The sequence below is a fragment of the Rutidosis leptorrhynchoides genome, chromosome 8 (assembly GCF_046630445.1).
Source record: "Rutidosis leptorrhynchoides isolate AG116_Rl617_1_P2 chromosome 8, CSIRO_AGI_Rlap_v1, whole genome shotgun sequence".
NCBI lineage: Eukaryota > Viridiplantae > Streptophyta > Magnoliopsida > Asterales > Asteraceae > Rutidosis > Rutidosis leptorrhynchoides.
The window spans coordinates 242,958,160-243,030,248 of record NC_092340.1 but is presented as its reverse complement, the minus strand read 5'-3'; the positions used below and the strand labels follow the sequence as shown (position 1 = coordinate 243,030,248).

At 31.8% G+C, this 72,089-nt stretch overlaps 2 protein-coding genes across 2 annotated transcripts; one reads left to right on the top strand and one right to left on the bottom strand.

Annotated features, from left to right (window-relative positions):
- Positions 1–15,701: 15,701 nt before the first annotated feature.
- Positions 15,702–18,150, top strand: LOC139861986 (ubiquitin-conjugating enzyme E2-23 kDa-like). The gene is made up of 6 exons (XM_071850523.1): positions 15,702–15,883; positions 16,034–16,113; positions 16,632–16,746; positions 16,874–16,926; positions 17,091–17,219; positions 17,826–18,150. The coding sequence occupies exons 1-6, from the start codon at positions 15,840–15,842 to the stop codon at positions 17,957–17,959; spliced, it is 555 nt and encodes a 184-aa protein (XP_071706624.1). The 5' UTR covers positions 15,702–15,839; the 3' UTR covers positions 17,960–18,150.
- Positions 18,151–19,686: 1,536 nt separating this feature from the next.
- Positions 19,687–38,401, bottom strand: LOC139864061 (uncharacterized). Its single transcript, XM_071852647.1, has 8 exons — positions 38,323–38,401; positions 37,589–38,213; positions 36,645–37,517; positions 36,040–36,253; positions 35,206–35,890; positions 20,421–20,666; positions 20,079–20,106; positions 19,687–19,999 (listed from the first exon to the last, which is right to left on the bottom strand). Exons 1-8 carry the CDS (start codon positions 38,399–38,401, stop codon positions 19,687–19,689), a joined length of 3,063 nt encoding a protein of 1,020 aa, XP_071708748.1.
- Between the last annotated feature and the right edge of the window lie 33,688 nt (positions 38,402–72,089).

The window sequence follows — 72,089 nt, the reverse complement described above, 5'->3', positions numbered from 1 at the left end:
AAGTCTTTCAAAAGTGTATGAATACATATTAAAACACTACATGTATATACATTTTAACTGAGTCGTTAAGTCATCGTTAGTCGTTACATGTAAATGTTGTTTTGAAACCTTTAGGTTAACGATCTTGTTAAATGTTGTTAACCCATTGTTTATTATATCTAAAGAGATGTTAAATTATTACATTATCTTGATATTATGATATATTAATATATCTTAGTGTGATATATATACAGTTAAATGTTGTTACAACGATAATCGTTACATATATGTCTCGTTTCGAAATCATTAAGTTAGTAGTCTTGTTTTTACATATGTAGTTCATTGTTAATACACTTAATGACATGTTTACTTATCATTTATCATAATTAAACATAGTGTATCAATATCTTAATATGATACATATGTATTTAGTAAGACGTTGTAATAACGATAATCGTTATATATATCGTTTCGAGTTTCTTAACTTAGTAGTCTCATTTTTATGTATATAACTCATTGTTAATATACTTATGGAGATACTTACTTATCATAATCTCATGTTAACTATATGTATATCCATATATATATCGTCATGTCATTTTTACAAGTTTTAACGTTCGTGAATCGCCGGTCAACTTGGGTGGTCAATTGTCTACATGAAACTCATTTCAAATAATCAAGTCTTAACAAGTTTGATTGCTTAACATGTTGGAAACATTTAATCATGCAAATATAGTTTTCAATTAATATATAATCATGGAAAAGTTCGGGTCACTACACCAGACATGTATACACTATTAATATATAAAAGATAAGATATAAATGCTCACGTATCAATATTGTGATTCAATATTGCAGGAAAGTACGCAAACACAACAGAGATGATAAACATTAGTTTGACTTACGAGCAATACTCCCGAATTATACCCATAACCTCCATAGCTATAACCCATAATTTCCTTAGCTCTATCCCGTTCGAAAAGCTTGTTTTGAAATAATTTGCTCATGACTCCGTCGTAGTATTTTATGTATAAATACGAATACTAATAATAATAATAATAATAATAATAATAATAATAATAATAATAATAATATATAGGGAGAGCAGATAGATAAAGAAGGATATATGTTTTTACTCGAACTGAAATCGAACGAATTTATAGCATCATTTCTGTCCCAGCACCTCATGCGATCGCATGAGGTTTGTATGGGATTCTCATGCGATCGGATGAGTCCCTCAGCCAGCTCACAATGATTTGTCTCATTGTTCGTCAACATATTATTTAATTATATATAATATATTTAATTTATATAATTAATTATATATTATATTATATTCACGTGCAAAGTTGACTTGTAATTCTTGGTCCGTTGACTCGTACATTGTCACTCGACTTATGTCCCAGTTCCGGTTTCTCGAATGCATTTTCGTATGCTTAGAAAACTAATACTTTTCGTTACACGACGTGTACCTTTATCAAAAATTAAACTTAATCATTGATAAACTATGTCACTCGATGTGTAGCTTTAATCAATTAAGTGTTTTGATTATTTGCTTCTATAAATCATCGTTTCGTAGTATGTATATATATATATATATATATATATATATACATTTTTATTTTAAAATAGTGTTTTACTGTAGCAAATAGTGATTTTTGAAAATACTATAGCTTTTCGGGTACTGTAGAAATTCAAAAATACTGTAGCAAATTAGTGTTTTACTGGTTCATCTTAAACGTTTTAGTTAACTTATATATATATATATATACATATATATATATGTATATATATATACATATATATATATATATATATGTATATATATATATATATGTATATATATATATATATATGTATATATATATATATATATATATATATATATATATATATATATATATATATATATATATATATATATATATATATGCACATTAAGTTATATATATTGTTCGTGAATCTTCGAGAATAGTCAAAGAATAATTGATTACATGAATATATTTTCAAAACTTTCGTGACTCAACATTACAGACTTTGCTTATCGTGTCGAAAACATTAAATCATTTAAAAATAAAGTTTAAATTTGGTCAAACATTTCCGGGTTGTCACAAGTTGTCACAACCTATATCATTTGTATATATATTAATACACATATTTGTAATCAAACAATTATATATATATATATATATATATATATATATATATATATATATATATATATGTGAATTTATTAGTTATATCATATTCATATTTGTAATATATATATGTTTCATATATTCATTTTGTATAAAAAAATATTAATTAATTTTTATGTTATATGTATTATATATATATATATATATATATATATATATATATATATATATATATATATATATATATATATATATATATATATATATATATATATATATATATCATTTGTTCGTTACTGAAGATAGTAATTATAATACTTAAATTTCGGAGAAAAGTAATAATGTTAATAATTCTATTAGTGATAATAATAATGATATTAATGATAATAATAATAATAATAATAATAATAATAATAATAATAATAATAATAATAATAATAATAATAATAATAATAATAATAATAATAATAATAATAATAATAATAATAATAATAATAATAATAATGATTATGATTATGAAACATATAATTATGATAATAATGGTAGTTTTTAATAAAATGAATAATTTAATAATAATGGTAATAATTTTGATAATATTACTTAATACTTAATAATGATAATAATTATAATAATCTTATTACTAATGATAACCTTAACACTAATACTTTTGTTATTAATAATAGTAAAGATTCTAAAATGACACTAATACTAATTTTAATGATAATAATAATGGTATGTATTATTTTCATTATAACAATAATAATAATAAGTTTAATCATAATAATATTTATTTTAATATTAATAATACTACTAATAATATTACTAATCAAAATAATGGTAACACCTATGATAATAATTATAACAAAGTAGTAATAACAATAATAATAATGATAAAGATTTTTGAAATTTAAAACTACCTCAAAAAGAGTTCCTAAAAAGAAAAGCCCCAAACCGGGCTCGAACCCGTGACCACTCGCTCACCCGTCATAACACCAAACCACTCCTCTATCGCCTGCTTTTCTGATTAATAACCATCCCGAATATTTATAACCCATTATTATTTTATGTTCTAATATCTTCTTCTTTATCCTACAAACTCAGGAACGAATCCAACAATGAATTTGTCACAAAACAAAATTTAGGTTCTCCTAACTAATTAAAAGTCATCCAAATTAATTGTTTGAAATGATAAAACGAAAAGGAAATAAATAGAAATAAAATAAAATAAAAAATAAAAGCTTGATGCTATCGCAGCTTCAAAAAAAAAAATTATGATTTCGTTTTTGAGGTTGTTTTGGACAAATCTTTCAACATGAACTATGTTCTAAATGGTTCGTAAAAACTTTCTGAATCACTAATTTCAACAAAAACCTCGAAACGATTACGAATTTGATGAAGAACAAATTGTTTGACTTTTTAAATTAAAACTTTGACATCGAAATTCTATTTCAATTTGAGGAGTTGGAATCTCAAATTTGGCAGATAGATTGAGTGAATGAATCCTAACAAAACTACATTTTTAGTTTTTGAAAAATTATACGAAATTTAGTAATTACTGAAATCTTCGTCGAGTAGATGAACGAGCTTCATTTTTTTTTCTGTTTTAAAAAATAATCAGATAGTAGCTACGGTTTTCATTGGATATTGATAGTGGAAATCGAATAGATGTTTTTAAATAATACACCATGATCGATTAATTTATTGGAGATATCAGGAGACCAACTATCATAATTCGAATAGCAGATAGGAGAGAAGCAACTAAAAAAATAAAAAATTAAATCTCATTATGATATCAGTAATAAGTTACGCATGATATACTGTCTTCATATATATATTATTTTAATTTTTAATAATTAATAAATATATTAATAATAATATTGATATTATTATTAATAATAATAAACATTCTAATATAATTATAATGATAATACTATTATCAAAATAAACTCAATAATAATAATAATAATAATAATAATAATAATAATAATAATAATAATAATAATAATAATAATAATAATAATAATAATAATGTTAATGATAATAAATAAAAATAATGATAATAATAATTTTTAAGAATGATAATTTTATTAATAGTTTATAACAATATCAAGGTAATAAAAGATAGAGATTTAACTTTTAAGTGCGTGTTTGTATTAAAGCAAGATACGTGGAAACCAAAACAAATCTCATTTTGTCTATTATGTAGTTTGTTAAGCCCGTGATTTAAATGTTGAGAGAGAGAGATAGATGGTGGGTGGAGTATGTGATCAATTATTCAAGTTTCTATATATCTATATATAATACCATATATATATTTATTAATACTATAATTAAAATAATAAATTACAATAATAATAATAATAATAATAATATATCCTAATTCATAGAATTAGACACATTCAGTTAGCCGTCCATTTAATTGGATTCTTCTACTCACACCATTTTACAAAGTATTATAACCTGGTCCGTTTAAAATTTTAATTCTATAATTTTAATCTTATTTCAAAATAATATAAATAAATAAATAATATATATATATATATATATATATATATATATATATATATATATATATATATATATATATATTCAGTATATTTTATCGATGTTTTTAAATACTAATTAATATATCTTATTTTATTTTACATAATTACTTCTATAAATTACATCATATACTATTTCAATTTATATTACAAATTATATATATATATATATACATACATACATACATATATACATATCTAATTACATTTAATTGTAATTATATATACATACATATCTAATTATATATATATATATATATATATATATATATATATATATATAATAATTAGATATGTATGTATATATAATTACAATTAAATGTAATTAGATATATATGTATATATATATATATATATATATACATATATATATATATATATATATATATATATATATATATATATATATATATATATATACATATCTAATTACATTTAATTGTTCGTGAATCGTCGGGAACACTCGAAGGGTAATTGAATACATGAATATAATTTCAAAGTTTTTGAAACTCAATATTACAGACTTTGCTTATCGTGTCCGAGACATATAAAGATTAAGTTTAAATTTGGTCGAAAATTTCCGGGTCGTCACAGGCGAGATGTCGGTAGTCGGAGAGAGGAGCAGCGGAGGGTATTAGTTCACAGTATTTGATCTATGAACACCAGAATCTCAATTAAATAATAAATATGAATTATAAGAACAATAATTGAGAGAACACGATATGAAGATATATGAAAGATAATATTAATCGTGTAAAAGATGCATCACAAGGCTAAACCGTATCCTCTATTTATACAGTTTTAACACCAAATCTGAAGATTTGGTTTCCTAAACAACTTCACTAATAATAAGGAAAAGATAAACTCTAAACTTAACAAATATTCAAATCTCTTCAAATGTTTATCTTCTGGAGATAAGACAGAATCAAAACGTATCTTCTAAATATTTAAACATATCTCCAAAATCCTCCTTATCTTAGCCACCAAGAAAACCAAAACGTTGACTACACCAAACATCAGAGTCTGCAACTTCAGACTCTACAACTTCAGACTCTAAAAACCTGCAAAATGTTTTTGACTCATCAGATTATTTTTCCAACAATCTCCCCCTATCTGATGATGTCAAAACCACCTGTTCATCTACTTGTTCAACTCTGCAAACTCTCTTTCAATCAACCTGCACTTGCTCTTCATATACTTAATTTTCTTCAACATGGGAAGTTTACTATACAAGTGATTCACCAATTTAACTCTGAAAGGATAAGTCTGCTCTGTCACACATCTAGTCAACAAACCAATCAACAACTCAATACTAGCTCCTTTAAACTGTTCAACTCTCATCATCATCCTTTGATTTTCATTTGTTTTGAACATTAAGGCATCTAAATACTCAATATACCTTTCATCAACAAATTCTAAATGCTCTGGAACAACATACCTTTCTACATGACCCTTAACTCTCCTCTCCTTCATCTCTTAATCAAACATCCCACAAAATATCTCATAATCCTTGAAACTTATAAACCCTTCTTCAAATACTAAGTGTACCAAACTAGATACCCTCTTCAACACTTCTTGCACTATAGCTTGATCATCTGCACACTCCTGAATGCACACAGCTAACCCTTTTCATTCACAGAACCCTAAACGAACAATTTAGTTCAACTTAACTCTTAACCTCCTATCAGATAAGTGTGTCATAGTTAACAACAAAGTTACACCTTCAAGCTCTGATTTATCAATTTCAACCTTGACCACATCACCTTCATACCTTCTGAATTTAAATCTTTTGTTCATCTGGGCCCTTAATTTATCTTGCATAGCAGCAACAACAATAGCATTCTCCTAATCATTACCAACACCACCTGTTTGAACACCACCTGTTTGAGTATGACTAGCAACCACCTGAGTATCAACCATTTGAGTATCATCACTAACAATCACTTGAGTTTCAACTCTATCAGCATCCTCCCCCTGAATCTGTTGCTCCCCCTCAACCTGAGCTCTTTTTGATGACTCCCCCTCAACGCCTTCACAATCTAATCGTTTCCTTTTCTCCCCCTTTTTGACATCATCCAAAGGAAGAGTAGACAAAAACTTCCAAATCTCAGCCTGTTGTTCTTGGAGTGACTTAACATCAGAAGCAAAACCTGTAAAACATTGACTGATTTCATCAACACCTTCCAACTTCTTTTCTAAAGCATTCAATCGATCACTAATATCTGTTACACCCACTGCATCACTAGAACCACCCAAACCCTGCATATCCCCTACCATCCTCCTGACCTCCATCAACTCATGTTTAGAAAAAAAATTATTATTCAAGTGGAGATTAATTTTATCAAATTGAGACTGCACACCCAAAAGTTTGTCATCAAACTTCTTAGTCAAAGTAGTCAAAGCCTGATTCATGCCAACCACATTGACTGGTGCCTCAGCCTGTGAAGTGAAACCAATGTTTAGGGGTAAAGTTTGCATGTCCTCACAACCTTCCTGGTGATAAGTAGGGCGATCCCTGGACATAGAAGGGTTTGAGACTTGTATTTCATCCTGTGACATGGATGAAACATTGGCATCCTGTGCAAGTAAGTGTAAGGATGGAATATCTGGAGGGAGAAGTGGCAAACTTGTGTCTGAGGTAATTGTAGGTTTGGCCATTGTAACTGGGTTTTGAATTTGGTTGCTTGAGTCCAGGATTGGGACTTCTGTAGTTAAGTTAACTGAGGGGGTTTTCTCAGCAACTGTAATATGGGAATCCAAGCTCACTAACCTAACAGGTTTAGGTTGGGTCAAAGTACTCCCCTCACCAACCTCTAGCAGAGGTGATGGAGTTGTACTAGTAGCACCTTGCCTAATGGATTGTTGATGTGAATCCATGAGTGCTGAATCAACTAGGTTTTCAAGTATGGAGACATTCTCAATATGAGCTGGTGAGCTCACAAGGTTGGTTGTTTGAAGATCTTGTTCATTAGCAGTGGGAGAAGGTGGGTTAGAAATAAGTTGGTGTTCCTCATTCATACCTTCAGCCTGCTCAAATTGTTGAACAACATGGGGTGGAGTGACTGGGGGGTAGAATCTGATTGCTCAGACTCTATGATTGGTTGATCATTGTTGTGATCTCCTACAGACCCTGATTGCTTAGACCCTGAAGGAGATGCCCCTGCAGATCCTGATTGCTCAGGAGCTATAGGTTGATCAGCTTGACCAATTGCATCATTGCTGGAGTGAGAGCAACTTCATTATCATTATTGATATGGCTATGAAACATTCTTGAACTGCATTCAGGAAAAGCTGTATACTCATACACTCTTAACACCTTTAGACCATCATACAAATCTGGATGCATAGGTTGTTCAATCATTAGACTCAAAAGCCTTATAAAAGGAACATTATGATCCCTAGGTGTTTTCTCAGTAAGAACCAACAACTCATTAAAATACAAGCGAGCAAAATCAATGTTTCTTCCTGTCACTATGGCATGAAACAAATAAGCTTCAAAATCATTGATCTCTGTCAAACTCCCACACTTAAAACTCAAGCTTCTAATAACATTTGATAACACAAACATCCACCTTGGTGTAAACATACTAGTCTTAACAGATGAGTCAGTCAAAGGTTGACCAACTAAATTAAAACACAACCTTGCAGCAGACTTGGAAACTGTTCTAACAAAATCATCACGCATAGGTAGATTCAAAGCTAATCGTAAATGATTCTCAGTAAGAACTAAAGTATTGTTACCATTGCGATATGTGCCAGTGATTGTTCGTGCCTCCCTGTTTCTAACACAAGTATATCAAAATTCTGCAAGCAACTCTGGAAACATAGTTGTCGTTTTAAAGAAAGCATCCTTTAGAGGATGATTGTGCATAAACTGAATCAACTCTTCATAGCCTTCATTAGCAAAATTCTCTGGAATCGAATCACATGCAACTCTGTTATTAGCTGAAACCATAACATCCTTGTTGCCTTTGATCTCTGTAGCACGAACCATGTTAGCAGTAGGAACTAGAACGAATGGAATGTACTTTGATCTTGCCAATTAGCTTCGTGAATAAGAAAACTCTGAAAAACTGAGAGAATTTTGAAGATGAAGATCAAAAGAGGGATTAGGGTTTGAATAAAAATCGATTTGAAGAGGAGGAGGGATATTTATATCCTGACAAATTTCAAAAAGTTACTTTTAACCCTCAAAAGAAATTACCGATTTCCCCCTTGTAAAATAACCCTTTTTACTAAAGAAAAGAAATATTTTAAGAATTAAATAAGGAAACAAATATACACCAAAAATAAAATCTTTCCAGACTCTGAATAATTTGATGTCACCCAGACTCTGAAAAGGACATATTCCAGACTCTATACACACATTTTTTTTTTTTTACAAAAACAATTTAGAGAGTATCTTCACTTGACAACATTTCAACAGATGGATTTAACATCTTAAGTTGTTCAAGAAGATAAAAATGCCTTTCTTCAGGAAGTGCTTTAGTAAAAATATCTGGTAGTTGATCTTTAGTACCAATATGCTTCAAGACCACTTTGCCCTTCTCAACACAATCTCTAATAAAATGATGTCTGATCTCTATATGCTTGGTTCTGGAGTGAAACACTGGATTCTCAGTAATAGCAATAGCACTCTCATTATCACACATTATTGAAGTTTTGGTCAATGTTAACCCAAAATCCAAAAGTTGATGTTGCATCCATAGTAATTGAGCACAACAACTTCCTGCAGCAACATATTCAGCTTCTGTTGTGGACGTGCCCACAGAATTCTGCTTTTTACTAGTCCAGCTGACCAATTTTCCACCTAGCAATTGACATCCACCAGAAGTGCTCTTTCTGTCTAATTTGCAACCTGCATAGTCTGCATCTGTGTAACCAATTAGATCAAACCCCGAGTCTTTGGAGTACCAAAGACCCATGTTAGGGGTACCTTTTAAGTACCTAAAAATTCTTTTCACAGCTTTATAATGAGACTCCCTAGGATCTGATTGGTAACGTGCACAAAGACATATAGCAAATATTATATCAGGTCTACTGGCAGTTAAGTATAGCAAAGATCCAATCATACCTCTATAGGTTGATTGACAAGTGAGTTTTCCAGATTCATCTTTATCAAGCTTTTCAGAAACACTCATTGGAGTTCTTAAAGTAGAACAATTTTTAAAACCAAATTTAGTTAACATGTCAGAAATGTAGTTACTTTAGTTAATAAAAATGCCTTCAGAACTCTGTTTAATTTGCAACCCAAGAAAATAGTTTAAAGTACATCAATTGCTCATTCTATACGCTTCAGACATAATGTCAGAAAACCATTTTCTTAAGTGTGAATTAGTAGACCCAAAAATAATGTCATCAACATAAATTTGAACAAGTAACACATCACCTTTGTCCTTTTTGATAAATAAAGTCTTGTCAATGGCTCCTCTGGAAAAATTCTTTTCTAGAAGAAATCTTGACAAGGTATCATACCAGGCTCTGGGAGCTTGCTTCAGACCATACAATGCTTTCTTCAATCTGTAAACATGCTTAGGAAATTTCTTACTTACAAAACCAGGAGGTTGTTTCACATAAACCTCTTCTTGAAATTTACCATTCAGGAAAGCACTCTTCACATCCATTTGAAACACCTTGAAATCTTTGTGGGCAGCATATGCCAGAAACAGTCTAATAGCTTTAATTCTAGCAACAGGAGCAAAAGTCTCATCATAATCTATTCCTTCTTCTTGTCTATACCCTTGAGCCACTAACCTTGCTTTATTTCTAATCACAATACCATCTTTATCAACCTTGTTTCTGTAAACCCATTTAGTGCCAATTGCAGTTTTATCATCAGGTTTTGGAACCAACTCCCATACATCATTCCTTTCAAATTCTGTCAACTCTTCAGTCATTGCCTCAACCCAATCATTATCAGCCCATGCTTCAAATACATCTTTAGGCTCAATCAGTGAAAGAAAACAAGAAAAGAAGCAATAGTTTGCAATAGCAAAGTCAGACACAGGTGTCTGAGAAGAAGAGCTAGGTTTAGGCAAACCAGTAGAATTCACAACATAATCCTCAAGATTCTTTGGAGGAACTATATTTCTAGATGATTTTCTAGTAGGAACAGCAGGATCCAAGGTGGTATTTGATGACTGATCACCTTCTTGAATAACAACAGACTCATCTTCTTGTGGAACTTCTTCTGTATGAGAATTATCTGCAGAATCATTTTTCAACCCAGACACATTATGTTCATCTGACTCAGACTCTGAATCCAGAGTCTGAACACTGTTTCCATAAATTAAATTTGATAATTCACCAAGTGCAGATTGCTCAGTGTTGGATGTCTTATCCATTTCTATAGAACTTTCATCAAAAGAAACATTAATGGACTCTTCTATCTTCATTCTCCTCTAATTATATACTCTATAAGCTTTAGATACAGAAGAATATCTCATGAACACACCTTCATCAGATTTTGGCCTCATCTTTTCAAGCTGATCTTTTTGATTTAAAATATAGCACTTACATCCAAATACATGGAAGTAATGAATAGTAGGCACATTTTTATGGTATAACTCATAGGGAGTTTTGCCATGTTTCTTCACAATCAAGGACCTATTTTGAGTATAACATGCTGTATTAACTGCCTCTGCCCAGAACCTGAGTGCAACATTTGATTGACATATCATAGTTCTGGCTGCTTCTATAAGTGTTCTATTTGTTCTTTCAGCAACTCCATTTTGTTGTGGAGTTCTAACAGCAGAGAAATTTTGACCAATTCCAGACTCTACACAAAAGTCAATTAGAGTAACATTTTTGAACTCAGTGCCATGATCACTTCTCAATTGTTTAACAAGAACACCTTTTTGAACCTGCTCTCTCTTGATTAAATTGATGATTTCTTCAGGAGCATCACTTTTTGCAGCTAAGAAAATAACCCAAGTAAACCTAGAATACTCATCAACAATTACCAGAGTATATCGTTTCCCACCCAGACTACTAGTGTTCATTGGACCAAACAGATCCATGTGTAGCATATGAAGTGGATCACTAATAGTAGCTAGGGTTTTTGAGAAAAATTTTGTCTTGGTTTGTTTACCCAAAATACAAGCAGAACAAGGTTTATCTTTCTTGAAAGGCTGTTGAGGCAGACCTCTTACAAGCTTCTTTTTAGAAAGCTCATTAATATTTATGAAATTGAGATGAGAAAGCCTTTTGTGCCAAAGCCAATTAAGTTCAGGAACAGTCTGAGAGTACAGACATGTTTCAATTTCAGCATCAACAGAATCTAGATCCAGCATATACGCATTTTGAAATCTCCAGGCTACAAGTGTTGGTCTTCCTTTAGAATCATAAATGATACCAGCTTTCTTTCTTAATCTGATCTCACAATCTTCATCAGCAATTTGACTCACACTTAGCAGATTATGCTTCAACCCTTCAACTAAAGCAACTTTCTTAAATGAAACACTTCCAGCTTTAACAGTACCATAACCAATAGTCTTTGCAACTGAAGTATCACCATATCTTACAGAAGGACCTTTTTCTTCAACAAACCCTACAAGATGCTCTTTGCATCCAGTCATGTGTCTTGAGCAACCACTATCCAAATACCACATGTTACCCTGTTACACAAGACACAAAACAAAAGAAAATGGTTAGTTTTTAAGGGGAACCCACTTTTCAATGGGTTTAGTTGGAGTGCTCTTCACTCTCCAAACAAAAGCTTTGTTCCCAATCCAAATCAACTTGTCCTTAACTGTTTTCAAAACATCTTCACAATCTTTAGGTTTCCATACCTTCTTAATTTTTTCAGAAAAACAAGATGTTCTTTTAACTGAAGGTTTTTTTGACTCTTGATTTTTTCATTGAGTTTTGAAATTTTACTTTTGAGTTTTTGAATAGTCTTAGCTTGCTTTGACCTTTTCTTAGTTGACCTTATTGGATCTGGACAAGTGTCACTATCAGAGGATGATTCAGAATCACTTTTGCTACTTGACTCTTGGGTGTCAGACTCTAGGTCAGAACATACATTTTCACTTTTAGAGACTAAACTGTTAGAGTCTGAAGATTTCAAGAGTTCAGACTCTAGTGGATTTCTGCATTCTAGTATTATAGTCTCTGAGGGTTCAACAGGATCTAATGATCTTACAAAAGCATTAGTTAAAATCTTTTTATCACCATCAAATTTTATAAAAGTGTCAGGTAAAATGTTAGGTTTGAATACACTAGAATCAACTTCCACATTATTATTTAATATGTAGTTTTCACCTAGTATAGCCTTGACATCATTTGGAATTTGTTTGGCAATAGCTTCAGAATTCTTTTTGGAAGATACACACCAAGATTTACAAATTGTTTCATAATATTTTGACCTTTTAATTGATCTTCCTAATTCAGTATTTAACCTTTTAGTTTCTTCTATGTATGTCATTTTATAGGTGTCAAGTTCTGCCTCACATTCTTTTAATTCTTTAATTTCAGCATCTTTGTTTTTGATGGTGTTTTTAAGATCAAAAATTTGTGTTCATAACCTATCAATATCTTCTAAGCACCACTTAAAGTCAAGTAACAAATACTGAAACATTCTCACTTTTTCATTATCAAGATAGTTTACAAAGTTTTGTACCTTATAAGCAGAAACTTTATTACAAGTAGAGTCTTTATCCATCTTTTTAATAGATTTCAAATCTTCCTCAAACTTGCTAGAACCACTATCCCTTTCAATTATAGCCATTAGACACTTATCCTCTTCCTCATCAGATGATGAATCTTCATCCTCCCATGCTTCTGTGTACAAAGCCTTCTCCTGATCTTTGTTCTTTGACTTTTCTGCTTCACTCTTCAACTTCATGTACTTGAGCTTATACTTTCTTGCCTTGTCAACAGACTTGTTGGTATTTGAACCTCCTTCACTCTTAGACCAGCAATCTGCAGCTATGTGACCTATCTTGCCACACTTATATATATATATATATATATATATATATATATATATATATATATATATATATATATATATATATATATATATATATATATATATATATATATATATATATATATATATATATATATATATATATATATCAAGCTTTCTTTGAATCAAAAGTACTCTTACCTTTACCCTTCTTATAACCAAACCTTTTCTGCTCAATCCTTTGAGTCAAAAGAGCCACCTGCCCTTCCAGATCTTGAATCTCCTCATCTTCATCAGACTCACTATCATCATCAGAAGTTTCATCACTTTCAGATTCAACCTTGCTAGAATAACTGGAGAATAATTGCTTATTCTTCTTTGTGGTAGCCACCAATGCAGCTTCTGGATCTTTAACAACCTTATTAGCATTAATCTTGTTCTTTAATTGTGTTTCTTCAAAATTTGATAGTATGCCAAATAGCTCACTTAATTCATAGTTGTATATCTTCTCACTGATTACCATGGATGTAATCACAGACTCAAAATTTGAAGGTAACAATTCAATGAACTTTTGACACAATACCTGTTGTGTTTTCTCTACGCCAACACTTCCAAGATCATTAATTAGAACCTGAAATCTTGAATGGAGATCACTCAAAGATTCTTTAGGCTGAGCAGCAAAGTTTTCATAACATCTTATCAGATTCTTCTTCTTCTGAGTCTTAACAACTGTGACTCCTTCATAGTCATTAAGCAAAAGATCCCACATAGCTTTAGCAGTCTTGGCATGACTGATCTTTCTTAGAATTGGAATAGTAACAGCGTTACCTATAATACTTCTTATCTTACTATCAAGCTTAAATTTAATGGCTTGTGCTTCTGTCCATCTATCTCTTGGAGTTTCACGAAAGTAAGCAGGTTGTGCAGCAACAGTATCTGTGGCAGGAACAGCATCAACCATTGCACCAGGAATAATAGGTCATGTTGTGATAACTTGCTCAGCATCTTCATGAATGGAACCCAAAAACCAAAGAACTTTCAGTTTCCATGTTGCAAAGTCCGTGCCATCGAATATTGACACGCCTTTTCCAGCCATAACTGGGGTTGGAATGGTACTGGTAGACATCTTGATCAATATATGGATCGTTTTAAAAGATTACCAAGTTGGATTTACACCTTTTCCGCTCTGATACCAGTTATTAGTTCACAGTATTTGATCTATGAACACCAGACTCTCAATTGAATAATAAATATGAATTATAAGAACAATAATTGAGAGAACACGATATGAAGATATATGAAAGATAATATTAATCGTGTAAAAGATGCATCACAAGGCTAAACCGTAGTCTCTATTTATACAGTTTTAACACCAAATCTGAAGATTTGGTTTCCTAAACAACTTCACTAATAATAAAGAAAAGATAAACTCTAAACTTAACAAATATTCAAATCTCTTCAAAAGTTTATCTTCTGAAGATAAGACAGAATCAAAACGTATCTTCTAAATATTTAAACATGTCTCCAAAATCCTCCTTATCTTAGCCACCAAGAAAACCAAAACGTTGACTACACCAAACATCAGAGTCTGCAACTTCAGACTCTACAACTTCAGACTCTAAAAACCTGCAAAATGTTTTTGACTCATCAGATTATTTTTCCAACAGAGGGGCTACAAACTGCCGTGACAATCGGAGAAGAGAAGAGGCGTGAAAGAACAAGCGGTGGACAAGATCCAAAGTAGATGTGGTAAAAGGAGGTTTATAAATGTAAAGTAAAAGGAGATACGTAGTACTTTTTGATGGTTGTCTCAAAATGGAGGGTGTTTGATGATCCCGGCTCAAAGCCTCATTTCAAAGAGTGGTCAATGGCCCATTGTTATTGTTTAGGTTGTATGTTGTAGTTTAGACTCTTGTAATGTATCAAAATGTCACATTTGTTAGTCTTGTTTGGTCAATTAAGGTTTTATGCCTTGGCAGCTCAAACAATTGTATTTTTGGGTTTTCATCTTTTGGATGAATTCTCCTTATATGATATATATTCTTTTCGCCGAAAAAAAAAAAGTAGTTTTTTTTAGAGCGGATGGAGTATTAGTTTATGGTTATGAGTAATTTATTGACATGAGTTGCACCCAGTTACAATAACTCTTGTGCTGTCCAAACTCCTTTTTCTTTCCATTTGTGACTTGTTTCTCTTTATTCTTATCTCTCTCACCGCATAACTCATACCAAATTTTACCCAAATCTTCTCAATACAAAAATATAAAAAATGTCTTCTCCAAGCAAACGCAGAGAAATGGACTTAATGAAGCTGTAAGTTCTTTAATTCCATGTATATTCAATTTAGATTCAAAGAAAATAAATCAGATATCATGAATAGCTATGTTATTAATGCTATCTCAATCTCAATTAGTTTACTTGTTACTTTTTTTTTTTTTTTTGAATAATTTTATGATGAACTAGGATGATGAGTGATTATAAAGTGGAGATGATTAATGATGGGATGCAAGAGTTTTATGTACATTTCCATGGACCTGCCGACAGTAAGTTTTTTTTTTTTTAATTTCATTGTGGTACTTATTTCAATTATTTTGTTTTTGTACTTTAACAAAAATATATATTTATATTCAACTGATATGATATGAACAGGGGTGTATGAGATTGTGTATTCTTAACAGAAATTTTTTATTTGATTGCTTGTTTGATTTTCATCTGTCATTTATTATTTATTTTATAGATTAATTGGCTATATCTGTGTATATCTGTGAACAGGGTTAGATTACAAATAGTTTGGGTCTGTTATATCAAAATTGGCTATATATTTGCCTTTTTATGAGGGTGAAAAAGGCTGTCCCTTTACTTGTATCCAGGAAATATTAATTCATCTTTGATCATTTATTTTGTAAATCAGAAGCTGATTTTGACCTTTTTTGGTCAAAAAAAACATGTTAAGTCTTTCTTCTCAGTGTCAGCTCATCATGCTTAAAGCAGCATGCTTTCAAATTATAATTATTTTCTGTAACTTTTAATCGATTTTGAATATTTGATCTTGAATTTGCAGGTCCATACCATGGAGGTGTATGGAAGCTACGAGTCGAGCTTCCAGATGCTTATCCTTATAAATCTCCATCCATCGGCTTCGTTAACAAAATCTATCATCCAAATGTCGATGAAATGTGAGTTTATAATAAATCTTGAACTCGTTTGGTTAAATAAGCAATGATCTTTTCTTGAAAGCAGCTCAATTGATTTTAGGTTTTTGCTAGTATATAATAATATTATAATATAATTTGCTTTTTTCAGGTCTGGATCGGTTTGCTTGGATGTGATAAATCAGACGTGGAGCCCCATGTTCGGTAACACACTTTCTTTCTAAAAAGTCTCATGAAATCTCAACTTGTGTATTTCAAAATGTTTTTATGTTAACAATAGTATATAATATATAAGTCATTATTATTATTGGATTATTTATATTTATATTTATAAATTTATAATATAATAGTGGTGTATCTATGTGTAGACTTGGTGAATGTATTTGAGGTGTTCCTTCCACAACTTTTGTTGTACCCGAATGCTTCAGATCCATTGAACGGAGAAGCTGCAGCTCTTCTAATGCGTGATAAAGCTACCTATGAACAACGTGTGAAAGGTATGCAATGCTCCATTAAACGTAATTATCATAAAGGGGTTGGGTCATTCATCATTGTACATGTACCACGACTTATCTTTAGAAATGTATTAGGACAATATAAACTGTACAATTCTTGAATTTTGTGTAAAATATCGAAGAGCCAATTAGTCCATGCCTTCTCACTTTGTAAATTTTGGATTCTTGATAATTGTGTAGCACGTAAATGGCTGAAAGTTAAAATGTAAAGGTAGAAACAAGAGGTGAAATTTTTAACTTTGCCACTGATGAATGGGTCGATTTGGGTTGTGTTTGACGGGTTGACCTGTTCCACCCCATTTAGTGGAATGGGTCATATGGGTAAGTTTAATCTCAGCTTTGTAATTTAGAAAATTTAGCTATAGAGGAAGCGAGTTGGACGAGTCAATCAGGTTGGATGTTGCCCAAAGTGGTTTAAAATACATCATCTTCAATGTCTTATTGATAAAAATTAAATTTTTAACAACTTAATTTAAGAATATAAATTTCTATTATATTAATTTACTTCTGAAATCATATTAATCCAACTTTAGACATTGAACTTTGGTAAACAAGCATCAAGTGTTGTACATATGGTTCATTTAACAGAGTATTGCCAAAAGTATGCTAAAGCAGAAGATGTGGGTGCTCTTCCTGAGGAGAAATCAAGTGATGAGGAGTTGAGTGAAGACGGATATGACTCAGGAGATGATGACTTGGCAGCGGGCCCAGTGGACCCGTAGTCCACTCCATTGGCTATCATAGTTCACAATATTTGTACATAATGTTTAGCTGTTGAAATCGTGTTGTTAACTTAATATTACTAAAAATGGTTATGGGAAGGGATGAAAAATGAAAATCCCATTCCTACTGTGAAGTTCATCTGATGTAAATAAATTTATTTGGTTTTCGTCATATATATATATATTGTTGGTTGTTTGATCCCCTATATATATAAACTATCAGGGTGCTAAAACAACTTTTACACTTGAGAGAAGCTGAAATCAACCTTGCAATTGTTGCAGACTCTACGCTCACCATATATTCATTTTTAACCCTCCGGGAGTTTGCTCCCGTTAGATTACGTGGTGGCACTGATGAAAAGTAACGGAATCAAGAAGGCGTTAGTTAGGCTGGACCTGCGACGTCAGGAAAGTGACGCATTTCTTTGTGTATGTGAGTTTCATATGCAACCAATCACATATTTTCAAGATTTAATAAATATACATTTATATAATTAATTTATTTTTTTCCACCCCATCTCCAATCAAATTTTATCATATCACCCTACCCAATATTTAACATAAAATATTACAACGGTTAAAAAAATGTCATTACCATATCACATGCAGTTTTTACTTTTTGGTCAAAAAGCGCCTATTTCCTGTGATATCACAAACACGGTTGGATATGGTCTTAGTTATGTTACGTAAAGATGTTCCCTGTTGGAATATTTGGCTTTTAAAACCTTTGCAGTTGTTGCTTTTAAAACCTTTGCAGTTGTTCTAGTTCCTTGCTAACGAGTCTCTTTTTATTTTATAATTTTGGCCGTGTAAAAAAAATGAGATACATAGATGTAGTGTTCATTACCATTGGCGATTACATGATTATAATTTATAAGTTAATGGGGTCCGGAAATTTTTAAGCATTAATTTTATTTTAATGCTATTTTAATGGTAGTTTACCTTCAAAAAGCTACAAATTCGAAAAATATGTGGTATGAGTAGTTAAATTTAGTGGTGTCCTGTATAATTTAAAAAAAAAATTATAAATTTGGAAAATATATATGGTCATACAGTTAAATTACTCAAAGTGTGTGACTTGGTACTTGCTAGCTAATGTCTATTGAATTGTTTTCTGTTTTCTATAAACTATTTTAGTACTACTTATTGTTGGTGAGTAAAAACAAAATCCGATGTAGGCATGTAGATCTTGGATGAACTTGTTTATTTGCTAAAATATGAACAATCGAAAGGTTGAACAGATCGAATCACACAAGAACAGAATATCCAAAAATACTTGCGAAAAAAAACCACAAACCCTAATTATAACCGGGCAAAGCCCAAAGTCTACACAAGAAAAATAGATCTTCTCCCTTACAAGAAAACACCACTTCAAATATGATCAATCACCAGCAAATGATTGATCACTCTTCAATCTACAAACCCTAATCTAGAGAGAGTAAAAAACGAATACAGAAGAATAATAAAACTGAATTAATAAAATAAAAAAGAAAAATAACTTAAATAATATTTCAACTTTTGCATTTGTCACTTCTAGTCCCTCTAAAATACACCGTCCTTTAAAGTGCACAAAATATTTCTGGAACTTTAAAATAGAACCTACAAGTTTGACAAACACAACAAAACACACAAAACAATATATTCCAAGTAAGATTGATTAGTACCTTATATCTTTTGAACATGCCCCCTCAATCTGATCTTGGAATAAGTCAATAAGTCCAAGTTTATCACAGAAATATTTGTGTCTTAGCATTCAAACCCTTAGTTAAAATATTTGCAAGCTGAACATTGGAGTCAATTTTCACAGTTTTAATCATACCTGAAGACACTTTTTTTCTTATAAAATGAACATCAACTTCCAAGTGTTTTGTTTTTTCATGAAATACAGGATTTGCTACAATCTGAATTGCAGACTTATTATCACAAAATAGTGCAACAGGTAAATTAGTTTTAATATGTAAGTCATCAAGTAACTTCAAAATCCACATAATTTCAGTAGCAGCATTACTCATGCATTTATACTCAGACTCTGCAGATGATCTAGAAATAACATTTTATTTTTTTACTTTTCCAGGAGATGAGTGTTTCTCCTAGAAAAATAAAATAACCATTAACAAACTTTCTTAAATGTATAGATTTAGCCCAATCTGCATCAACAAAAGCAGTTAACTAAAAAAAATAGACTTAGTCACACAAACACCTTTTCCAGGTGACAACTTGAGGTATCTCAAGACATGAAAAGCAAGATTCAAATGACTTTGTAATGGTGAATGCATGAATTGACTCAGACAGTAAACAACATATGCAATGTCTGGCCATGTCATTGTTAAATATATCAACTTGCCAACTAACTTTTGATAATAAGAAATGTTTTCAATTTTCTTATTTTTCTCAGAAACTTCATTATTGATATTAACATTTTGATCCATTGGAGTAGATAGTGGTTTACATCCTAACATACCAAAATCTTGAAGTAATTCAAGACAATATTTTCTTTGATTTAAGCAAACACCATCTTTATAATTAAGAACTTCAATTCCAAGAAAATATTTTAGCTTTCCCAAGTCTTTGATTTTAAATTTGGAACTAAGATAAGTTTTAAACTGTTTTATTTCAGATTCATTATTCCCTGTAATAATTATATCATCAACATAAACAAGAATTGCTAAAAACAAATCTTTTTCAAGCTTTATATACAAGGAATAGCCTTTAATACATTGTTTAAAACCATTAGCAATTAACACAGAAGTTAGTTTTTCATTCCATTTCCTGAGAGCTTGCTTTAAACCATAAAGAGATTTTATTAATTTGCATACTTTGTTACCATTTTCATTGAAATACCCTCCAGGAGGAGTCATATTGTAACGACCCGGCTTTTTCGACTTGCTTTTGTGCTTTGTGCTTTCGCGAAACTGCGTATATGTGCGTACTGAGCTAGTTTATGCTCCGGGATCTTATTTAATGATTAATTACTTTCATTAATATCTTACAACGTGCTATTAAGTGTGTAATCACTTAACTTGATCCTCGAATGCTTTTACGACCGTTGGTGTCACTTGGCGTTTTTAACGAACTGCGTACTGCGTACACGTTTAACTTTTGTCGTAACCGGAACATTACTACTACAAAATATTAATTGTTATTTTATAATAACAATTACTTGGGTTTTTGGATGCTTAATTACCCTTAGTAATTTACTAGAGCACACTAGTTAGTCTTGTTGGACTTTCTACCTTATTGGACCTTAGCCCACCCTACACTAGTTAGTCCGCTATTTAATTAGCCCAATTATAATTAACTAGTGACCCATTAATAAGTAAGACAAATGCCCATTTATTAGAGGGAACATACTAGCATTTTTGTCAAGTATTATCCTTAATGTTGCATGTGATCCTAACATAAGAACCAACTTTAGACAACCATTAACCAAAAAGTAAAAAGGTGTCCCTCCTTGTCCCCCCCATAACCCACTGCCATGTACCCCTCCCCACACCCTCACCACCTATAAATACAAGCCTTATTCCATCATTTTACACTTGCTCTCATTTGCATTTCACATATACTTACTCTCTAATTCTTTCTCTAGTCTTTTTCTCTCTAAAAAGTGTAAGTATTTGATTTTTCTTCTTCTTCTTCCCTTGCCTTTCACGAAATCATCATCATCATTTAAGGGTCTAGTTTTTTAGCTTTGATCTTGATTACATCTTGTAGATTCAAACATAGATTTGAATCATTCAAGAACATGAAAGATTCAAGCTTTCTAGCTTTGAATCTTTACCTACTTTGTAGATCTAAATCTTTTAACTTTGAATCTTATTGTGTTTGTAATCTTCATGTAACTTAAAGATCCAAGCTTTATGCTTCAAGATCTTCAAGAACAACCAAAATGCAAGCTTTCTAGCTTGAATCTTCATATCTTTTGTTGGATCTAAGTTTTCTAACTTATGATCTCATTATTTTGTTGTAAAGATCAAAACTTGTGTTTATGGTCTTCATGTAACTTAAAGATCTAAGCTTTATGCTTCAAGGTCTTCAAGAACACTAAAGGTTCAAGCTTTCTACCTTTGTGACCTTATAACTTGTGTGAAAAGGATCCAAGCTCTCTAGTTTAGGGTTCCATCACTTTATTTGACTTATATTATGTTCATACTTATTTGATTGAAGTAAATTTTGTAGCTTTAGTTGTAAATGTAACTTGTAATTGTGTTAAGACTAAGGATATGATGTAACCTTGGTTCATCATCCATCTAAGACTCTTAAATGAGTTGTATTCTTACTTGGTCTTAACATATTGTGTATTGATGGTAGAATCTTGGTCAAGGTGATGCTAACCCATCAACGAGTTGTACACTTGAAGCTACAAGCATCAAGGATGAGAACCGTGATGAGCATCAAGCACCAAGAACCCCACCGGAGCACTTGTTTAACTATTTTTTGGGATCTGATCAGATTTCTGGACTTCTGAAAATTGATTTTCAGTTAGTTCGTTTCGAGTAGATGACTTTTCGTTTAGGCCTCGACTTAATCTGATATACGGTTTAGGATTTATAGCCCTCCGAATGTCACTACGCCGTTGTAACGTTGTGCTGAAATTTCTAACCTACTCGCACTTAAACCATCGCCACGGTCAAATGAAGACGAGTTAGGTTCTAAAATTGGTCAGAGGTTAGAGGACTCATATACGGAGCCATAGCCACTGACTATGCGTCTTTTCGTTTTGTATAGAGGTCGTAGCAGCTGACCGAAGTCAGCCTATTGTTTCGATCTCTATTCTTGTCAAACTTACTTAGCTTTTATGATCTCTATTCTTGTCAAACTTACTTAGCTTTTATGATGATGAATGATGATGATGATGACACTTAAACTTAATTTATGCACTTTCAAACCTTTTTGGGACAACATACTGACTTAGTGACCTTTGACTTAGGTTGACGACCTTTCGGATGGACTTACTACTTGCATACTTTCATTATCGACTTTGCCGCTTTTATCACTGTGAGTTATAGCATCCCTTTTTACTTTAATTATTTTGGGATTGAGAATACATGCGTTTTTTACATTTTACATACTAGGTACGAGTACTTAAACTTTATATATGTGTGGGTTATACAACGACATAAACTTTCCCCTTAGCTCGGTAACATTTAGTCATTGGTTTTTGAACCGGTGAACGCGAATCTTAGATATGGATCCATAGGGTTTGACATCCCCACTCGGGCTAGTCGCCCTAGCATTTAACGGGTGTTTAATACTTCATAAACATACGCACTCGCCAAGTGTACTTTTAGGGGGTTATAAACATTAAGTTAGTTACCAAGTGCCCACGGATAAGCATATACTTTATCATACTCATTTGAATTATTGATTTAAACTGCTGGTTGAAGCATTGAAATCTCGTGGCCTATATTACATTACTGATTACAAACAAACTATAGCTCACCAACATTCGTGTTGACTTTTTAAGCGTGTATTTCTCAGGTGCTTAGACGATGTTGCTTCCGCTGTTAGACTTGCTGTCTTGGTGTTATAGACTTGCTGTTATGGACCTGCTGTGTTAGATTTTCGCGGCATTACTTAGAGATGTCTCAATCATGAAACTTTTATCTTGCATTCACAACTTATGTTATTTGAATAATGGCTTTGTAATGACCTCTGTGTCATGTTATATTTTGTAAACGCTATCTTTTTATGAATGCAAAACTGGTTTTCAAACAACATATAGTGTTTGACCGTGTAAAGATCCTGTTGTTGACGAATCGTACACGATGGTTTTGTACAGGGCGTCACATTTGGTATCAGAGCATTGGTTGTAGGGAATTAGGTTGCATTAGTGAGTCTTGACAGAGTCGAGTAGGATTCGCTAATAGGACTAATCTACAACTTGCTCGTTTACTTGTTTCTGCAGAACCTGCTGCATGCAACTGTGTTATATTACTGAATGATACTGCTTACTACTACTGCATGCCACTGCTTACTTCTACTGCTGCATGCTACCGTTTCCTTTTACTGCTATGTAAACTCGTTGTATGCTTTTGCTTATTCTTGGTACTGCATGCTACTATCTGCTTTTGCATGTTACTTCTGTTTAGAACTGTTATTATTACCATACTATGCACTGCTGTAGACGATCTAGGCTGCTGTATTTACTATGCCTGCTTACGTGCTTGCTACCCGTCTGCATTTCGCTGTACTGACTTGGAGAATTTACCCTTCCTAGTTCAGATGTTTTTCTGAACCCTCTTCCCACTCGTCTAACCCTAAGGACTAGTAATGTAATCCACCTATTACTACCATTCCACTGTTCCAGAGATCGAAACATTACTTCACGCAATCTAGGAGGAGTACCCCTCAGATTACACGCCCGCTAAGGTTGATCCTCGGAGGAGGAGATATGCGAGGACTTGCCGGAGTAACCGCACCCCGAGCTCACCCTAATTAGCCACGTACAACGTATGGACATTAGAATGATGCTCAGTTTCTGCAAGATGGCTCGTATCCCGTACACTTTCATGACCGTCACTTATCTCTTCCATTCTCCACCACTACTCGACGATCTAACGACACTTCTGGACTTAGGTCCCTAACACTCATAGGCATTGGAGAAGTCAGGAAGGCATCTCCTTTCACAAGGTCAGAGTGTCATCTACTGATGCCCAGCCATACCCGAAGACTTGGGAGTCGCCTCAAGACGTATCGTATTACTACTTGTTACACGTACAACTCGACACGAGACCCAGATTGAATTTCTAGAAAGGAACCTAACGACATTACCTGAACCCGAACATTTTGAAGAAATTTCGGGACAATTAAGCATTGATGCATGACCTACGGAATCTACGCACCTACACCGAGAAACCGTGAGATTAATTATGTAGATTTTGTTTTAGGATAGCATAAATAAAGCACCGTTAGATGAAATTGAGTATAACTTGAAGTGATCACGTTACATTGACCATATGGAGTGATATTGGAATGAACGTACGATTTAGTACAATATAATGACGCCAGGCCAGCGTGACTATATTGAAGTAAATCATCCAGAAGTCCCAATGTTACTAAATAAGGAATATGAAGTGATTCAAATGGAATTTTGGTAGGAACCACTTGAGTATACGCATTATGGTCTGTTAGAGGTAGGGAAAGAATAACCACTTAGCCCAGGTACTGTACAAGCAGGGCCTTGATTGCAGAATTTGTAACCCAAAAATTTGTTATAGATTTAGACACCCTGGATACTTAAGGAAAAAGTTCTGAGATAGGAAAAACCTTGGACTCACTTACGGTAGAGCAATCGTTATCTCAGCTATGGAGACTCGCATGAATCCTGATTTTAGTTAGGGTACGTTTCATCACAACGTTTTATTGTCTCAAAGTTGTCTAGTACTAGAGCGATAGAAACCTTATATCTAAGGACCTTAGTATTATGACTAATAAGCCATTAACAACCATGAGGGTTAAATATTCTATAGGACAAGCAAATGGTAAGCTGGCAGGGATAGAGGAATAATTTAAGGTGGTACCTTAAAATTAATAGGTGGGTCATTTGGAGATGACCTCATGTCAACAAAACTTGGAAGTTTTAAAGTAGTAGTTGAAAAGGATTAGTTACCTATGCACAAGCAGATGTTATTTGAGAAGATTGATAGAGTTTTTCACAGCAGTATAATAAGATTTGGTTGGAATGAACCTTAAGATTTACCTAACACCCATCAAGTTAGGAAGCTTGATGTAAAAGTTGGAATGGACTTTAGGATTAACTTAATACTCATCAAGCTAGAAAGCTTGAATGAAATAGTTGGAATGGACTGACTTTCAAGGATGAAAGCGAAAGCTATTTATAGATTATTCGTATACCTCGCGAGAATGGTGAGCCATTAATAGTTTACGAGAAGAGAAGTAGCCGAAGCTAAACCTTATTAGTTGCATGAAGGCACAAAAGGTCAAAGCCGAATACCAAAAGCCATCTGGGTTACTTCAACAACCTGAAATCCCACAATAGAAATGGGAATGAATAACAATGGATTTCATCACGAAGCTACCAAAAACGGTAGGCGGTTATGACACTATCTAGGTTACTGTTGACCATCTCACCAAACCTGCTCACTTTCTAGTCATGAAAGAAACCAATGCAATGGATAAACTTGTACAACAATACATAAAAGAAATTGTATCCCGTCACTTCAGTGATTCAAATTCTATCTTAAGGACTACCCAAGAATCTTATCTGATACTCATTCTTACGCGACTCTGGATCCTAACTTATTCCGAGAGATTTCTTATTCGATGATAATCACAACATCATCCTTCCTACTTCGATATTAGTCATACCAGTTCAAACTCTTCCAAAATCAATGAGTGGTAAATTCTCATCCTCATATTCTCCCATTCGTATCTCACGTATAAGCAACAACTTCACACTTAAGCATTTTTGGTCGAAGGACTTATGCCCTAATAATAGTCATCAACCACATTTAAACTCAACAGTGTTCATTACCACGTAACATTTTTGCTCAAATATCACCCGAAAATTTTCAAAAATCTTTTACTCATGAATCTTTTTCCAACTTATAACCTCCGAAATATGAAAATTTTGTTTGCCAAAATTTTACTCACACTATTTTACGGTACGATCCCCTAAAAGTTTTATAAAAGTAAATTTATTTTATTTACCATTCGTGCAAATTTTTGAAATCGTATATAAAATAAAGTAAATGATTTCTTATCTTTGACAAATACATATGAAATTTTACTTTCACTTTTACAAATCAAATCTTTTATTCAAAAGGTATCTTACACTGAATGGTACGTGTTGTACATAACCCAGTTTACTAAGAACTTCGTTTCTTTTCTTACGTTGTCACCTTAAACGATTTCTATAAAAATTTTGTTGCTTATTATACAAAATTCTTCATTGCTTATTCGTATCCAAGTCATCATGAAGACTTTACAACCGTCGAAGTTTCGTGTGTGTGTGTATGTATGTGATGAAGGCACTTACTACCACGTCATGCAGAGCCTTCGGGCATCCACTAACACTTAAACCATTCAAAATTTCTGCGTTACCTCAGGGATCTTATTTGTCACACCTGTCGGAGCGATGCTCTTTCTTATATAACTCTAAGTCCTGACTTATTCCAAAGGATTCTCATTTAGTGATATTAACATCATTAGTATTCCGACTTTAATATTAGCCATAACCTGTTTGGCATCTTGCAAAGTCAAGAAGCGATTAACTTCTCGTCCTCATGCTCTATCCTTCGTACCTCACCTTTTAGCAACGGCTTCACACGTGAATATTTTTTGGGCCAAAGACTTAAGTCCCTAATAATCATCAAAACTACATTTAATTCATTAGTTTTCATTACCTAGTAACATGTCAACCGATGATTCAAAGATTTTTCACTCGACCTTTTTTTTAACTCGTAACCTCTGAAATACAAAAAACTATGTTTATCAACATTTTTACACGTTGATTTTTACACGTTGTTACTTACGCGGTCCTCACGAGATTTATGGACAAATGAAAATAATAAAATTTTTCTGTCACTTATGCGATTTGTAAAATCATATATGTATGTATATAATTAAGTTAACAAGTTTACCTTTACTTATTTTGGGTTAATACATACTAAGTTATACCTTCAAATTATTTAAAAATCGCTCCTTTATTGAGTTGTTTAACTTAAGTCAAATAGTTTTGTGCAAAATGGTACACGTTGTTCATACTTCTAAATTTACTAGGAAATTCGTTCTTTTTATGTTGTCACATCAAACGTTTAAAAGTTTTTCAAAACTTCCTTGGTTGATTTTATTAAAGGTTTTCGTATTAAGTCTACACCATGTATGGATCACACTTTTTTTCTTGTCCTCCGTTTCGGGATGAAGCTTACGATTAAGATCTTTGTTAAAAACTCTTGAGCCACTTTGGATGGCAGTTTTATAAATTTTGTTAAGAAGTTAAATGTTCCCCTTAAGGTTAGATTTGGCAAAAACGCGGGCCGATAAATCAGTTTTCCGAGGTACACACAGTGGTCACCCTATCGTAAGAAAGGCATTAGGCGGGTTTCTACTCTCAATATTTCCTGGCTAATCGCAACACTCTCGTAAACATCATCTCTATGAATCAGTATGTTGAGGTACAAGAATCAATTTTGAAATTCTTTTCACTCGGAGAAAACCATTCTTTATGACCTAGGGTTCACATATATTCTCATCCGCGCATCCCCTTAAGTATAAGGAAAAATTCAGGACGAACCGCTCGGAGAGTTCACTCTCGTTCAAGGACCACACTTTTCGTGCGATTTTATTTTGGAATTGTAGTGTAAGATACTTTAGGAATCTATGAATCTTGTTATCCTCTTGGAGGGGACTGCTTAAAACATCTACAACACTGATGTGGTTACTCTACATATTTCTTCCTTCATTGGTCACAACTATATGTTGTTCTAGATTAATGTTAACCCTAACTTCAACATGTAACTGAAAGGATAAAGTTATATTATGGAACTTTGCTTTCATTCCAACTAAGGATAAGTTCACCTGCAGTATGGTAAACTGGGTAATATCATTCATTGTTCGTTCAGACCGTCCTGAAGACACTATAAATAATTATGGCTTGCATTTCATATAAGTCCAATTAGTCACTTTCAGCTAAAAATTTCAATTCATTTAGTCAAATTAAACGTTCTTAAATATCGGGTTCTTCATACCTATGGTCTCCTTCTGAAATTAAGGGATTAGTAAAAATCCGTGGCTAACACTATCCAGACATCAAATCGCATGGTTGTGATCACCATGTTTTCCATTCTACCCGTCAGCTTTGTATTGCGACATAAGTTATGACGCCCCGTACTAAATCAATGTGTACGGACCATCAACAATAGGATCATTACAAGGTCAAACACTATATGCTGTTTCAAAATAAGTTTGCATTCATGATAAAAGGTGACGTTTTAACCAACGCCAAATGTTTAACAACCAAAAGTATGCTTCTACGAATAGCAAGCAATAATAGTACGTGACCCGTAGGTCATTAAAAATCCATTGTTTCAAAAATAACATAGTTTGAATGCAAAGTAAATGTTTCATGCAGTGACATCTCTAATAAGCACAGCGGGTGTCTACAAAGAATGACTAGTACAGCGGAAGCAAGCAAACCTTAAGCACCTGAGAAAAACATGCTTAAAAATGTCAACACGAATGTTGGTGAGCTATAGTTTAAGTATAAAAGTAATGTAAGGTAGGCCACGAGATTTCGGTGCTTCAAACAGCGTTTCAAAATAGTAATCTAAATCAGTATGATAAAGTATATGTTCAACCATGGGCACCCAGTAACTAACTTAACGTAATAATACCCCCTAAAAGTGCACTTGGCGAGTGCGTATGTTCACGAAGTATTAAACACTCGTTAAATGCTAGCGCGACTAGCCCGAGTGGGGATGTCAAACCCTATGGATCCATATCTAAGATTCGCGTTCACCGGTTCAAAAACCAATGACTAAATGTTACCGTGCTAAGGGGAATGTTTATGCCATTGTATAACCCACACACATATAAAGTTTAAGTACTCGTGCCTAGTATGTAAAACGTAAAAGGCGCATGTATTCTCAGTCCTAAAATATAGTTAAAGTAAAAAGGGATGCAATAACTCACAGTGTAAAGTAGTTAAGTTGATTCGAGATAAGTTTGAAAGTAGTTGGTCCGAAAGGTCCTCAACCTAAGTCAAAAGTTACTAAGTCAGTAAATCGTCCCAAAGGTTTAAAAGTATGTAAATTAGGTCTTAAGTATCATCATCATTCATCATTTAACAAAAAGTGTAAAGTAAGTTTCAAGTAAAGACTAGGGTTTGAAACAAAGGCTGACTTCGTTCAGTCGCCACGACCTCTATACAAACTGAAATGAGGTGAGACCAGTCGCCATGGCTCCGTATATGAGTCCCCTAGGTACTGACCAATTTCCAGAACCAAACTCGTCTTCGTTTGACCGCGGTGGCGGTTTAAGTGCGAGTAGGTCAGAAATTTCAGCACAACGTTAATAGGGTGTAGTGACTTTCGGGAGGCCATAGCTCCTAAACCGTAACTCGGATTAAGACGAGGTATAAACGGAAAATCATCTACTCGAACCGAAATAACTGAAAATCAACTTTACAGTAGCCCAGGTAGTCTGATCAGTTCCAGAAACAGTAAGAAAAGTGTTCCGGTGGGTTCTTGGTGCTTGTTGCTCATCACGGTTCTCATCCTTGATGCGTATAGCTTCAAGTGTACAACTCGTTGATGTGTTTGCATCATTTAAACCAAGGTTTGACCATCATAACACTAGTGTAAGTCTAAGATATATAGCACAACTCACTTAAGAGTTGTATGTAGTTTGATGAACCAAAGTTACATCAAGATCTTAGATCCGACACGTACATGAGTTCTACTAGTAATATTAAGCTACAAACTTGAAAGTAAACTTAAATAAACAAGATCTTAAGTTGTAGAACATAGTTATTAGTTAGATCTTGAAGATCCTAGACCCAAAATTCTAGATCTAACATAAGTGTACAAAGTTATTATTAAAAAAATTTACTTACATGTTCTTGAACTTACAAAGTAGTTTCAAGAAATATGAGATCAAGATTAACTAGTAATACTTGACCAAATTAACAATATTATAACTTTAAATAAATGAAATGAAGAAATAAATTAAAGTTACAAGTATTATGTTCATGTTTGCTTCATACTTGAGAAGATTCAAATCAAAGTTTGAATCTTAAGAAAGTAAGCTTCAAGTCTACAAAACATGAACATAAAGAAGATCATCAAGTTTATGAACTTTAGATCTTGAAAACATCTTAATTGTAGAACCATAAACTAACAAGTTTAGGTTCTTGTTCTTGGTTCTTCTTCAAATAATGGATGGAAGAAAACAAGATTTATGAAGATACAAACTAACAAGTTTGATCTTTAATCAACAACAACAACAAGTAACTAGTAAATGATGATGATGGAACTTGAATTTCAAAGAAAGAAAAGAAATAAAATAAGTTTATTACTTACAAAGTTTTGAGAGAAAAGAGAGAAAAAGAGTAGTAAGTAAGTGTGTGTGTGTGAAATGAGGAAGTAATACTTGTAAATATGTAACAAAAATTGAAAATAAAAGAACTCCCTCCGCACCATGAAAGTGGATGGTTTTTACAACAAAAAGGGAAGGGTCAAAATCTACTTTCCAACATGGGAGAATGGTGTTAGCTTGAAGTGGTATTAAAGCAAATTGGTATGGGAAAGTGGTGTAAGTGTGCATGTAACTAGATTCCTTTCACTAATGTTAATTAATCCATGCTTTCATTAATAAATCACTAGCTTAAAAGATGGGCTTATTAGTCCATTAAGTGTGTAGGGTGGGCTTCCAAGTCCATGTTCAAATAATAAAAGCCCAATCTAAGTAAGTATGCAATTAATCAAATAAAGCCCAAGTAATTAACTAGTAACCTTAGTTAGTTAAAAATGATCAATATTAATTAATCATGAATGTAAATAATATTCAAAAATATTATTCGTGAAAAGTACGTGTGTCACAAAGACAAGTCGGGCCATGAAAAGTCAAATACGGTGACAAGTCCATTAAGGTAACTAGTAAGCATTAGTAAACACTAAACTTAATTTAAATAAGCCCTTAAGCCAAATAATTGTTATAATAAATAACAATCAAGTTTACGCAGTCATAATATTCCAATTACGACAAAAGTTTAACGTGTACCAAGTACATATCTCGTTTAAAACGATAAGTGACACCAACGGTCGTAAAAGCATTCAGGGATTAAGTTAAGTGATTACACACTTAATAGCACGTAGTAAGATATTAACGAAAGTAATTAATCACGATTAAAGATCCCAGAGCATAAGCTAGCTCAGTACGCATAAATACGCAGTTTCGTGAAAGCACAAAGCACAAAAGCAAGTCGAAAAAGCCGGGTCGTTACATAAGTGCTCAATGTTTTAGATAAATTTAGTAACATTCATGATGTACTTCATGCATCCAGCTTACTGAAGATGCCTGTAAGGCTAAAAACATCATCTTTCCTTTTATGGATATATATTCAGAGGACATGTTCATGTTAACAAGAAACGAAATCAATTTGTTGATCTCTTAGGACAAGAGGCTTAATTAATGTCGCATACATATTCTTACTGTTATACGCCCAAGTACCTTTCAAGGTAAATAACTCATTTCTGAGCCCACGTATCTCACGGAACTTTGATACGCTCCTTCTTATTCAAAAACGGTACCATTACTGGTCATTCCTCAAAATTTCGGGACGAAATTTTCTTTAACAGGTGGGTAATGTAACGACCGGGCTTTTTCGACTTGCTTTTGTGCTTTGTGGTTTCGCGAAACTGCGTATATGTGCGTACTGAGCTAGTTTATGCTCCGGGATCTTATTTAATGATTAATTACTTTCATTAATATCTTACAACGTGCTATTAAGTGTGTAATCACTTAACTTGATCCCCGAATGCTTTTACGACCGTTGGTGTCACTTGACGTTTTAAACGAATTGCGTACTGCGTACACGTTTAACTTTTGTCGTAACCGGAACATTACTACTACGAAATATTAATTGTTATTTTATAATAACAATTTCTTGAGTTTTTGGATGCTTAATTACGCTTAGTAATTTACTAGAGCACACTAGTTAGTCTTGTTGGACTTTCTACCTTATTGGACCTTAGCCCACCCTACACTAGTTAGTGGACTATTAAATTAGCCCAATTATAATTAACTAGTGACCCATTAATAAGTAAGACAAATGCCCATTTATTAGAGGGAACATACTAGCATTTTTGTCAAGTATTATCCTTAATGTTGCATGTGATCCTAACATAAGCACCAACTTTAGACAACCATTAACCAAAAAGCAAAAAGGTGTCCCTCCTTGTCCTCCCCATAACCCACGGCCATGTACCCCTCCCCACACCCTCACCACCTATAAATACAAGCCTTATTCCATCCATTTTACACTTGTTCTCATTTGCATTTCACACACACTTACTCTCTAATTCTTTCTCTAGTCTTTTTCTCTCTAAAAAGTGTAAGTATTTGATTTTTCTTCTTCTTCTTCCCTTGCCTTTCACGAAATCATCATCATCATTTAAGGGTCTAGTTTTTTAGCTTTGATCTTGATTACATCTTGTAGATTCAAACATAGATTTGAATCATTCAAGAACATGAAAGATTCAAGCTTTCTAGCTTTGAATCTTTACCTACTTTGTAGATCTAAATCTTTTAACTTTGAATCTTATTGTGTTTGTAATCTTCATGTAACTTAAAGATCCAAGCTTTATGCTTCAAGATCTTCAAGAACAACCAAAATGCAAGCTTTCTAGCTTGAATCTTCATATCTTTTGTTGGATCTAAGTTTTCTAACTTATGATCTCATTATTTTGTTGTAAAGATCAAAACTTGTGTTTATGGTCTTCATGTAACTTAAAGATCTAAGCTTTATGCTTCAAGGTCTTCAAGAACACTAAAGGTTCAAGCTTTCTACCTTTGTGACCTTATAACTTGTGTGAAAAGGATCCAAGCTCTCTAGTTTAGGGTTCCATCACTTTATTTGACTTATATTATGTTCATACTTATTTGATTGAAGTAAATTTTGTAGCTTTAGTTGTAAATGTAACTTGTAATTGTGTTAAGACTAAGGATATGATGTAACCTTGGTTCATCATCCATCTAAGACTCTTAAATGAGTTGTATTCTTACTTGGTCTTAACATATTGTGTATTGATGGTAGAATCTTGGTCAAGGTGATGCTAACCCATCAACGAGTTGTACACTTGAAGCTACAAGCATCAAGGATGAGAACCGTGATGAGCATCAAGCACCAAGAACCCCACCGGAGCACTTGTTTAACTATTTTTTGGGATCTGATCAGATTTCTGGACTTCTGAAAATTGATTTTCAGTTAGTTCGTTTCGAGTAGATGACTTTTCGTTTAGGCCTCGACTTAATCTGATATACGGTTTAGGATTTATAGCCCTCCGAATGTCACTACGCCGTTGTAACGTTGTGCTGAAATTTCTAACCTACTCGCACTTAAACCATCGCCATGGTCAAATGAAGACGAGTTAGGTTCTAAAATTGGTCAGAGGTTAGAGGACTCATATACGGAGCCATAGCCACTGACTATGCGTCTTTTCGTTTTGTATAGAGGTCGTAGCAGCTGACCGAAGTCAGCCTATTGTTTCGATCTCTATTCTTGTCAAACTTACTTAGCTTTTATGATGGTGAATGATGATGACGATGACACTTAAACTTAATTTATGCACTTTCAAACCTTTTTGGGACAACATACTGACTTAGTGACCTTTGACTTAGGTTGATGACCTTTCGGACCGACTTACTACTTGCATACTTTCATTATCGACTTTACCGCTTTTATCACTGTGAGTTATAGCATCCATTTTTACTTTAATTATTTTGGGACTGAGAATACATGCGCTTTTTACGTTTTACATACTATGCACGAGTACTTAAACTTTATATATGTGTGGGTTATACAACAGCATAAACTTTCCCCTTAGCTCGGTAACGTTTAGTCATTGGTTTTTGAACCGGTGAATGCGAATCTTAGATATGGATCCATAGGGTTTGACATCCCCACTCGGGCTAGTCGCGCAAGCATTTAACGGGTGTTTAATACTTCGTAAACATACGCACTCGCCAAGTGTACTTTTAGGGGGTTATAAATGTTAAGTTAGTTACCAAGTGCCCACGGATAAGCATATACTTTATCATACTGATTTGAATTACTGATTTAAACTGCTGGTTGAAGCACTGAAATCTCGTGGCCTATATTACATTACTGATTACAAACAAACTATAGCTCACCAACATTCGTGTTGACTTTTTAAGCGTGTATTTCTCAGGTGCTTAGACGATGTTGCTTCTGCTGTTAGACTTACTGTCTTGGTGTTATAGACTTGCTGTTATGGACCTGCTATGTTAGATTTTCGCTGCATTACTTAGATATGTCTCAATCATGAAACTTTTATCTTGCATTCACAACTTATGTTATTTGAATAATGGCTTTGTAATGACCTCTGTGTCACGTTATCTTTTGTAAACGCTATCTTTTTATGAATGAAAAACTGGTTTTCAAACAGCATATAGTGTTTGACCGTGTAAAGATCCTGTTGTTGACGAATCGTACACGATGGTTTTGTATGGGGCGTCACACATATAGACATCCTCAATGATTTCACCATATAAGAAAGCATTATTTGCATCAAGTTGATGTAGGACCCAACCTTTGTTCATAGCTAGAGCTATTAAACATCTCAGTGTTACCATTTTCACAACAGGAGAAAAGGTTTCTTCATAGTCAATGCCTTCTCTTTGACTAAAGCCTTTGACAACAAGTCTTGCCTTGTATCTTTCAATTTCTTCATTAGATTTATACTTAATTTTGTATACCCACTTAGTCCTAATAGGTTTTCTACCAGGAGGTAGATCAACCATTTCCCAAGTATTATTCCTATTAAGAGCAGTTATTTCTTCATTCATAGCATTGACCCAATTATTATCTTTAACAGCTTCATTATAAGTATGAGGTTTAATACTTTTGTTAAGATTTGAAACAAAACAGAAATTGTCATCATTCAAAAAAGAGTAATTGACAACTTTCTCCACACCATATTTAATCTTGCTTTCAATTACAAAATCACTGAACCTTTTAGGTAACACAACCGCTCTTTCAGATCTTCTAACTGTAGAAGTCTCTCCAACATTTTGAGTGTTTAAAGAATTTTGAAGATTTTTATTTGTGCCCTCAGGGATATCATTGCTTTCATCAGGTGTTGCACTTTGATTATTCTCATTTACATGAGAATTATCTGTGCCATCACTATTGTCAGTGTCTCTCCCTTCATCATTGGGACTTTTAGGGTTCTGGTTTTGAAAAGCAACATCATTTTCAGAATAAAAGTCAAAGAAATTTAAATGATTCAAACCAGGAACTTGAATTACTTCTTTAACACTTTTAGATTTTTTGAAGGAAAATCAGTTTCATAAAATTTCACATCTCTAGAAAATATAACAGTTTTTTGATCAAGGTTAAAAAGCTTATTACCATTTTTAACAGAAGAGTAACCAATTAAAACATATTTTTCAGCTCTATTTGAAAACTTATCGTTTGAATTTAAAACAGTACCATAACATAAACATCCAAAAACCCTAATATGAGAGAGACTAGGCTTAAAGAAAAAAATACACTCAAATGGAGGCTTCCCAGCTAGAACTGCAGTTGGTAACCTGTTAATTAAGTAAACAAAAGTTAAAACACATTCAGTCCAAAAAGATAAAGGTAACCCCCTTGAAACATAAGACTTCTTGCAACATTTAAAAGATGTCTATGTTTCCTTTAAGCAATCCCATTTTGTTGGGGAGTATAAGGACAAGATGTTTGATGAATTATCCCTTTTGAAATACAAAAATCTTTGACATTTGAATTACAAAATTCAGTACCATTATCAGACCTTATGGTCTTTATGTTAACATCAAACTAATTCTTAAGTAGATTGTAGAAATGAATAATGTTTTCAAATACTTGATCTTTAGTTTTAATTAGATATATCCAAACAGCTCTAGAGAAATCATCAACAATTGTTAGAAAAAATTTATACCCTTCTTATATGGACCCCACAAGTCAAGATGAATTAGTTCTCCTAATTTTGTTGTTTTGTGATCACTTAATGGAAAAGGTTCTCTTTTTTGTTTTGCCCTGTGACAAACATCACAAGGATTGTTTATTTCATTGTCTTTGAATTTTAAATTAGGTTTTAAAACATCCAAAACTTGATGTGCAGGGTGACCTAATCTGTGATGCCAAAGTCTGGCAGAAACATTATTACCTATAACATTATTGTTTAAAGTTTGATCACCTCTTTTAAACAGATAAAGTCCTCCAGACTCATCACCAATCCCCAGAGTTTTATTTTCCTTCAAATCCTGAAGATAACATCTATTCTTATCAAAACCCACAAACAAATTATCTTCTTTAGTTAGTATGTTAACAGACAACAAATTAACACAATATTCAGGAATTAATAAAACATTATTTAATGTGATGTGATTGTTAAGTTTATATTTCCCAAATTTTCCGATTTTAGCTTTGGTTCCATTAGGATGACCAACAGTTATATTAAATTTGGTAACATCAACTTTATCAAACAAGTTTTCTTCAGAGCAAACCATGTGTTGATTTGCTCCCGAATCAATGATCCAGTCTTTAACATGAGTTAAAGATTTACTGTTAAGATTAGAACAAAAAAACTTTTGAAAATTCTCATTAAACAATGCATTGCAATTGTAGAACCAACCTACCATATTTGCATTAGCTTCACTAGTTGAAGGTTCATTGTCTTTGCTTATAAGACTTATGATCTTTTGAATTTGTTCCTCAGAGAATGGTAAACCAGTCTTATCACTGTTACTACAAGGACTTTTTCCAGAAACAGAGTTATTATTATTAGCAACAAACTTTGGAGCAAATTGATTAAAAGGTTTTTTCTTGTATCTAAGAGGATACCCAATTACTCAAAACATCTATCGATGGTATGTCCAATCATGCCACATTTAGTACAATACAAATTAGGATTTGGACCCCTTGTAACTCTTTTAGATCCAGAATTACTGTTTGTATTATTTCCACTTTTAGTCATGAATGTAGAAGTTTGACTTATTTTAGAAAAATCATTTGTAATACCTATTCTATGAGATTCTTCCCTAGACAAAATTGCATATGCAACTTTGACATCAGAAAGAGGATCTCTAGTTAAGATATTACTCCTGATAGGTTGATACACATCATTTAAGCCCATTAGAAATTGCACTAGTTTTATTAACTTGTTATGACTTTGAAAATCCTTATTAGCTTCACATGTATAAGTTGGCAGTTTGATGAGGGCATCATACTGCTTCCACAAACAATTTACCTTATGATAATATTCAGATAGACTGCTTTGTCCTTGTGTAAGTGAGTTGAATTTATGATGTAGATTTAAAGTGACAGATCCATCAATTCTATCATATGTCTCTTTAAGTTCTTGCCATACAGGTGAAGCATTATCAGAAAATATTTGACCAAGATACAACTCATCAGAAATAGAAGTTAAAATCCATGTTAAAACCACAGCATTGCATCTATCCCATTGACCCAATAAGACCTCATCATCCTCATAGGAGCTTCTCTCACAAGTTCCATCAATAAAACCTTTTTTTATTTTTAGTATTCAAAGCTAAAGTTAAAGCCCTACTCCAAACATTATAATTTTCTGTTCCTTTAAGTTTTATAGAAATCAATGAAGTTCTAGAAGTATCACTTGCACGGAGATAAAGAGGATCTCCAAAATCTAAATTGTTTATTAAAGTAGCAGATGTTGTCTCTTCTGTATTAGACATTTTTTTTTAAAATAAAATTGATAAAACTTGTGAAAGATTTATAACAGATATAAATCAAGAAACACAAAAGAATCAGAAAAGCAGATATGCATAACAATTAGCAGATATGCAGATAACACAAGAAATAAAAACAGATAAACAGATATGCAGAACAATAAGAAGATAACAAGCAGATAAACCTTGCAATAAACAAATATGTAGAAATGCCTAAAAGAATACCAGTGCTTGATCAGGTTTCCATTGATTTCAAGAACGAAAGTCAAGAATTGGGCATTGGATTCTTGTACTAAACAAATCAAGACAAGATATAATGCAAGAAACAAAATAAACACAAATATAAAAGTAAGAGTGGTCTTGGCTATGGTTCAAGTGTGAACACAGAGGGCAGTTTATCCTTCTTAAGCAAGAAGAACTCTTCGGTTAGGTACTTTCTACAACACAAGTAGGTTTAGAATATACCAACAATCCACACTTGAGATAGCAGGAACCACCAACAGATACCAGCGGAAGCACAAAGAATGTCAAGAACAAGAGATTAATTGCAGAAACCCTATGTTATGAACAAACGCTAACCCTAATATTCTGAATCCAGAAAATTAGGAGAATAACACCAGAGCTTGTTGAATCGAAGATCGTAAATCACCCACAGACTGTGTCGAACCCAATAAATGCTCAATCAATTATACACTTGAACCGAAACCCTAGAAATTTACAGAAAACCTTAGAATCGCCAGATAATGATGAACTACTCAATAATCACAATCCAGAGACACCGATAGCTCTGATACCAAGCTAAAATATGAACAATCGAAAGGAAGAACAGACCGAATCACACAAGAACAGAATAACCAAAAATACTTGCGAAAATAAACCACAAACCCTAATTATAACCGGACAAAGCCCAAAGTCTACACAAGAAAAATAGATCTTCTCCCTTACAAGAAAACACCACTTCAAATATGATCAATTTGATCACTCTTCAATTTACAAACCCTAATCTAAAGAGAGTAAAAAACGAATACAGAAGAATAATAAAGCTGAATTAATAAAATAAAAAAGAGAAATAACTTAAATAATAATTCAACTTTTGCATTTGTCACTTCTGGTCCCTGTAGAATACACCGTCCTTTAAAGTGTACAAAATATTTCTCGAACTTTAAAATAGAACCTGCAAGTTTGACAAACACAACAAAACGCACAACGCAATATATTCCAAGTAAGATTGATTAGTACCTTATACCTTTTGAACATTATTGATTTCACAAATATGAAGTGATCATGCGAATATTTACATAGAGAAAGACTAGTCATATAAAGTGAATAGCAGCTTGTGTCATAACACCTATATAAACAAATTATGCTAAACAAACACAAAAACAAGAAAGTAAATTCAGTAATTGATCTCAACTAAATTGTCTTATTGAAAACTTAAAAGTTATTCTAAAGCATACTCGTTATTAGCTCGATATAGCAAAACGAACCATGCCCATAACTTAACTCTAACACACAACTTTCTTCATCATATATGTTAAACAATAAACTCCACCAAATAGCTTTTCATGACGTACGTCTATGTTCTAGGAGTATAAAACACACGACGGTTTTCTGTTATTTCTTCACATCCCCAACGACTTCTGGTCTTCTTTACAGTTTTGCTAATTTCATCTACGCTTGAGTGAATAGTTGTTTCCGTCACTTCTGTTCGGCCTAAACGAGTTGTCGTTTTTTTCTTTTTTTCCTTTCCAATTTTCTGGTTCAACTTATTTGCCATGTCCAACAATTTTCTATATTCTTCATCATCATGTTGCTTACCTTTACATGTCAATATTACATCTCTAGAATCATTTTCATCATCATCATGTGTCTTATATTGATATGTCTTAACAAGTGTTTCCCAAATATCGTGAGCCGTTTCACAATTCAGGATTAACCCGATTTCATTCTTTGGTATGGCACAATAAAGCATATGGACTGCTAAATTGTTTTATGAAACTTTGATTCTATCATTTTCGGACCATTCAGTTTCTAGCTTAGGGATGACATGCATTCGAATTAGGAATTTTTTTTTGAAATAGTAATATTTTTTAATATGTTTACAAAACTAAAAATTTTGAAAAAAACTTTACAAAACTAGTAAAACCGGAGTTTCAAACTCCGGTTTGGCCAAATCGGTGTTCCAAAGTCCGGTTTCTATCTACTTTGTCCACATGGCAGAGTGACATGGCAAACCGGACTTTGAAACACCGGTTTGGCACGTGGAAAATATTTTTTTTTTTTTTTTTTCTGGGATGAGCTCATTTATTTGTTTAGAAAAAATTTTTAATTATTTTTGCTAGATTTAAGGGATGAATATTAATTATTAATAAGCTAATTTGAAACTTCTTTTAATGTAGTTTGAGAAGTGAAAGTTCAGATAGTTATTACTCCGTAATTAATAAGCTAATTCTTTTAAGGGATGAATATCAATTATTAACAATTAAATTTTTTTTAAAAACAAATAAACAAGCTCATTCCAGAATCCTAAAAAAAAAAAAAAAGAAATGCCACATGGCAAACCGGTGTTTCAAAGTCCGGTTTGCCATGTCACTCTGCCATGTGGACAAAGTAGATAGAAACCGGACTTTGAAACACCGGTTTGGCCCAAACCGGAGTTTGAAACTCCGGTTTTACTAGTTTTATAAAGATTTTTTTCAAATTTCTAGTTTTGTAAACATATTAAAAAATATTACTATTTAAAAAAAAAATTCTTCGAATTAGTGAAAACTTGTGTGGTATGTAGTCTCCAATTTCGATGATTCTCCAAACACGAAGACTTTTTGACTTGACAAAAACTTCAAAATGTTTCTTCCAATATACAAACCTTTCGGGATCAAGCAACGGAGGCTTGTCTAACGGTTCCCCCTCGGATATTTCCCAGTTCTCTTTGTGTCCCATCTATCTATCAATGAATTTACAAATCCAAAATTACAAGTTTATAATAATATTTAAGCAATTAACGGTGATAAAACACCACCAAAACAATATAAAACTCCCAAAGCAAATTCATGCAAAATATCCCAAATTAATAGTTCACTACTATAAATATATAAGAATAAAGATGTAAAGTTTTTTATGACTTTAATTCATGCATGTAAAACAAAAAATTAGTAAAAAGTAAAGAATAAATCTGAAAAGTAACTAAAAATACATTGTACAGTATAATAATGACTTTTTTAAAATTGTATACTTTTTATTTGTGGACTACTGTATTAAGTTGGGATGGAGCAAGTATTATTCATGATATAAAACTAAATATAATATAATGAAAGGGAGTCTTTTAAAACTGACTATATAACTTGTATCTCAGAATTATACTATCAATTTGCTATAGCCAAAGAAAAAACAATTATTATCAACATTAATTGAACTTACAGCTTTATAAATATTGGCAATGGAGATGGTGATTGCTAGGGTGTGTGAATTTAACAGCAAAAAGATTAGCAGAGATTAAAATGAAGAACAAGTTGAATTTAACACCAAATGTGATAGAATGAAGGTGGATTTTATAGGCATAATTTGCAGTAAACCCTGCATTATTTTAGCATGATGATAACTTGAATTGATAAATTCAACATGATCATTGCATAAAAGTGCTGAATAAATCAATTTGGCCATTATTTTAGGAATTGACAGGACGTCGTGATCTTCTGAAAGTGTAAACTTTTGACTTTTTAATAAATTGACACTGAACATTTAAAGCATCAATCTTTCACCACACAAGTACGAACAGAAATGCCCAACAACCATCCAAATATCAATCATCATAACAACTTTAACACCTAAAGCAATTTGCAAATACAAAAGGAAAATTAGCTGAGATACACTTTTTTCAAACTTTTTATAACGTTTCACTTTTCAAAAAAATTACCTCAATACGTCATCCGTTCGGACAAAATTTCGGTATAACTCATGCTAACATATTCGAACTCGAGTTCAAACGGATATATGTTTTAACTCCCAAATCTTCACCGAATTCGAATAGATTTTTGCTCTAACATATTCGTGTTCGAACATATTTGTGTTCTAACTCCTTTTCGAACTTTGAACGGTCATATCTTTAATTTCCTAGCTCCTATTTAGTCAACATTTTTTTAAATGTGTGTGGTTTTTCAAGACCTATCTGTTTACCGTTCGTTCGAACAATTTTATGTTAGAACTCACCATACAATGTTCGACGTCACAATTTGTATTTGTTAATCGACCGCGTGTTGCGATTCACGTTTTATGTAACCAAATTTATGGTTATTTGGGGATTGTGGTGACCTGAATGTTTCATTTTCATACCACTAAGTCTAAATTGACATTATAGACGTGCTTGTAACTTTAATTCCAATAAGGGTCAAAATAGACTCAATGCTTGCTGTTCGGATGGCTACATTAGTTACATGAGTGTTCGGTAAGATTCGTTTCAGGCCAAAATCATCTACCCATCTGCATAGCTTGTCAAGACCACTTATGGGTTGCAATTGTTCGAAAATGATCGCTTCTGTAAGTGTTGTGAAAACCTCTAACTTAGAAATAACACATGGAGGGGCCTTAAATTGATAAGGATCAAGAGACGTTTGGAAGACAAACACTCTTCGCAACCAATAATTAAAACACAAACGTGATTTAATCGGTAAAATACCACACATAAGAAAACTTACGGAAACAATAAAAGGAGCATAAAACTCGATCTTTAATTAACTCAAAAGATAGATCATACGTCCATAGATTCGTGTACAGACTCTAAAGACACTACTTTGACCTGCTGTTCAAAAAAAAAAAAAAAAAAAAAAAAAAAAAAAAAAAAAAAAACACACACACACACACACACTAGCCTAAAAACTAATCTAAAGTATATACTCCGTACTAATTAATCCGATATGGCAAATTGACCCATACCGATAACACTAAAGACACTACTTTCTTTTCTTCAACATGCTTTTCATCTCATTCTCCAGGAGTACAGAACACGAGACGGTTTTCTATTGTTTCATCACAGCCCGAACGAGTTATGGTCTTCTTTACATTTTTGCTAATTTGTGTATTGCTTGCCAGTTGGATATCGGTTTCAATCACTACTGTGCAGCCTAAACGAGTTATTGTCCTTTTTTCCTTTTTCTGCCCAACTTTCTTTTCAAACTTACTTGCCAAGTCGATCATGTTTCTAAATTCATTTTCAACGTCATCATAATGTTGTTCAGGCTTTTCCTTTAAGACTGTCGAATCACCTTCACTAGTTGTAACAAGAGCTCCACATTTTTCTTTAGCCGTTTTATCATTTTCATCATCACGTGTCGTATGCTTCTCCTTTAAGACAAAAGGAACACATTCATATGTAGTAACGAGTGTTTCCCAAATATCGTGAGCCGTTTCACAATTCAGGATTAACCAAATTTCTGTCTTGGGTATGGCACAATAGAGGATATGGAGTGCTAAATAGTTTTCAGAAACTTTGGTTTTATCCTCTTCGGACCATTCACTTTCGGGTTTAGCAATCACATTCTTTCGATTTAGTGAAAATTTGTGTGGAATGTAGTCTCCAACTTCGATGATTCTCCAAAGACGAAGACTTTTTGACTTGACAAAAGCTTCAAAACGTTTCTTCCAAAATATGAACATTTCAGGGTCAAGCAATGGTGGCTTGTCTAACGATGCCCCCTCGGCTATTTCCCAGTTCAGTTTATGTGCCATCTATCAAAGAACAAAAGCTATTCCACTATTAATGAAATCCAAAATTACAAGTTCATAATGACAATTAATAAAATCAAGTTTGATCATACCACTAAAACTATATATGATTCCAAAAGCAATCTCATGTCAAAGTCAATTACAAATTTACAATAGAGGTTCAGAGTATTTGATTAATTATTGCTTCTGATCAATTATAAAAATAAATAACCCTAACCTAAATCCAAATAACATGAGTAACAGCTTATTCGGGAACCTAGACACGAGTAAACAAAATTCTATTCAATGCTGGTAACTAGTTAGATATTCGAATCGAGCTAAGAATAGCACAAATAACCCTAAAGTGGTAGGATCAAGAGGGAAGTAACCAATCGGGGGAAGCGGGGGGAAGCAAAATCTTTTTTATTTTTTTTCATTTTTTGAAAAAACTTTGTTCACGAACATTATAGATTGGATGAAAATATGAATATTTAATAAAGACACTTTGTGATCAATGTTTTTATTTTGGCTGGAAAACGCTCGAAGAACTAATATATAACAATTATCGTGTTTTTCGAGCGTATGTTGAGGTTTTAGATATTAGGGTTTAGAAATTTAGGGTTTAGGGTTTAGATTTAAAATCAAGTTTGATCCACCGAATGGTTACTTCCCCATTGATCCTGCCCCTAACCCTAAATACCAAATACCAATTACCAATATATACATTCAATCTGGTCACAAAATATGTACTATAATAATCATGGTTGCAAAAATCGAAAAAATCGGCCGAGAACCGGATAACTCTGCTAACTTTATTTATGTACAAGACGAGTTGAGTTGATATATTCACCATCCAAATTACTTCTTCCATATAAACTGTGCATATATTGTGTTGTACAACTAAATAATTGCACGTGTTCAGTAGTGGATGATGAAGTAATTTGAATGGTGAATATATCGTAAGGGCAATAAAACGACATAGGTGATTTCATTAAAACTAAAATTCTACTACATAGTATTATTTACTCGATAGAAAATAATACTCCCTCCGTCTCATTCCAATAGTCCACAGACAAAAAACACGCAGTTTTAGGAAATCCCACTAACTTCATTTCTCCACCAATAAAATATGTTCTCTCTCCAGATCCACCAATGAAATATCTTCTTTCCTTTCTATTTATGGAAGTGGACTATCAGAATGGGACAGCCCAAAATGGAATACTGCCCTATTGGAATGAGACGGAGGTAGTAAATAATTATGAACACCATCAATTTAGACTTACAGCGGTATAAGTATTGGCAATGGCGATCAAGTTAGCTGTATATGAACCAGAAAGATATCAGAGATTAATTTGAACGGAGATCATCAATAAAGATTCAAAGACTCAGAACGAACCGAAGATTTTATAATAAAAATTGTTGGAACAATTATACCAGATGGGTTTTGAATTTATTTAGGAACTGATGTGATATCTTTTAAGAATGGAAACTTTTGATTTTTCAACAACTTACCACCAAACTTTGAGCATCAACTTTTGACCACACATCTATGAACAAAAAATGCGAGAAGCCCTCCAAGTATCAATAATAACAGCTTTAAACCTTGAAACATGCTTTGCAAACAACACGCGAGAACAATACTTAAGATAAACTTATATGACCTTATAATATTTTTAAAAAGAGGACGTAAAATTGAGATAAAGATTCCTAAAGTACACTCCTTGTATAATTACAACTAATTTTATGAGCTTGTGCGTTACACAACAGTTGTATAAATTAGTAATAGATAATGTTAGTATATTAATATCAATCTTCAAATTTATAATACAATTACAATAAAAAAATCTTTTATTATTGATAACACTAGTATTGAAAGCATTAAATTGAAAATATCAGTATCGTAAACGTTTGTATTGAATACAATTATACAATGCAATATGATCATATACATAGGCTAATCTAGGATTGATCACAATAATCAGTTGTTCCCAATCAATGTCAGAATGTACAGTTTCTTGAACATTGGTGAGCTCATCCGTTGAACGACAGTTGTAAAATATTAATTTAGCAATCGTTATTATTGACGACTATTACAAGCATTTGATCGATTAAATATAGTCTATAAATAGGATTATGGAAACGTAACTAAAATGGGAAATACCATACCTTGGAATAGTATTTCAAGATTATATAAAAGACTATTACAGATATTTGGGCTCGTACCTTAAAATACATGTTAAAATTAGTGTATGCGGTTATCTTAATGGGGAAAAAAAATGAATAGAGGTCAAAGCATATTTTTATAAATTTGAATATAGTAAACTAATTATACATATTAACCGTTAACTTCTATGAAAAATAATTTTTTATACTGCGTAATTTTTTGGAATATGAAATTGACGATATGATATATGATAGATTAATTTATCAAGTATTTTATTGAGATAACAAGCTCATATATTTTTTAATAGATAGAATATTTTCTAAATTAAGAAAATTACACATAACAGCAGTGGCGGAAATAGCATGGGGCAAGGGGGGGCAGATGCCCCCAGTCGATTTGCAATTTTTAGTGTAAAAATTTTTGGTTTTTCGACTTTGCCCCGGTGGAATTTTTTTTTTTGCCCCAAAACCTCCATATTTTGCCCTAAAACCTCCGTATTTTGCCCCAAAACCTTCATATTTTGCCTAAAAACCTCCACATTTTGCTCAAAAATCACCATATTTCTCCCCAAAACCTCCATATTTTACCAAAAAAAGTTGATACGCTGTAAAAAAAATTTCGCCCAGGGTGAAAAAAATTCCTGTTTTCGCCACTGCACATAAACATAATGCACATGTTTCATACTAATGTATAGATAGAAAATAGAAGATTCGAATACTATAAACTATTTGAAACCTATTTTTTTAGTTAAATGCGATTTGAAATCGATTCAAAAACTATTAAGGGTTTTCAATGAATCTCGCGACGACTCAAAAAGGCATCGTTAGTTTTGCATCAATGACTAATAAACTCGAAATTCTTTATTATTCCTTTGAACCAAGAAGAGGGCATCGGTTGACTAGTATCTAATGGACTTTGATCGAATTTAAAAGTTTTTTTCTTACTGTACAAATGTTTAATTCCTGTTTCCTATAGCTCGCTGCCAGTTTGTTTCATATTGTTAGCTGGTATGTGTTTGGTTACGTCTCAAATTTGGTCTCAGGGGCGAACTTACCATGAAATTCGTGGATCCCGTGACATCACTAGTTGCCAAAAAAATTTAGAAACGATAATTCAAAATTGTAGTGGACACCACTAAATAAAATCGTAGGACCCCATAATTTTTAAAATGTACAGTTTTATAGTATGGGTCACTAAAAAATTTAATTTAGTATCTTATTTTATAGTATGAGCCACTAATAAAAAAGAAAATAAATAAATATAACCTACTCTATTTTTGTTTTAGACACACCACACCACACACACGTACACTTCTTATTTATTTTAATTCCACTTATTATTTTATTTCATACCCATTACCCAATATGAACCTTCTTTTTTCATTTTTAGTTCAGCAACCAAGACAATTTGCAGCTTACTCTTGAATTTTCTTCAACAAAATTGAAAGTCCTGATTCTAACGTTCGTTGTTTATAAGGTATAGTATACTTTTAAAACTCTCATTTTCAAGAATAACTTATTGTATTAGAATATGATAATAATTTAGTTAGGGTTTACAATCTCCTTTCAGAAATTAGGTCTTTGTATCACTTTGATGAGGTTTTCCTCTTTTTAATATATTTAGCTTTTTTTTTAAAAGGTTTACAGTATCTTAAAATCCTAAAATAATTTTGATTGAGATTAAAAATAGTGATTTTGTGGATGATAAATATATGGTAGATGTAACAAGATCATTATATCAATAGCTTAAGAATACAATTATATCCGGATGAAATTTGATAAACATAGTCTTAAGAATAGAATAATACCTAATTTGTTCAGCATATTTTATATGTGACATACTCTATTAACGGTTGGTTTTAACATGTTATGATACTATAAAAAATTTGGGGAATCAAGAAATTTCGTTAGTGATTCGGTAACTACAAACATAGATAAAGAGCAAGACCATGTTGAAGAAACACCACTTGAACAGGATGAACATATATAAACATTAGGCCCCATTTAAAAAGTACACAAGAGTTAACTTCAATGAATTTTATCTTATGAAACCGCGTAGATAAAAGTAAAAAGTTGCATTTAGTATTTTGTGGATTGAATATTAATAATATTATACATTTGTTTGATGTTGTTCCTAATGACCCGACCCAACCTGACATATTCAAACTTTCGTTCAAGTAAGTTATCGAATAAAAATTTTGAGGACTCAATTAACTTATGATCCTAGATTCGCCAATGCTTGAGTTACTCAAATAAAAGGAATCGGGATACCACTATTCTAGGAATGGGGATACCAGTCGTCTAGGTAATTAGAACATCTACAAAAAGCATGTTGTCTCTTGAACAAAATCGTATTCCCTTAAACATGATTAAAATATGCTTTTTGCCCAATGCTTAGATGACTATTAACATGCTTTCTGTCTAATATCTAAGTAGTTAATAAATGTTCGTTTAAGGGAATAATCGTTAAAGCTGGGTGTAGAAACAGATTATGATAATTTCTCGAGGGATTCTAGAAAGAAATTGAATTGTTAGTCTGAATGTTTAAACCGCAAGCCTTAGAGGATTTGTTCTATTTGGCTAAACTCCAAGAAGATATGTTGGTTGTAAGTGATCGGTGTCGAAGTGCCGGTCAAAAATAGCCTAATTACTCTACTTTAGATAGGGTAAGCAGGATTCGTTCCACGGAAAGTTATGGTTAACTAGCAAGCAATTTGAAGGTTGGTTTGGTTGTTTCACTAAAAACTACTAAGATTTATCAACTAATATTAAAAACTTAAAGCTTAAACTACAGTGCAATTGAGAGTATTGAGATGTAAACAATGAGAGTAAAGCCTTTATCCTTTCACAATCCCAATCTAACATGTATTCATTCAAACAAGTATTATGTTTATCAAATGTTGATCAAATCTCATAGACAAGATTTCTTGAGTTCATTAATTCTATTATCTTGGAATTAAACTATGCAACCTAGACAATATGTCTTTATCGCTAATCTAATTAACACTAAGTTGGATCAAGAACACACTGTTAAATCACAATAATTTAACTTGCAATAACAAAACATAAAACTAGCATTAATCAACAATTGATTTGGTTCACAATATCATAATCTAAAAGTATTAAAACATCACAAACCACATAATCTTGAATGAAATCATACATATTTTAATTGTTCATGGAAAGGATAAAGTTAAGAAAATTAGCCAAGCATGTTGGTGATGATGATCATGGAGATTCTTGAAGATTGCATGATGAACAACACCTTAATCCTAGCTTGAATCTTTGAACAATGATGATTGGAGAGTGTTTTGATGTGTTTGGGAGTGATCTCTGCTGCAAAAATTGATGGAAAAAGTTGTCTTTTCGTAACCCTAATACTCCCTTTATATAGGGGTTGGATAACTTGATCACAAAGCTAAAATTCATATTTTCTGGCACCAAAATATTTGTATTGGCGTATTTTACGCCAATCATGGCGTATTTTACGCCAGTGTAATTTCAGCTTGGGCGTATTTTTACGCCAGAAAATGACTTTTGCTCTGAACGGACCTGATATGTGGCGTATTTTACGTCAAGGGTGGCGTATTTTAAGCCAACCCATAAAAACCAAAGTTGTAGCCCTCTGAAATATGGACGTCTGGGCTTTTGAATCACCTCGATCGGAGGTCGTATGCTCAAGTTATGACCAAAACCGTTACAGTGCGCATGGGACAACTTTTTCAGCATTTTCAGCATCTTTTATCTTCTTTTCTCCACAAACCTGAAATATACGAAACTATATCAAAGTAACTTGTTTTCCACTTAAATGTAATCACTTTTATCATGTTTAATTATAAACGATCGTGTCAAACAATGACCGATCAAATCCCCCACACTTGGCTTTTGCTTGTCCTCAAGCAAATCTGTTTTTAACTATAAGACAACAACACCTAGGTGATCTTAATTCAAATAATTTTTCGCAAAGCAATATTAACTATTAATTGAGATGTAAAGGCAACTTAGGTCAATCATTCAATACCTCAAACAATTTTTCACCTTAACTACAACAAACCACAAAATGCTTCTCATAACACACATCCTTAATTTACTAATTCCAACACTATGCATAACATTATGAGCCTCAATCATTTTCCCAATTAACAATTGGATCAACACTTAGGACTAAGTGAAACAAATATCCTTCACAACTTTTTCATGATCCATACTTAATCTTTTAACAACAAATACAAATGTATGTAGGTAGCATGTCAAAAGAAACACAAAATGGGTGAAATTACATCCGGAATGGGTTTATTGGGTTAGTGATGTTATGCGAGGTGTATACGAAATAGTTATATTTTTATTGCGAAATACTATTAAATACGATACAATTTTACACAAGTTATTTATTTATTTATAGAATGGATATACCTAAACCTTGCTACAACACTTATAGGTAGTGTACCTAATCGTATAGTAGTGTAGTTTTTAGTAAGTCCGGTTTGTTCCGCAGGGAGCTAGCTGAGTCTAACGCTATAAATATTTTAAACTATATATATATATATAAGTAATATTATTATTATTATAAAAAGGGGGGTTTTACCGTTTAGTGACCGGTTTGTCAATTTTATGTCTTAAGTCACAATTAAAACCTAATGTAAAATATTAAATATAAATACAACTTAATTTAAAGCGTAAAGTAAATGACGATAAATAAAAATGCGAAAATTTAAAGTGCAATAATTAAAAGTGCGATAAGATATAAAATAAAGGAATTATGCTTATTTAAACTTTCGTAATCATGATGTTCGACGTGTTGATTTTAGTTTATTACCATGGGTTAATTGTCATTTGTCCTGTATTATTCGATATGTCCATACGGTTTTGTCCATAATAGTCCATCAGTCATAAATATAAAGTGCGAGGATCTTCGTCAAATTATCCTTATAACCGAAGTCAAATATTCCAACTAATTGAGGATTCGAACTGTAACAAGGTCTTAATACTTTGTTTAATGAATACACCAGGTTATCGACTGCGTGTAGTCCAAGGTTTTAATACTTTGTTAACAATTACACCAATTACCCTTGAATGTAATCCACCCCCGTTTTAATGAGTCCATTGACTATTAATCCATCCCCGTGTCCGGTCAAATGAACAATAATTCGTATTTATAAATATCCCGCCCACCGTACCCGATTAAGCGTATGTGATTATATATAGATACGTCAAATTGTAATCTTTATATTAAATTAACGAGGTATCATTTAGTTAATATAAAGCCCATTGATAGCCCATAGTCTAATTTCCACAAGTGTCGATCTTTTGTCCAAACCCCAGTTATGGTCCAAAGCCCAATTACCCAATCTTTAATATTTAGCCCAACATCACGATTACTTCGGCTTAAATAAGAATAATAATAACTTAGCTACGAGACATTAATTTAAAAAGGTTGAACATAACTTACAATGAGTATTAATAGCGTAGCGTTACACGGACAGAGTTTCGACTTACAAACTTAAAACATTCGCCACTATAACCTTATTATTATTAAACTTAAATTAAAATTAAAATTAAAGTTATATATATATATATATATATATATATATATATATATTTTTAGGTATATAGTGAAAGGACCCGTTCATATACATTATAAATGATTCACAATAGTTGATTACATTGCGAGGTATTTGACCTCTATATGATACATTTTACAAACATTGCATTCGTTTTTAAAAGACAAACTTTCTTTACATCGAAAATTGACAGGCATGCATACCATTTCATAATATCCACTATCCAATTATAAATTGATTTAATAATAATCTTTGATGAACTCAATGACTCGAATGTAACGTTCTTTGAAATATGCTATGAAAGACTCCAAGTAATATCTTTAAAATGAGCAAATGCACAACGGAAGATTTCTTTAATACCTGAGAATAAACATGCTTTAAAGTGTCAACCAAAAGGTTGGTGAGTTCATTAATTTATCATAATCATTTATTTCCATTATTTTAATAGACTACAAGAATTTCATTTCCAGTTCTCATAAATATACGTCCCATGCATAGAGACAAAAATAATCATTCATATGGTGAACACCTGGTAACCGACATTAACTAGATACATATAAGAATATCCCCTATCATTCCGGGATCCTCCTTCGGACATGATATAAATTTTAAAGTACTAAAGCATCCGGTACTTTGGATGGGGTTTGTTAGGCCCAATAGATCTATCTTTAGGATTCGCGTCAATTAGGGTGTCTGTTTCCTAATTCTTAGATTACCAGACTTTAATAAAAAGGGGCATATTCGATTTCGATAATTCAACCATAGAATGTAGTTTCAATTACTTGTGTCTATTTCGTCAAACATTTATAAAAGCGCATGTATTCTCAGTCCCAAAAATATAAAGGGTAAAAAGGCAAATGAAACTCACCATACTGTATTTTGTAGTAAAAATACATATAACGTCATTGAACAAGTGCAAGGTTGGCCTCGGATTCACGAACCTAAATTAATTATATATATTTATGTGTTGGTCAATATTTGTCTAACAAATTAGGTCAAGTCATAGTGTACCACAATCCTAATGCTCGAGACTAATATGCAAAAGTCAACAAAAGTAAATTTGACTCAAAATAATTTCCAAAAATCTATACATGATTAATATATAGTTTAAATATCATCGTTTTATATTTTTAAATATTTTAAAAAGATTTATTAGAGTAAATAATATAATTTATTTATTAATAAATAAAATTTTATATTAAATTTATATAATAAAATATACTTTTATATATATTAAGTAATAAAATTTATAGGGTTCATTTAATATCATAAAGATAATATGATAGGTATTATTAAAGTAAGTTATTACACGTAGTAAAATATGTTTGTATCACATATTTATTTGATAAAATAATATCTATAATGATAGAAAATAAAAGTTGTATTATTTTGTAATAATAATAATTATTATAAAAATATCAATATTTATAATTACTATGATGACATTATGATAAAACGATAATTCTAATTATGATAACTTTAATATTTACGATAATTTTTAATATTATCTTTAAAATAATAATTCTATTTAAAATAATAATAATAATGATATTTTATAGTAACAATGACATTTCTATTAAAATAATAATTTTTGTTAAAATGATAGTTTTAATACTAACGATACTTTTAATAATAATAGTAATGATAAAAATAATAAGAACGATAATTTTATCTAAATCAATATCTTATAATATTTTAATTTCATCATGATACTCTTACTCATTATTTCCTAATCGTTTCGTTTAATAGCTTTTAATCGTCTTTTATATCGTGTTCATAATAATGATAATAATAGTAATCAAAATAATTAGGTGTTACAAATATTTGTTTTAATTACACTAATATTAATAATGATAGTTACTATAACATTATTAACGATAATACTAATAATTATCTTAATGATAATATAGTAATAATAATAATAACAATAATAATAACCATTTTTAAATAATGATATATATATTAATGATGATAATAATAATAATAATAATAATAATAATAATAATAATAATAATACTAATTATAACTTTAACGATAATAACGATAGTAATAATAAAAAAAATAATAATTTTTAATGATAAATCCCTTTTATTGATAAAGATAATAATAATCATAATAATAAGATAAAACTAGAACGACGATAAAAACGACAATAATAATAATCATTTTTAATAAAAATATCGAAAATTCAATTGATTATAACTTTTAATCCGTTCATCGAAACCATTCGATATCTAAAGGAAAAGTTCTTAATTTTTCACTAGCTTTCCCAGGACATGCATATCTTATACCTTATCTCAACCTCAAGTGTAACTAATTCAAGATTCAACCTAACCTGTCTAAGGGCAATATCAAAAGTACAAGCATGCATAATCCTAAATACTCGAGCACTAGTCAGGGATACACTATTAGTATGTAAAAGTTAAATTATGAGTACTCACGCATCAATATTGAGATTCAATATTGCAGGAAAGGTACGTAGACGCAACGAAAATGATAAACACTATATTGACCTCACGAGCATACCCATGAACCATACTCAATCACCTCTATAGCTATAACCCATAATTTCCTTAATCCTATCCTACTCGAAAAACAATTTCGAAACCACTCGGACAGCACATCGCCGTAATATTTTATGTATACTAATAATATCTTGAAATAATACGGAGTAAATATATATATGTAAATCGATTGAGAGAGTTTAGAGAAAAATATTTTCAAGTTTCTATGAAATATTGAAACCTATTGAATTCTATTTATAATAGATTTTTGAATTATTAAAGTGAATTATTAAAGTATGAATTATTAAAGTGAATTATTAAAGTATGAATTATTAAAGTGAATTATTAAAGTATGAATTATTAAAGTAAATTATTAAAGTATGAATTATTAAAGTGAATTATTAAAGTTAAAGTAAAGTAAAAATAAAGTAAAGGTAAAGTTTAAGTATAGTAAAAGTATAAAACTATGTACGTATAATACGCGTATAAATATATATAATATTAATTTAAATCGTTATATATATTTAATAAAATAAAATATAAATATCGTTATCTTTATCATACTAGTTAAGTAATGAGTTGTCAAAAGTGGTTCTAGATATTTATAAAAGTTATATACGTTTTAATAATAAAGTTCTTTTTAAAATGAAAACGTTTTTGTACGTTTGAAACTAAATAGATCAATCGAGTCTTTATGAGATTCAATCTTCCACTATCCTTTGTCTAGTTCTCAATGATTGACAATTTGTTCTTATTTATAAATCACTTTACCATTTTTCGAATTTTGTTAAAATGGAAAGATTTCTCAAATCAACGTGGGCCTTTCAACAGAGACTTGTAATCATAATTCAATATATCTGATAATTCAATCATTTGATCTTATCTTCTAATTCCATTGATAAACTTTTTGAAACAGATACAATCATATAAAGTATTTAATCTAATATTTTGTTTACGTTTCAAGTTATAATATATATACACATATACATATATAATCATATTCATTTAATGGTTCGTGAATCGTTAGAACTTGGTCGAGGTTGAATGAATGTATGAACATAGTTTAAAATTCTTGAAATTTAACTTAACAAATATTGCTTATCTTGTCGGAAACATATAAAGATTAAAGTTTAAATTTGGTTGAAAATTTCTGGGTTGTCACAGTACATACCCGTTAAAGAAATTTCGTCCCGAAATTTGAGTGGAAAGGTCGTGAATGATAATAAGTATGTTTTCATGATGCATACGGGCTGAAAATTAGAGTTTTATCATCAGCGAATAATTTGGATAAACAATCCATTTATATGAAGAGTACGAATGAAGCTAACATAGAAGAGTGAAATGAGTAAGTGTAGATTCATCTTATCATTTGACGTAGATATGATTGATTCCCAGATTTCAAGGGATTTGAAGAAAATCTTCTTAATAAGATTTGACTCTCCGGTAATCAAGGGAATTAGGATCCGCTTTAAATGCGATCATCCATTTTAATTGTTCTGTCAGAGATTTTCTTATAAATTCACCTCCTTCGTTTCCTTACAACTCATACCTTCTGTTGATGCATTTTATGCAAGTCCCTAGACATCTACCCACGTCCATTGCAGGTACAATAATTTACAAGCCACCATGATTGCTCGTTATTATCCTATCCGTGTTTGTATGTGGTTACAGGAACTGCAGGAACGAGATTTAGATGTTTGACTATGTTAGACTTAGTCAGACGTACGAGTGAAGCCTCACTTGTACGGCTGACAGGCTCATATGCACGGTTGATGCTGAGCTAAGTCACAATTACAACCTAAATGAGAAGACACGAGTGAGTGATCACCCGTACGGCTGATGAAGCCAACTCGTACGTGTGATGAATGAATCGTATGGGTGAGTCAACAGCAGGGGTATATAAAGTCTTATGTTCTTCATTTTAGGTTAAGCCTCTCATTTGTTACACACTCAGATCTAGTGAGCTCCTCCGATTCTCTCTCAGTCCAAATCACCCAGGTGGTGAATAATAGCTCTAGGTATTGATCTAATCACACTTGATTTAGTTGTGGTTTGACTAAATTAATCAAAAAAAAAAAAAAACTTAACCTATTCACTAGAGGGTTTGATTCACTTATTCCGCCATTGTGTGAGTTAAATCTGTTGGTTTCTAAGTTCCTAGTCATGTTTCATCACCTTCTATTCTTTCCCCCTCAACTCATATTTTAAAGTATTCATTAATATGCTCCATCCAGTTCTGATTCTCGATATACTTCTAACTTTCATATCGGTCATTCTTCTTTTTCATCTACCGCCGGAAGAATCTATTTACTTCTACTATACTCTTGGGTTTATAGTGTTTCTAGTTCTCCCGTGTCTTTATATTGCCATATGCATCGATATATATGGTTTATAATTTCTGGTTTGTCGTTGGGCTCTATATGTTCCCTTATATTTCAAAGTCTCTGCTTTTGTCTTCTATAATCATTATCATTCACAGTTAATGCTCTCTTTTATTTGCTGTAATTTATACCTCAATTTCTATTTCGAAGTTTTGTCCTTTTGTTTCTTCTTCTTGCAATTAAGCACCGCTTGTAATGGTCCAGAATTCACAGATATGAATTTCGGAATGAACATTGTTAATGTTCTAGGAAGGAAATTGTGATGGCACGATCTTGACTTGTCAAATTACTAGAATACCTTGGAAAAGGCCGAATCATCAAGAAATATTTTCTTGATATTTTAGAGGTTAAATAGAATACAAGAGTCGTATAACATGGAACATGATGATGTTATGATCTGTGAATCATCATGTTCCATTTAGAAACTCAGCATGACTTACTGTAATATAATCACATTGATCAAGTGTCATTATATTATACTAATTCATGCTTCAGTTTCCAACACTACTTCAAAATATTCCTATTTTAAACTTGAATGTTTCAGAATTTAGAAACTAAAATAGTTTCTTTTATGATGTAATACAGATAGCGCGAAGAGGTAAATGATTTCAAATAATAAAAATTAAGAAAATATCTTCAGAAATATGGAGGATATTTATAATGAAAGATATGATGATATTTTAGAATTTCTAATATCAGAGGATGATGAAGAATATTGTCCGTAGGGGTTTAGAGTCAGGAGCAAGGTATTCGTTAATGACTTCAGCAGGTACTGAATCATTTGGATCCTTTGAAGTCAGGTTCAGTCTTTGTAATTTGTCCACAGCCTCCTTCCTACTTTGCTCAATCCATTTTCCAGTTCCAAAACTTCTCTTTTTCTACGCTTTGCCAGCACACTTCATCATTATCATCCAGCTTTTGCCGTTTAAAGTCATTTATAGTTTTTGCTGCTTTATCAGCATTTTTTTTTCGGAGAACCAATTCGTAGTTGGGAGTGTTTTTCAGAAACTTCACATTCAAATTAAGTCCAGAAGATAGACGTTATATATACACATATAACTGTTGGCGTAGACATGCTGTGAGATTTCAAAATACTGATTGCTAATTCCCAATGATTCGTATGGCAATTCTCATTACAAGATGCGAATGAGTAAGTGATGGGGTTTCAATGAATAATTATAATGACTTTTTGGAGAGGCTAAAGTCAAAGGGTAATGAAGTTGTTGGTACATCTGCTAATAATGTGGTGGAATGTAAAAGGTTCCCTGGTAACGATGGTGTATATCTCAAGGTTATAATAAGGTTAGTCTGACTGAAAAGTCAAAGTTGACTTGCTGGAGCTGTGACAAAACTGGCTACTTTGAATAGGAGTCGCACAGTTATTTTTGCTAATAAATGCCAAAGAATTTGACGCGGATACATTGTTTAAACTTTTACTTTGGTTTCAAGAGTTTTTCGGGTACATAACTGTGGGTAACATGTGGTTGGATCATCATCTCAATTGCTCATCATTCGAAGTGTCTTCAGAAATTTTCGAAGGGTTTGAACAAAGATTGTAATCGTTAACATTCATTGATGTTCTAACACAGTTTTGAAGTCAAAATATAGCTTGTGAAAGATGTAAGGATCTAAGAGTGATGATTTTGGTCATATCTCAAGTTGAATTTTGAGATTTCAAAATTAGAATATGTAATTAAATTTTGAATGAGTATGGTTGTTTTGATTTCTATAAAAGAATGTATATTGTTGTGAAAGTAGGGAGTATAATGGATGATTTGCTGAATCAGATTCGAAGAATGTAACATATTAATTGTGAATTTATATATCTCTCGGGTATTACCTACTCGTTAAAAAAAATTTCACAATTAATATTTTGTACAAAAGAATTTTATTACAGTCTTTATGAAAATATATATATGTATATTTTCTTCAGATGTAACATAGATTTAATGAGTTAATGTTAAATTAAACTCATTTGATTTACGGTTGAAACTAGAATTGAATAATCCCTAAAGGCTTCAAAAAGTACATAACTTTTACGCAGTATTTCTTTAATGACATTGACATTATGAATCAATACTTCGTTATTTGTTGATGTATGATGTTCGGTTCGTGGAATTCTTGTGAATTTCGCAAAGTACGAATGATGTTATCTGAAAAGTTTCGGGTACATCGATGATGAAAGTGTAAAATCAAATATATACTTGATTTATTATGAATTGGAATTTGTTGAATTGCGACAGAGATTGTAGTTAACGCTGGTTAAGTTGCGGCCGAAGGACGTACATTATTGCATATTTGTAATATGAATTAACCGAGTAGTTAAGATTCACACACAATAGCTTAGCACGGAAAGATTTATTTCAATATATATATATATATATATATATAATATACATATAATTTCTTCAGAGGGAATGACTTAATTCGTCATAACTCGTTGATACAATATACACGTTATTGATTCGTAATGATGTCCACAGTGATTCTTGAACTGACGGAGTTTGTGATGTTATCTGTGTTGTTGATTCGGATGTTGACTGTACTGACGATGCTGGTAACGCTGACGGTACTGTTGATGCTGTTGGTAAAGCAAGTTTAGCTTGTTAATCACACACCATTTTTGTCAGGGTTTCTACTCTTCCTTCTATCATTTTGGTTCGCTTAACTGATTTATGGTTAGGGCTAGATTAGATAATCTCTAAGACTTTAGAGATTACATAATCGCCGCGGAATGTTTCTCCAATGAAGTTATGAATTAATACTTCGTCAGTTATTGTTGTTGGTACTCCTTGGTATCTATGGTGCATATGACGTTGATGCTCGTGGGACAGATTGTGAAGTTGAGGTTTACGACGCAGTTGTGGTTGGAGGTAGTAATGGTACTGTTAGCGTTGATGATGGTGGTACGGGTTATGCTGCTGATGCTGCTGCTGGTGTTTGTAATCTCTGCACCATATTCTCCAAAGCCACTACCCGAGCGCGAAGCTCGTTGACTTCTTCTATTACACCGGGGTGATTGTCGGTTCGGACGAGCGAATAAATAAAATCTAAAATTTGATGTAATATATAATCGTGATGAGATACTCTGGAAATGAGCGAGAAAATGGTGTTTCGGACATGTTCGCCGGTAAGTGCTTCAGGTTCTTCGTCAAGAGGGCAATGTGGTGGATGGACGGGATCACCTTCTTCTTGTCTCCAATGATTGAGGAGGCTACGAACCCATCCCCAATTCATCCAGAATAGGTGATGACTGATTGGTTGATATATTCCGATCACACTACTTTCGGAGCTTGAATGGGATTCCTTTTCGGAATCTGAATGACTTGAACTGATGACGAATTCCATTTCGTACGATTGGATAAAGGATTTTTTTTTCGATATGAAATGATTTTGGCTAACGGATGGTATTCTAATTACATAGAATATATATATATATATATATATATATATATATATATATATATATATATATATATATATATATATATATATATATATATATATATATATATATATATAGATCAAAAGATTTCGTAGATTACGGAGGACTTTGCGGGATATGTCAGGCAAAGTTTAAAGTAACAGATACGATAAGATATGATTTAGCAGATATGCTAAGATATGAATTTTTGTCTATACACTATTCATGCATTCAATGCAGCAAGACGTGTCTTAGACTAAAAATGATAAGCAGGTAATTTCCTGAGGATGATAAGTAGTTAATTTTCGACACAAAATGATAAGCAAAACTTTTGACATGCAGACACGGTCGAAGTCCAGACTCACTAATGCATCCTATCGACTTATCAGTTAGACACACTAATGCAGACCTGGTTCGCTAAGACCACTGCTCTGATAGCAACTGAAAGGAGCCGTTCATATACATTATAAACAATTCACAATAGTTGATTACATTGCGAGGTATTTGACCTCTATATGATACATTTTATAAACATTGCATTCGTTTTTAAAAGACAAACTTTCTTTACATAGAAAATTGACAGGCATGCATACCATTTCATAATATCCACTATCCAACTATAAATTGATTTAATAATAATCTTTGATGAACTCAATGACTCGAATGCAACGTTCTTCGAAATATGCTATGAAAGACTCCAAGTAATATCTTTAAAATGAGCAAATGCACAGCGGAAGATTTCTTTAATACCTGAGAATAAACATGCTTTAAAGTGTCAACCAAAAGGTTGGTGAGTTCATTAGTTTATCATAATCATTTATTTCCATCATTTTAATAGACCACAAGAATTTCATTTCCAGTTCTCATAAATATACGTCCCATGCATAGAGACAAAAATAATCATTCATATGGTGAACACCTGGTAACCGACATTAACTAGATACATATAAGAATATCCCCTATCATTCCGGGATCCTCCTTCGGACATGATATAAATTTCGAAGTACTAAAGCATCTGGTACTTTGGATGGGGTTTGTTAGGCCCAATAGATCTATCTTTAGGATTCGCGTCAATTAGGGTGTATGTTCCCTAATTCTTAGATTACCAGACTTTAATAAAAAGGGGCATATTCGATTTCGATAATTCAACCATAGAATGTAGTTTCAATTACTTGTGTCTATTTCATCAAACATTTATAAAAACGCATGTATTCTCAGTCCCAAAAATATAAAGGGTAAAAAGGTAAATGAAACTCACCATACTGTATTTTGTAGTAAAAATACATATAACGTCATTGAACAAGTGCAAGGTTGGCCTCGGATTCACGAACCTAAATTAATTATATATATTTATGTGTTGGTCAATATTTTTCTAACAAATTAGGTCAAGTCATAGTGTACCACAATCCTAATGCTCGAGACTAATATGCAAAAGTCAACAAAAGTAAATTTGACTCAAAATAATTTCCAAAAATCTATACATGATTAATATATAGTTTAAATATCGTCGTTTTATATTTTTAAATATTTTTAAAAGATTTATTAGAGTAAATAATATAATTTATTTATTAATAAATAAAATTTTATATTAAATTTATATAATAAAATATACTTTTATATATATTAAGTAATAAAATTTATAGGGTTCATTTAATATCATAAAGATAATATGATAGGTATTAATAAAGTAATTTATTACACGTAGTAAAATATGTTTGTATCACATATTTATTTGATAAAATAATATCTATAATGATAGTAAGTAAAAGTTGTATTATTTTATAATAATAATTATTATTATAAAAATATCAATATTTATAATTACTAAGATGACATTATGATAAAACGATAATTCTAATTATGATAACTTTAATATTTACGATAATTTTTAATATTATCTTTAAAATAATAATTCTATTTAAAATAATAATAATAATGATATTTTATAGTAACAATGAAATTTCTATTAAAATGATAATTTTTGTTAAAATGATAGTTTTAATACTAACGATACTTTTAATAATAATAGTAATGATAAAAATAATAAGAATGATAATTTTATCTAAATCAATATCTTATAATATTTTAATTTCATCATGATACTCTTACTCATTATTTCCTAATCGTTTCGTTTAATAGCTTTTAATCGTCTTTTATATCGTGTTCATAATAATGATAATAATAGTAATCAAAATAATTAGGTGTTACAAATATTTGTTTTAATTACACTAATATTAATAATGATAGTTACTATAACATTATTAACGATAATACTAATAATTATCTTAATGATAATATAGTAATAATAATAATAACAATAACAATAACCATTTTTAAATAATGATATATATATTAATAATGATAATAATAATAATAATAATACTAATAATAATAATAATAATAATAATAATAATAATAATAATAATAATAATAATAATAATAATACTAATTATAACTTTAACGATAATAACGATAGTAATAATAAAAAAAAATAATTTTTTTGATAATAAATCCCTTTTATTGATAAAGATAATAATAATCATAATAATAAGATAAAACTAGAACGACGATAAAAACGACGATAATAATAATCATTTTTAATAAAAATATCAAAAATTCAATTGATTATAACTTCTAATCCGTTCATCGAAACCATTCGATATCTAAAGGAAAAGTTCTTAATTTTTCGCTAGCTTTCCCAGGACATGCATATCTTATTCCTTATCTCAACCTCAAGTGTAACTAATTCAAGATTCAACCTAACCTGTCTAAGGGCAATATCAAAAGTACAAGCATGCATAATCTTAAATACTCGAGCACTAGTCAGGGATACACTATTAGTATGTAAAAGTTAAATTATGAGTACTCACGCATCAATATTGAGATTCAATATTGCAGGAAAGGTACGTAGACGCAACGGAAATGATAAACACTATATTGACCTCACGAGCATACCCATGAACCATACTCAATCACCTCCATAGCTATAACCCATAATTTCCTTAATCCTATCCTACTCGAAAAACAATTTCAAAACCACTCGGACAGCACTCCGCCGTAATATTTTATGTATACTAATAATATCTTGAAATAATTCGGAGTAAATATATATATATGTAAATCGATTGAGAGAGTTTAGAGAAAAATATTTTCAAGTTTCTATGAAATAATGAAACCTATTAAATTCTATTTATAATAGATTTTTGAATTATTAAAGTGAATTATTAAAGTATGAATTATTAAATTGAATTATTAAAGTATGAATTATTAAAGTGAATTATTAAAGTATGAATTATTAAAGTGAATTATTAAAGTTAAAGTAAAGTAAAAATAAAGTAAAGGTAAAGTTTAAGTATAGTAAAAGTATAAAACTATGTACGTATAATACGCGTATAAATATATATAGTATTAATTTAAATCGTTATATATATTTAATAAAATAAAATATAAATATCGTTATCTTTATCATACTAGTTAAGTAATGAGTTGTCAAAAGTGGTTCTAGATATTTATAAAAGTTATATACGTTTTAATAATAAAGTTCTTTTTAAACTGAAAACGTTTTTGTACGTTTGAAACTAAATAGATCAATCGAGTCTTTATAAGATTCAATCTTCCACTATCCTTTGTCTAGTTCTCAATGATTGACAATTTGTTCTTATTTATAAATCACTTTACCATTTTTCGAATTTTGTTAAAATGGAAAGATTTCTCAAATCAACGTGGGCCTTTCAATAGAGACTTGTGATCATAATTCAATATATATGATAATTCAATCATTTGATCTTATCTTCTAATTCCATTGATAAACATTTTGAAACAGATACAATCATATAAAGTATTTAATCTAATATTTTGTTTACGTTTCAAGTTATAATATATATACACATATACATATATAATCATATTCATTTAATGGTTCGTGAATTGTTGGAACTTGGTCGAGGTTGAATGAATGTATGAACATAGTTTAAAATTCTTGAAATTTAACTTAACAAATATTGCTTATCGTGTCGGAAACATATAAAGATTAAAGTTTAAATTTGGTTGGAAATTTCCGGGTTGTCACATATAGAAAAGAAAGAAAAGGGGTAAGGAATCGATCAGAATGCGCGGCCTTTTATAGGCCCACGTTTCACTGTACAGCTCCGCGAGTGCTGAGCTTTTGTACTTCACATCTCCGCAAGTGCAGAGGTTCCATTTCCAGCTCACATACTTTGGATCCTAGCTTGCCGACGGTTTTTAATATATAAATATAATATATATAGAATTTTATAGAATTAATTATATTTATATATTATATTATATTTATGTGCATAGTTAATTTGTAATTTTAGGTTCGTTGCGTCGTGCGTTGATAGTTGACTCAGGTCCCGTTTCCGGATTTTCGAACGCCTTTTCGTACGCTTAGATATCTTGTACTTTGCGTTTTGCGACTTGTACCCTTGTCATTTTTAGATGTTTCTCATCAATAATTTGAACCACTTGGATTGTACTTTGTATATTTAAGCTTTTTAGTCATTTGTGTCTTCAAATCGTCGAATCTGTCTTTTGTCTTCACCTTTTATTATTTAAACGAATATCACTTGTAAATAGAACAATTGCAACTAAAAGTTTGTCTTTCTAGAAGGATAATGCTATGAAAAATATGTTCGTTTTTAGCATTATCAAATATTCCCACACTTGAGAGCGTTGCTTGTCCTCAAGCAATATAGAACTTGAATATATCTTTACTAGAATCACTTCATTATTCTTCACACTTTGTACATCAGTGATTTTAATACAGCAGTATGAACAATGGTAGTAACGATGTGGTTTACAGTCTCACATGACTATAAAAATTTAGATCCTTTAGGAAATTGGATCTTTATGAAAACATTTGATCTTTTGAAAATTCAATCTAGCTTTTACCCTAGATAAGTTTTCCAGAATAACCCTTCACCGGTGTTTGCAAATTATTTTTGTGTGTTTCGTGGGTTTCAGATTTGAAAATTTGAGCTCAAAACTTATGGTTTTGTGTCACCCACTTGCTAACCTTGTATTGGGAAAGAAACACGTCCATTATATTTGCTCCGTATATTACCTTTTGGTAAACTACCGTCCGGTTGTAAAGGAAAGTGTTGAACAAGCAACTGTTGAGGCAATGTCCCGTGACATGCTTTTGATTATGGTCTATATCATGTCGGATGCAATTACTATCCTTTGTAGGAGCAATAGTAAAGATCACCCTATAGTTTTTCGGTCTGGCACAAGGTTCCGTCTTCGACCATGCTATGCAACCACCGTTCTTACGGTTGACACCCGATTTGGTTCAGGTGACCTAATGAATTTCGAGGAATTCTTAGGATTTTACGTTCAATGGTAATGAACACATTGAAAATAGGGTTTCAGAAAACAAATCGGTTTGTAATTTGATCAAAATATTTTCTCGTTCAAGCTCGAGTTTAGATATCATTGAATTCCATGAGTTTGAATTCTCAATCTTTAAGGTCAATCTCAAGGATTGAGTAATATCAGGCTTAAAAGCTGATTTTTGATCTTTTAAGGAGATTATCCTTTCTGGAGATCTGATTCATCAGTCTTATAAGCTAATTTGCACGGTGCCCCCATTGTACGAGACAGATCCTCTCATGGTTAGGATAAGTCTGACCACTTGGCGACCCTGTTTGATGCTGAGGTCCGTGGATTTTCAGCCGATTTTCGAGAAAACTTTTCAAGGTTTTTCGTAGACTCTACAACTGGTCTGGACGACAACTTCCTGACCTAAATCAAGAAGCGCGTGTCTTTTTTCTCGAAAGACTTTACTTCCTTTTAAATTCTATTTATATTACAATAAACTGGGTAAAACTGATTAATATCGTCTAAAACAAAAGTATCTTCAATTATTTGTACAAAAATATGTGATATATGTTCTAAATAACTTGGTAAATTTTTCCCACACTTGGCTTTTATTTTCCTTTCTTTGCCTTTTTATTTTCCTCTATTCCATTTTAAATGAATTCTAACATTTTGGGTTGTTTTTCAATTTATGTCCTTTTCGAGGTAACAATAATTTCGGTGTTAACACCTAGTTTTATCGTTCATAAATATGTATAAACATGATTTTGAGTTCATTTAGTTAAAAATTTTGAAAATTTTTACTAGAATTGGGTAGTCAGTATATAAGACTAGGGCTGTTCTTTATTATCAGAGAGCACTAGATTCTAATACAACTACTGCGTTACTAGTATTTTTAATGGTAACCAAGTGTTTAAATTAAAATTTTAAAAATCCGAAAGAATTTAACCCCTTCCCACACTTAAGATCTTGCAATGCCCTCATTTGCAAGAAATTAGTAACAATTTAAATTATTGAGGGTGATTATCGTAGAAAAATGATTAAATTTTACCAAAGTTTCCAAACATATTGTTGTTTATGTTGAATGATAAATGGTGCACATCATTTGTTCATTCCTGCAATTGTTATTTCACATATATTTTGCATCTTGTCGTCAAAATTAGTTGTTTTTGCTGAACTTAATGCCAATCTTTGAAAATGCGCTGTTTTAACCTGTTTTGTACAAGAGATAAACTACAAACATATATATACATATTTTTGAAGTTGGGTATATCACAGAGATTCAAAAATTATTAAAAATCTAATAATAAAAGTTAGAAAATTATAAAAACTATTATAGTATCGAAAAGAAATATTAAAATTACAAGTTACCAAATAAATAAAAATAGGCATAAAAGAAAATTTGGGTTGATGAGGATGGTGCCAGTAGGGATTCTATTCATAGCCGTATATGTTGTAGAATGCTTGAGCTGGGTCATATGTAGGGTACGGTGGTCGGGTCTGTATAGTCAAGGGAGGAAATACGGGCATTGGAGTAGGAATGTAGTTTGTATTTATGTATGTACAATGACTTATGATTTGGTTTTGATGATACTGCCAATCTTGAAATGCTCGTTGTCTAGCCATTTCATACTCATGTTGAGCCATAAAAATTTGCATTTCTGTCATCTGATTTCCCCCTCTCGCATTACCTTGCTGCTGATCTCTTTCGACCTGTGAATGATGGCCATCATATGGTACTGCAGCGTTATGTCGTTTCTTTAAAACCTTAGCACCATGATATACTTTCAAACCAATTGTATCACGAGGTTCTGGTGCTGCAATTATTAATCTCCCCTAACTTCTATCGACACCGAGATACTCAGCAATTAAAGTAACAAAGATACCACCTCCTATTATACTATTAGGCAGTAAACCCCTAACCATAGCCGATAAATAATAACCCACACAGTAAGGTATACTCACAGTGCTCTGTGGGTCTCGAATACACATGAGATAAAATAAATCATTCTCATTTACCTTCTCTTTGTTCCTACCTCACTGTGCAATCGAGTTTGCTAAGAACCTATGGATTACTCTCAGCTCAGCTCTATCAATATCAGTATAAGAGTTATTTCCCCCACAAAATCGGTTATGTCTAGTCATTCTACTCCATATTCCATTCATATCAAAATTTTCATCAACCCTCCTACCATTAACTATCAATCTTTGACAATGAGTAGATGCTAGTTTCTCAGGCATATATATACACAAAGCCCGAGCCATGTCTAGTAGAGACATATGGCGCATCACACCTCCTAGTAAAAATCTAATAAAACTTCGATCGGTTAAGGTAGCTACCCGATCATTTATTTCAACACTACATAATAATTCCACACACCATTCTCTATATACATGCCTACGTATATTGAACAAACGTTCCCAATCATTAAAAGTAGAATTACCATACCTTTGTGTAAGTAATTCTCTGATTGGATCGGCCAATCCCACTGTTTCTAACGGTTCCCAATCTATTACCCTGGGTACTTCAACAACATTAGACTGAAGGGTGTGCAAGTTCCTCTGATATTTTGGATAATCTATCCAATGTCTCTCAAACCTTAAATTAGGGTGTAAATCTGCCAATTCTATATTTGAATATGAAATGAATTGATGCGGTAGATTTTGTCTATATTGGTCGTTAATCTCCTGTTCTTCTGCATTCTCAGGAGGAGCATTGTGAGCCTGGGATGCGGATGAAGATTCACCCCTTTCAGTCTGCAAAACACATTAAACACAAATTTTGTGCATCCAAATATGCATTAGTGTTAGCAAAATCATAAATCAAAACAATCATAATGACATGTTTAATCCATATTAAACTTTATACGCATTTTCACAATATTAACAATTCTACACTTTTACAAATAAACATATATGAAAATGTATACAATGTTCTTTAGCTTTTATCTCAAATAACATGTCAAAATAATCATTACTAGCAATTAAACAAGTTTCAAATGGCATTATATCAATTAAATCGAGTTCATGCTTTTTTGACTCAAAAAGTTCACTTTAATACTTAAAAATCATGTTTAGGATCAAAGTTTTGATCATTTAGCAACCTAAACATGTTACACTACTCAATTTAGTATAAACTAACAACAAAATTCGGCCATAGCTTGTTTATATCAAAAAGCCCCAATTTTTCTCAAGAACACAAACCCTAGATTATTCAAAATTTGAAGTTTAAGGCTTCTAATCATGTTAAATAGCATCAATCTAGGTTATACAAGCATAATACACAAACAATTTAAACATAATTAAACTAGAAATCATCAAAATCAAATTAGGTATAAATTTATTCAAGAACACTAAAAATCCGAATTAAAGAGTGTTTAGATGTAGAAATTACCAATCTCCTTGAGTAATTTCTTGGTAGGATCCTTCTCAACATGACTTTAGCAAAAAATTTGATGATTAACGGTGAAAAATTTCGAATTTGAGAGTGTTTTTGTGGGTTTTTTCGCAGAAAATTGGGCGTGGGTGTGTGCAAACTGGTCTGTTCGACCAGTTTTATTTTTTCTGGAATTTCACAACTCCGCGAGTGCGGATGTGGGTCCCTTTCCAGCTCCGCGAGTGCGAATTTACCTTCTTTTTTTTATATAAAAACCTTTAACTAATAATACAAAAATTAATAGCTTTTAAAAATTTGTTTTCCTTTTTATTTAGGACGAGGTTGTTTCGGTATGTTTACCTAGTCCGTCACTCGACAAAATTTTAAAATTTATCATTTTAAAGCGTTTGTTTTAAAAGCAAAGATTTTTGGGTTTTTTATTTTTTATTTTTTTAAATGTTTTTGGCATACTTTAAATCAATAAGATGATAATAAAATTTCTCGTCCCTCCCTTGAGTAAAGCAATTTCAGTTCAACGACCTAGTCTTCAACTCACGACCAATTTAAATATCAAATTTTTAACTTAATGAAATAAAGTAAATTTTTGTTTTTAAATTCAAACCAAATTTAAAATGCATAAAATTAAAAATTCATATTAATATCATTAATATTTTTATACATTAATTTTACAAACTTATATTGAAAATATTAATTTTTAAAATATTTAAAAACTTTAATATATTGGTTTTAAAAATTTACAATAATAATTTAATATTAATTTAAAAACAAGGTAAAAATTAAAATTAAAATTTTTTTTGGTCTTTTATTCCACTTTAATCAAACAAATATTATCAAAAATATACGCCCCTCTTTTGGGTAAAGTAATTTCGGCTATATTACCTAGTTTTACTCCTAATGAATTTTTGAAATATTTTGGATTGATTGATTAAAGATATTTATACCTTATGAATAAACGGTAAATATCGCAGTGATGTAATAAATTTTTGTATGATATCAATAATTTTGGTTTCGCATACCTAATTTTATTGAATATCAATTTAATACTTTATAGCGAACGATTCAGCGTTTATTATCAAAAGGTTAAAAGCAATAAATAAAAACTGTACATACTTACCTATGAGAAAGAATTCTCAGAGACCTGCTTTAGCCGACTCATAGGAGAGTCGTGTGATTTGGTTTTCCATAGCTACATAAGCGTAACCTCGATTCTTCAATAACTTTTCTTCTAAACATATGAACGGTCCTTCTCTGCATAGAGTAACAAATTCGGTATTTGAATATGTTTGATTGTTCGAACATTTACCTTCGTGTGACCATTTTTCGCATTTATGAAATCTTTCAAGGTGTCGTGCTCTTCTTTTTGTTGCGGATTTTGATTTTCCTTTACCAAAATGTATCTTATGATGATCTTTCCTGAGTTCTTTCCTCACTTCGTCCATTTTGCCTCTTATTAATGATACCAGTTCACTCGGAAAGATGTTATTATTACGTTTAGTAATCATAGCGTGTAGTAGTAGACCATGGTTCAGATCAAAGGAATTCTTCATCTCGTAAAACCTAAAAGAAATAAAAATTCAGAATGGCGGGAGAAGACTAGTTCTTTAGGGTCTGCTAGGAAAAGACCATTCGGATTCCATTCTCGAGAACTACACGAAAACAGAAAATCTAACTCTAACAGAAATAAATATTATCCTTAGAAAGACTTGATTCTCCCCACACTTAGTTAGCTGTGGTGTTGAAATTGTGATTAACTTCATTGTCAACTTCCATTGGACCATGTATGTAATGTTTAACTCTATAACCATTAACTTTAAATTCAATCCCATTTGAATTTATTAACTCTATTGTTCCATATGGGAAAACTCTTTTGACTATGAATGATCCAGACCATCTTGATTTCAATTTTCTAGGAAATAACTTGAATCGTGAATTGAAAAGAAGAACTCTGTCTCCTTCTTTAAATTCTTTTGAACTTCTGATTCTTTTATCATGCCATTTCTTCGTTCTTTCTTTATAGATTAACGAATTTTCGTATGCTTCATGTCTTAATTCTTCTAATTCATTTAGTTGACTTAACCGTAGACGTCCGGCTTCATGTAAATCAAGATTACATGTCTTCAAAGCCCAAAATGCTTTGTGCTCAATTTCTACTGGAAGGTGACATGCTTTTCCGTAAACTAGTTTAAAAGGTGTGGTACCAATTAGAGTTTTGTAGGCTGTTCTAAAAGCCCAGAGTGCATCCTCCAATTTCATGGACCATTCCTTCGGATTTGATCCTACGGTTTTCTCTAGAATACGTTTTAATGCTCGGTTGATATTTTCAACTTGTCCACTTGTTTGTGGATGATAAGCGATTGAGATTTTATGAGTTACTCCATATCTTTTGAGAACTTTTTCAAGTTGATTATTACAAAAATGAGTACCTCGATCACTTATTAAAGCTTTCGGTGTTCCGAACCTAGCAAAAAGACGTTTTAAGAAGTTGACTACAACTCGTGCATCGTTAGTCGGGAGAGCTTGTGCTTCCACCCATTTAGATACATAATCAATAACAATGAGAATGTAGAGATTATTATGAGATTTTGGAAATGGACCCATAAAGTCAATACCCCAAACATCAAATACTTCACATACTTGAATGACATTTTGTGGCATTTCATCACGTTGACTTATTTTTCTGGCCCTTTGACAAGCATCACAGGATTTACAAAGAAGGTGTGCGTCTTTGAAAATTGTAGGCCAATAGAATCCAGCGTCGTAAACTTTTCTTGCTGTGAGTTGAGGCCCATAATGCCCTCCTGTTGGTCCTGTGTGACAGTGGTTTAAGATTTGACTAGCTTCTTCTCCGAATACACATCGGTGTATTATTCCATCGGGACAACTTTTAAACAAATGTGGATCTTCCCAGAAATAGTGTTTTATATCACTAAAGAATTTCTTTCGTTTTTGGTACGATAACCCTTTTTCAAGGAATCCACATACTAAGTAGTTTTCATAGTCTGCAAACCATGGAATTTCATTATAATCTATTTTCAAAAGATATTCATCAGGAAAGTTATCTTGTATAATCGATTCATTTAGAACTTCTAATTCAGGATTTTCAAGACGAGAAAGATGATCAGCGGCGAGATTTTCTGCTCCCTTTTTGTCTCAGATTTCAATATCGAACTCTTGTAAGAGTAAGATCCAATGGATTAATCGTGGTTTAGCATCTTGTTTTGAAAATAGGT

Excerpts from the sequence above, each read along its gene's own strand:
- LOC139861986 (XM_071850523.1), top strand. The coding sequence starts at position 15,840 with ATGTCTTCTCCAAGCAAACGCAGAGAAATGGACTTAATGAAGCT. Across the intron at positions 16,747-16,873 it reads CATCCAAATGTCGATGAAAT|GTCTGGATCGGTTTGCTTGG; the intron begins GTGAGTTTATAA and ends TGCTTTTTTCAG. Across the intron at positions 17,220-17,825 it reads CTATGAACAACGTGTGAAAG|AGTATTGCCAAAAGTATGCT; the intron begins GTATGCAATGCT and ends TTCATTTAACAG.
- LOC139864061 (XM_071852647.1), bottom strand. The coding sequence starts at position 38,401 with ATGTCTAATACAGAAGAGACAACATCTGCTACTTTAATAAACAATTTA. Across the intron at positions 37,518-37,588 it reads AGGGGTCCAAATCCTAATTT|ATACAAGAAAAAACCTTTTA; the intron begins GTATTGTACTAA and ends GTATCCTCTTAG. Across the intron at positions 35,891-36,039 it reads TTAACCTTGATCAAAAAACT|AACCCTAAAAGTCCCAATGA; the intron begins GTTATATTTTCT and ends TTTCAAAACCAG.